General features: G+C 39.6%; 4 long non-coding RNA genes across 4 annotated transcripts; all 4 read left to right on the top strand.

Moving 5' to 3' along the window:
- The first annotated feature begins 16,075 nt into the window (after positions 1 to 16,075).
- On the top strand, positions 16,076 to 18,682 carry LOC124378470. The gene is made up of 8 exons (XR_006924229.1): positions 16,076 to 16,087; positions 16,225 to 16,242; positions 16,691 to 16,708; positions 17,087 to 17,107; positions 17,852 to 17,872; positions 18,066 to 18,086; positions 18,315 to 18,332; positions 18,672 to 18,682. It is a non-coding gene; the product is annotated as an uncharacterized LOC124378470 (long non-coding RNA).
- Positions 18,683 to 19,112: 430 nt separating this feature from the next.
- Positions 19,113 to 20,643, top strand: LOC124378487. Its single transcript, XR_006924247.1, has 4 exons — positions 19,113 to 19,632; positions 19,914 to 19,934; positions 20,052 to 20,072; positions 20,523 to 20,643. It is a non-coding gene; the product is annotated as an uncharacterized LOC124378487 (long non-coding RNA).
- A 377-nt stretch (positions 20,644 to 21,020) lies between these two features.
- Positions 21,021 to 21,850, top strand: LOC124378498. Its single transcript, XR_006924258.1, has 3 exons — positions 21,021 to 21,136; positions 21,254 to 21,274; positions 21,730 to 21,850. It is a non-coding gene; the product is annotated as an uncharacterized LOC124378498 (long non-coding RNA).
- A 180-nt stretch (positions 21,851 to 22,030) lies between these two features.
- Positions 22,031 to 24,861, top strand: LOC124378462. Its single transcript, XR_006924221.1, has 4 exons — positions 22,031 to 22,047; positions 22,181 to 22,201; positions 22,625 to 22,645; positions 23,578 to 24,861. It is a non-coding gene; the product is annotated as an uncharacterized LOC124378462 (long non-coding RNA).
- Positions 24,862 to 64,335: the final 39,474 nt, after the last annotated feature.

The following is a 64,335-nucleotide window of genomic DNA, read 5'->3' as shown; positions in this document are numbered from 1 at the left end:
GCTCTGTCTAACCACATCTGAAGTGAGGAAAACTCTATGCAGAGTCAGATTGAGAGGTAAGTACAATTCAAGGCTCTTCTCTGTTCTGGCACTGAGGTGGTGGAATGAACTTCCCCTAGATGTCCGTACAGCAGAGTCCCTGATTATCTTTAAGCGACGACTGAAGACCTACCTCTTCCTGAAATACCTAAATTATCACTTTCCAAGTTTGTAGAATTCGAGTTATATTTATATTGAGTTTGTATTCTTGCATACCAGTGTAGATTTATTCACTACTAGAGATTTAAAGCACTTTTGTACGTCGCTCTGGATAAGGGCGTCTGATAAATGCCGCAAATGTAAATATAAATGTAAATGTAGTTAACCCACGGAGGTCTGCTGGACAACATTCCTGGCAGAGTGCTCAGGAAATGTGTAGAACAGCTAGCAGATGTATTCACTGACATCTTTAACATCTCCCTGAGCAATAACGTTGTTCCCACGTGCCTCAAGACAACAACCATTGTCCCCATGCCAATCTATCGGATAAATCTACTGTCTCCTGCCTCAATGACTATCGTCCCGTCGCGCTCACACCCATCGTGATGAAGTGCTTCGAAAGGTCATGAGGCACATTAAGACTCAGCTTCCACCCGCACTGGACCCCATGCGTGGTTTTTTTTAAATATTGCTATAACTATAAACAGAGAACAGGAGAGTCAGAGTTCACAAAAGAGACTCTCTAGGAAAAAAGCTGTTCTTTAGTCAGCTGGTCCTGGTCCGGAGGCACCTGTAACGCCTGCCAGAGGGCAGAAGAGAGAACAGTCTATGGGCGGGATTAGACGAGTCCTTACGAATGCTGCGAGCTCGACGCAGACAGCGTTTCTTTTGGATGTCCTCCATGGCTGGGAGTGGAGTCCCTTTGATGTGCTGGCAGTTTTTACCACCTGCTGCAGTGCCTTACGCTCTGCAACAGAGCAGCTCCCATACCAGACTGTGACATAGCTGGTCAGGATGCTTTCTACTGCGCAGCGGTAGAAGTTCACCAGGATATCCGAGGAGAGCTGATTTTTTTTTAAGTGTCTTCAGGAAAAAGAGGTGCTGGTGAGCCTTCTTGACCAGGCTGGAGTTGTTGATGTTCCAGGACAGGTCCGCCGAGATGTGGATCCCCAGGAACTTGAAACTGGAGACGCGCTCAACAGCCATCCCGTTGATGTGGGTGGTGTCATGTGTGCCTCTTGCCTTCTTCCTGAAGTCCACAATAAGCTACTTTGTCTTGGAGGTGTTAAGAAGCAGGTTATTGTTATTGCACCATGTGGCTAGGTGCTGGATCTCCTCCCTGTAGGCAGTCTCATCATTGTTGGTTATGAGACCAATCACGGTAGTGTCATCTGTGTTATGGAGGTGTTAATGCCCAGATCTAAAAGTTTGGCTCTTAACTTGGATGAAATGATGGTATTAAATGCTGAGCTGAAGTCAACAAACAGCATACGTGCATAGGTGTTCTTATTTTCCATATGTGTGAGCACAGAGTGCAGTGCCATGGAAACTGCATCTTCTGTGCTTCTATTGCTGCGGTAGGCAAACTGGTGGGAGTCTAATGTGGTTGGCAGAGAGTCCTTCAGGTGTGCCAGGACCAGCCGCTCAAAGCACTTCATGACAATGGGTGTTAGTGCTACAGGGCGGTAGTCGTTTAGGCACGTTGGGCTTGAGTGTTTTGGCACTGGCACAATGGAGGTGCATTTAAAGCAAGTAGGAACAGCTGCTTGGGCAAGAGACAGGTTGAAGATGTCAGTAAAGACCCCAGCGAGCTGCTCAGCACATGCCCTGAGTACGCGACCAGGGATGTTGTCTGGTCCAGTGGCTTTGTGAGCGCTGGTCTGGCTCAGTGCATTGCAGACATCTGAGGAGGAGAGTGTCAGTGGGGGTGGGGTGGGAGGATTTGTAATCACTGATGGCCTGGAAGCCTTGCCACATGCGTCGAGGGTCAGAGTTGGAAAAATGCTCCTCTATCTTTAGCTTGAAGCAGTGCTTGGCGTCTTTGATGCCCCTCTTCAGGTTAGCTATAGATGTGCTGTAGGCCTGAGCATCACCTGACCTGAAGGCAGTAGTGCGTGCGTTCAGCAGGAGGCGCACCTCCTTGTTCATCCATGGCTTCTGATTTGGGTATAAAATTATCTGTTTCTGGGTAGTAACACTGTCTGTGGTGGAACTGATGTAATCCAGAACAGAGGAGGTATAGCAATGTCTGTGTGAGAGTCACTGGTGGCCTGAAAAGCAAATGTACTCCAGTCTGTGTGTAAAAACCTTTTCCGAAGTGTGAAATCTGCCTCTGTGGGCCACACCTTGATGGTTCTCACTGATGGCTTTACCCGGTTGATGAGGGGTGCATATTTGGGGGTGAGAAACAAAGAAAGGTGATCTGACTGTCCCAGGTGGGGTCACAACGTAAGCTCCCGCCATGTTTGTGTATACATGGTCTAAAGTTTTGTTCTCTCTGGTGTGATATGAAACATGCTGATGAAATTTTGGAAGAACTGCCTTTAAGTTTATGTGATTAAAATCTCCCGCAACAATAAATGCAGCTTCCGGGTGAACAGTCTGTTGTTTACTGATAGCTGCATAAAGTTCTTTCATAGCAAGCTTGGCATCAGCATCGAGGGGAATGTAAGCAGCAGTAATAATGGTGGAAGTGAACTCCTGCAGTAGATAAAACGGTCTACATTTAACCATGAGAAACTCCAGGTTAGCAGAACAATGACTCTCGACAATAACAGAGTTTGTGCACCAAGCTTTGTTGACATAAATGCACAATCCACGGCCTCTGGTCTTACCGGAGCCATCTAATGTCCTATCCGCCCGGAGTTTGTGTCGTCCCGCTAGCTCAATAGCGTTGTCCGGAATGCCGCTGTGTAGCCATGTTTCCGTGAAAATCATGACATTACAGTTCTGAAGTTTCATGCTGTATGTGATGCTGAGTTGAATCTCCTCCATTTTGTTTACCAGTGACCGAACATTGGCGAGGAAGATGCTGGGTAAAGAGAGCTGGTGTGGTGTTAGCTTTAGCTTAGCTTTCACTCCACCACGCTTCCCCCGCCTTTGTTTACGATCTTGACAGTAGAGTGAGCTGCCTCGTGTGCTCTGGTGATCTCAGGAAGGAGATGAAGGTTGTCAATAAAACTGTCGGGAAGTCGTAAACCAATATCCAAAAGCTCACATCGGGTGTACGATGTATATGCACAGCTATTCTGCACGAACAGACTCGATATGAGCAACAGAAATACCGCAAAATTGCAGATTCTGGAGAGACCCTGAGCCTCGCGATGTGCTCGCGCCGCCATCTTGGGTGTTATAACAAGGACTCATATGTAAGAATGCTGTTCATTGACTTCAGCTCAGCATTCAACACAATCTTTCCTCAGCACCTGATCGAGAAGTTGAGCCTACTGGGCCTGAACCGTGGTGGGTCTAATCAGCAAGAACGACGAGTCAGCATGTACAGAGGAGGTGCAACGGTTAACTGCCTGGTGTGGAGCAAACAACCTGAACTCTGAACGTTGACAAAACCAAAGAGATGGTTGTGGACTTCAGGAGAGCACACACAAATTCCTTGGTGTTCACTTGGCGGATAACCTCACCTGGTTACTCAACACCAGCTCCATCACCAAGAAAGCCCAGCAGAGTCTCTACTTCCTGAGAAGGTTGAGGAAAGTGGGCTCTCCCCATCCTGATCATGTTTTACAGAGGGACCATCGAGAGCATCCTTAGCAGCTGCATCCCTGCCTGGTTTGGGAACTGCACCGTCTCGGATCGCAAGACCCTAAGGATGGATAGTGAGGACAGCTGAGAAGATCATCGGCCTCTCTCTCCCCTCTGTTATGCACATTTACACCACACGCTGCATCCGCAAAGCAAACAGCATTGTGGATGACCACGCACACCCGTCACACACACTTTTCACTCTCCTGCCATCAGGTAAACGGTTCCGAAGCATTTGGGCCGCCACAACAAGACTGTGCAACAGCTTTTTCCCGCAAGCCATTAGGCTTCTCAATACACAGAACTGAAAGGAACTCTCACACACACACACTCATTTAATGTGTGTTACTGAACTGTTTAACCTGGACTTAACACTCGACACACATTTATTACTCATCTCAGCCCAATCCACCAACATTTATTTATTATTTTTACTCTACCGTGCTACACTGTTTACATGCTGTTTTTTGCACCTCTGACGGTTTCTTATTACACTATACTGTTATTATACTATACTGTTTACATGCTGTCCTTTGCACCTCTTGACTGCTGCTGCTTTTTGCACACTGTGTCACACTGTGTCCGTTTATATTTACTCCCAGGTATAGTTTTTACAGTTCTCCTCACACAGTACTGTATATTCAGAGTATACAGTAGGTTTACTAGTCGGCGCTATCTCAGGTTTTGTGTCTTGACTTGTGTTGTGTTTTCTGCATTGTCTGTCTGCATTGTTTTTGTCTGCACTGTTTGCACCAGGTTGCACTCGATGCACTTTATGTAGCTTGTTATTGTTTAGTGTACCACTGTGTATAGTACAAATGACAATAAAAGCCTCTTGACTGGACTTGACTTGTGTATAAGGCACTGGTGTGGGTGCAGGTGGTTTTTTGATAGTTTGGGGCAATATGACTGGGGTCTTTTTGACCCGCTGCGACCGAGGAGCCACAGCCGAATTAAATTCTGCATATCCTTATAAAGGACGTTAAATTGTCAGAGTTCCTCCAGAGTGGCTGCCTTATCTCACAAAGTTGCCTAATCTCCTTCTCCGTGTTTCCTCTTCTTGTTCATGTGAATGCTGTGTAGGGTATTGCACCTCATAGTCTTTAAGGTGGGATGGGGGCTGAGTTCTGCATCAGGGGCACGGATACTCGCTGGAGGGTTGTTCTGACATCCTACTTCTGTGGTAAGCACACTTTTCCGGGCTCGAAGGACCAAATGTTAGAACGTTTTCCTCTCTAGCTCGAAAGACCATATAAGGATTTTCATTATGGTGTGCGCTGATCAGGGGATTGTACTTGCCCCAGGGTGTCAGTAAAAACATGGTACAAGATTCAGAACACTCAACTTTACTGGGTATAGATTTGATCGTATATAAGGTGATTCTTGCTGTCTTCTGTTAGCTGCTGTTTGGTAGGTTGTATGATACAGAATGCATGCTGAAAGGCCACTGCTGAGTGACCACTGCTAAATAGTCAGTGCTGAGTGACTACTGCTGCTCGGTGTTCTGGCCTTTTATACTTTTGATTGAGAAAGGTTCATTGTGATGCCGTAGGTAACTTGTCATGTTTGATAGACTGTATGTCTGCCTCGAGTGTTGAAGCGTGGAAATACAATTGAATGGGAATCCTTTCTTACAGTAAGACACAAAACACATACTCACTTTTAAAGACACATTCACACAAGTACACACAAACACACACATAGACACTCACTGACACTTATTCATACACACACAAACTCACTCACACACATACATACACTCACTGATACACACACACACACACACACACACACACACAAACAAACACACGCACACATATAATGAGAGTAGATATGATAATTTGAACTCCTTTTCTAATTTTATACCATTATGTTTTTATTTCAGCAGTAAAGCAGGTAGTCAGAGGTAATACACACAAACACTTACACACTCAATCACACATACACACACGCTCACTCTCAAAGACACATTCACACACTCACACACACAAATACAGATACTTACTGATTCACAGACATGTACAAACGCACACATAATGACAGTAAATATAATAATTTGAACTTCTTTTCAAATTTTATAACATTTATTGGTTTTATTTCAACAGTGAAGCCGGTAGTCAAAGGTAATACACACAAACACTTACACACTTAATCACACACACATGCTCACTCTTAAGGACACTTTCACACACGCACACACACACACACATACAGACACTCACTGATACACTCACTCACACACATACATACACACACACACACATATAATGACAGTAAATATAATAATTTGAACTTCTTTTCAAATTTTATAACATTTATTGGGTTTTATTTCAACAGTGAAGCCGGTAGTCAAGGTAATACACACAAACACTTACACACTTAATCACACATACACATGCTCACTCTTAAGGACACTTTCACACACGCACACACACACACACACACACACACACACACACACACACACACACACACTCAAACACACACACATACAGACACTCACTGATACACACACAAACACACACATCTACTAAACACAGACACACACACACATATAATGACAGTAGATATAATAATTTGAACTTCTTTTCAAATTTCATAACATTTATTGTGTTTTTATTTCAACAGTGAAGCAGGTAGTAAGAGGTAATAAACACTTATGCACTCAATCACAGATACACACAATCAGTCTCAAAGACACACTTTATAATGACAGTAGTTATAAACATTTGAACTTCTTTTTAAACTTTATGACATTTATTGTGTTTCTATTTCAGCGTTGAGGCGATTAATTGACATTTATACATACAAACACTTACACACTTACACACTCAAACATATATTAATGACAATAGTAATTTATTTTAAATGTGTGTAAGTGTGTGCACTTAAACACACATACACACAGTCAGTCTCAAAGACACACTCAATCTCACATACACACGGACACTCAATCACTCACATACACACACTCACACACACAGACACTTAATCACACATACATACACACACACACACACACATACAGACACTCACTGATACACTCACACACACACATGCTCACTCACAAAACACACACACACACACACACACACACACACACACACATACAGACGCTCACCCACTCACACAAACTCACACACACCCATACACTCACTCTCACATACACACACCCACACAGTAACATACATACACACACCCTCACACACTTTCTCACAGACACACTTACTCTCACAGACACACACACGAACCCACAGACACTCACATACACACACCCTTACACAGACACACACTGGTAATACATACAAACACTTACACTGACACAGACACACATTATAATGACAGTAGATATAATAATTGTAACTTATTTTCAAATTTTACAACATTTATTGTGTTTTTATTTCAGGCTGGCGGCAGGCGAAAGGTAATACACAAACACTTCTACACTCAAACACACATACAAGCTCACTTTTAAAGACACACACACACACACACACACACACACACACACACACACACACTTACACGCACACAAACATACAGACACTCACTGATACACTCACTCACACACAAATACACACCTACAGACACACACAGACACACTCACAAGCACACATATAATGACAGTAAATATAATAATTTTAACTTCTTTAAAAATTATAACATTTATTGTGGTTTAATTTCAGAGATGAGGCGGTTACAGAATGGTAATCCACACAAACACTTCCACACTTAAACTCTCAAAGACACATTCACACACAGACACACACACACACACACACACACAGACACTCACTGGTACACTCACTCACACACACACAAATACACATATACTGACACACACAGAAACACACACTCACAAGCACCAACGTATAATGACAGTAAATGTAATAATTTTAACTTCTTTAAAAAATTATAACATTTATTATATTTTAATTTCAGAGAGAAGGCAGTTAAAGAATGGTAATACACACAAACACTCTCACACATTTACACACTCAAACACACATACACACATGCTCACTCTCAAAACACATACACTCACTCACACACCTACTGACACACACACACAGAGGTAATACACCTATTAATAGACCCGCGAATACACGCAAACACTTACACACTCAAACACACATTATACACATTATAATGACAGTTAATATAATAATTTTAACTTATTTTAAAATGTTATATTCATTGTGTTTTTATTTCAGAGATCTGGCGTGTAGACTATGGTAATACACAAAAACACACACTTACACACTCAATCACACATACAGACACGCCACTCTGAAAGACACATTTACACACACATTTACACACTCACACACATACAGACGCTCACTGATACACTCACTCACTCACTCACACACACACACACACACACACACACACACACTGGTAATACATAACACTTACACACTCAAACACAAATACACACACACTCACTCTCAAAGACACATTTACACACACACACACACACACACACACACACACACACACACACACACACACTCACTGATACACTCACTCACAAACACAAATGCACACAACTACTGACACACAGACGCACACACTCACACGCACACAGATCTAATGACAGTAGATAAAATAATTTTAACTTCTTTTTTATAACATTTGTTGTGTTTTTATTTCAGTGTTGAAGAAGGACATCAATGGTAAAACACACAAACACTTTCATAATCAAACACACATACAGACAAACTTACTCTCATTTTCAAAGACACACTCAATCTCACACACACACACACACACACACACACACACACACACACACACACACAATTGCAATAAAAACTTCTCCAAATTCTTTTAAATTGTTTTTATTTAAGCATTGGGACAAGAAATTGACATTAATATATACAAACACTTATACACTTACACACTCAAACACACATACACACACTCGGTCTCAAAGACACACTTAATCTTACATACACACCGACACTCACTTACACACACAGTAGATATAATAATTGTAACTATAAATATAATTATTTTCAACTTTTACATTTATTGTGTTTTAATTTAAGAATTGAAACACAACACACATACACTCACTCACTCACATACACACATATTTACACACACACACACACACACACACACAGACACTGACTCACTCACATACACACACATATACACACACACACACACACACACACACACACACACACAGACACTGACTCACTCATGCATACACACACTCTTACAGACACACACACTCACATGCACACACATATAATGACAGTAGATAAAATAATTTTAACTTATTTTTATAACATTTATTGTGTTTTTATTTCAGTGTTGAAGAAGGACATCAATGGTAAAACACAAACACTTTCATAATCAAACACACATACACACAAACTTACTCTCATTTTCAAAGACACACTCAATCTCACACACACACACACGCACACACACACACACACACACACACACACACACACACACACACACACACACACATATAATTGCAATAAAAACTTATTTTCCAAATTCTATTAAATTGTTTTTATTTAAGCATTGCGACAAGAAATTGACATTAATATATACAAACACTTATACACTTACACACTCAAACACACATACACACACTCAGTCTCAAAGACACACTTTATCTTACATACACACAGACACTCACTTACACACACAGTAGATATAATAATTGTAACTATAAATATAATTATTTTCAACTTTTACATTTATTGTGTTTTAATTTAAGAATTGAAACACAACACACATACACTCACTCACTCACATACACACATATTTACACACACACACACACACACACACACACAGACACTGACTCACTCACATACACACACATATACACACACACACACACACACACACACACACACACACACAGACACTGACTCACTCATGCATACACACACTCTTACAGACACACACACTCACATGCACACACATATAATGACAGTAGATAAAATAATTTTAACTTATTTTTATAATATTTATTGTGTTTTTATTTCAGTGTTGAAGAAGGACATCAATGGTAAAACACACAAACACTTTCATAATCAAACACACATACACACAAACTTACTCTCATTTTCAAAGACACACTCAATCTCACACACACACACACGCACACACACACACACACACACACACACACACACACACACACACACACACACACATATAATTGCAATAAAAACTTATTTTCCAAATTCTATTAAATTGTTTTTATTTAAGCATTGCGACAAGAAATTGACATTAATATATACAAACACTTATACACTTACACACTCAAACACACATACACACACTCAGTCTCAAAGACACACTTTATCTTACATACACACAGACACTCACTTACTTACACACAGAGTAGATATAATAATTGTAACTATAAATATAATTATTTTCAACTTTTACATTTATTGTGTTTTAATTTCAGAATTGAAACACAACACACATACACTCACTCACTCACCACATATACACACATATACACACACAGACACTGACTCACTCATGCACACACACACACTCTTACAGACAAACACTCACATGCACACATATAATGACAGTAGATATAATAATTTGAACTTCTTTTAAAACTTTATAACAATTATTGTGTTTCTATTTCAGAAATGAAAGAGTCAAACGGTGGGAATACACACAAACATTTACACACTTCAACACTCACACATACACAGATGCTCACTCAAAGACACATTTACACATGCACACACACTCACACATACAGAAACTCAATGATACACTCACTCACACACGAACACTCACACACCTACTGACGGACACACACAGTCACACACTGGTAATACACACAAACAGTTACACACACACATTAACAAGCACACACCCACTCACACACACTTACAGACACTCACTGATCCAGACACACACACACACACACACAAACACACCTACTGACACACACAGACACATACTTATTTTTTAACTTTTAACTTATTTTAACTTTTTTTAAAATTTGAATGTGTTTTTATTTCAGAATGGAAGCAGCTTATCAGAGGTAATACACACAAACACTTACACACTCAAACACCCATACACACACTCACTCTCAAAGACACACTCAATCTCACATACACAGACAGACACTTACACACTTACACACACACACACATCTTCTGACACACACAGACACACACATATAATGACAGTAGATATAATAATTTGACTTTCTTTTCAAATTTTTAACATTTATTGCGTTTTATTTCAGACATGAATTCGGAACCAATTGGTAATATACACAAACACTTACACAATCAATCACACATACACACACTCAGTCTCAAATACACACACACTTTATAATGACAGTAGATATAATAATTTGGACTTCTTTTTAAACTTCATAACATTTATTGTGTTTTCATTTCAGTGTTAATGAAAGGAAATGATTGTAATACACACAAACACTTTCATAATCAAAACCACATACACACAAACTCACTCTCACTTTTAAAGACACTCAATCTCAGGTAAACACACACATATAATTATAATAGTAACTTATTTTTAAATTGTATTAAATAAATTGTTTTTAAAAAAGTTTTTTTAGCATTATAATGACATTAGATATAATAATTTTAAATTATCCTTTTTTTACATTTATGGTGGAAACATAACACACAGACACTCATCCACTCACACTCACATACACACACACCAACACACCAACACAGCAACACAGACAGACACACAACCACACACAGACACTCACTCAGATACACCCCCACACACTCTCTCACAGACACACTCACTCTCACAGACACACACAAACACTTACACACATACACACACATGCTCCCTCTAAGACACATTCATGCACACACTCACACACACAGACTCACACACATTCAGACACTGCCACGCCCCCTTCGGTGGCTCTCATGCCTCCGCTCTCTCTGGAGCTCCCAGCTTAATCACGCACACCTGGAGCTCATTATCACTTAGCCCCGCTCCTACAAAAGCTCCTCACTCACACTCACTCCTTTGTCTGTTATTGTATGTGTTTGTTGTCATGTGCTGTTATACTTATCATTATGCGTTCCTTTCCTTCCGTCCTCTACACTCTCTCCGTGGCTGTGCTTTTACCCCGAAGCGATGTCTCGCTCCCGAGCTCCTCCGACGAGGACGTGTATCTCGCTCTCTCTCACTCTCGTTATTAAACCCGAGCAAGCTATACTCCGGCTTCCGCCACTCGTTCTTTCGCTCTCTGACACACACAAATAGAGACACTCATTCACACATGCACACACTCACTCACACACTCATACAGACAATCACTGACAAAGACACATGTGGTAATGGCAAAAGATATAATAATTGTAACTTCTTTTAAAATTTTACAACATTTATTGTGTTTTAATTTCAGAAAGGTGGTCGGCGAATGGTAATACAAACACAAATTTTGGAGTCACACAAATACACACACACACACACACACACACACACACACACACACAATCTCTCAGACACACACGCTCACTCACAAGACACACTCACACACCCACACATATATACACACCCTTACACTCACTCTCAGATACACACACTCACACACAAACACAACCACATACATATACACACCTCACACACTTTCTCACAGACACACTCACTCTAACAAACCCACACACAAACCCACACACACTTACACCCTATTTCAAAGTACACAAATCACATATACAGACATGCTCACTCAATGACACATTCAAACACGCACACTCACTCACACACATACAGACACTTACTGATACACTTACTCATACACACACACACACACACACACACAAACACACCTGCTGACACACTTACACACAGTCACACACTGGTAATACACACAAACACTTACACTCAAACACACATACACACACTCTCAAAGACACATTCAAACACGCACTCACTCACTCACACACATACAGACACTCACTGATAAACAAACACACAAATACACACACCTATTGACACAGATACACAAACATAAAATGTGTAGATATAATACTTTTAACTTCTTTTAAAACTTAATAACATTTGTGTTTTTATTTTAGAGGTGGGGCATTTCAAAGGTGGTAATACACAAACACTTACACACTCAAACACGCATACACACACGCACACACTCACTCACACACATACAGACACTAACTGATACATTCACTCACACACAAACACTCTTACACACACACACACACATACACACACGTGCTGACAAACACAGACACAAACTTACAGACTCTGACACTGGTAATACACACAAACACACTCAAACACACATTCACACATGCTCACTCTAAAAGCCACATTCACACACGCACGCACACGCACACACACACACATAGACATTCACTGACACACTTATTCACAAACACACACTTCGCATCTATGGACACACACATACACAAACATCTACTGACACAGACACACATTATAATGACAGTAGATATAATACTTGGAATTTCTTTTCAAATTTTACAACATTTATTGTGTTTTTATTTCAGTACGGTGGCTGGAGAATGGTAATACACACAAACACTTCCATACTCTCTCACACACACACACACACACACACACACACACATTCAGACACTGCCACGCCCCCTTTGGTGGCTCTCATGCGTCCGCTCTCTCTGGAGCGCCCAGCTTAATCACGCACACCTGGAGCTCATTATCACTTAGCCTACAAAAGCTCCTCACTCACACTCACTCCTTTGTCTGTTATTGTATGTGTTTGTTGTCATGTGCTGTTATACTTATCATTATGATTGACTTACACTTAATAATACACACACACATGTGCACACACACACACACACACACACACACACACACACCTACTGACACACACAGAGGTAATACACCAAATATTACACCCGGGGTAATACCAAATATTACACACGGGGTAATACATGCAAACACTTACACACTCAAACACACGTACACACACTCAGTCTCAAAGACACACACATTATAATGACAGTAGATATAATAATTTTAACTTCTTTTCAAATTTTATAACATTTACTGTGTTTTTATTGCAGAGTTGAGGAGGGTAGACGATGGTAATACACACAAACACTTACACACTCAATCACACATACAGACACGCTCACTCTCCAAGACAGTCACACACACACACACACACACACACAGACACTCACTCACTCACACACGTGCACACACACACACACACAGTCACATACTGGTAATACACACAAACACTTACACACATGCTCACTCTCAAAGACACACTCGTAACCGCACACAATCACACACATAGACACTCACTGATACACTTATTCGCACACACACACACACACACACACACACACACACACACACACACACCTACTGACACACACAGTCACACACTGGTAATATACACAAACAATTAGACACTTACACACTCATACACACATGCTCACTCTCAAAGACACACTCACACACACCCACACACAGAGACACTCACTGATACACTCACACACACAAATACACACACCCACTGACAGACACACACACACACACACACACTGACACGCCCACACATATAATGACAGTATATATAATACTTTTAACTTCTTTTAAAACTTTATAACATTTGTGTTTCTATTTCAGAGATGAGGCAGTTAAAAGGTGGTAATACACACAAACACTTACAGACTTAGACAAACATACACACGCTTACTCTCAGACACATTCACACACGCGCACACACATACAGACACTCACTGATACACTCACTCACACACACACACACAAACTCACAGTCTCAAAAACACACAAATTATACTGACAGTAAATATAATAATTTGTACTTTTCAAATTGAATAACATTAATTGTGTTTTTATTTCAGAGTTGAATCAGTTGAACGGTGGTAATACACACAAACACTTACACACTCAAACACACATTAACACATGCACACACTCACTCTCACACACATACAGACACTTACTGATACACCAACACACTTTTACATACATACACACACCCTCACAGTCAAACTCACAGACACACACACAAACCCACACACACTCACATGCACCCTATTTTAAAGTTGAGGAGGGTAGACGATGGTAATACACACAAATACACTCAATCCCACATATAGACATGCTCACTCTTAATGACACATTTACACACACATACAGACCTCACTGACACACTCACTCACACACACAAACACACACACACACACACATGCTGACACACACAGTCACACACTGGTAATACACATAAATACACTCAATCCCACATATAGACATGCTCACTCTTAATGACACATTTACACACACATACAGACCCTCACTGACACACTCACTCATACACACATACACACACACACTCACTCTCTCACCCACGCATATAAACACAAATACACACACCTACTGACAGACACACAATCGCACACTCATATAATGACAGTAGATATAATACTTTTAACTTCTTTTAAAACTTTATAACAATTGTGTTTTTATTTTAGAGATGACGCAGATAAAAGGTGGTAATACACACGAACACTTACACACTTACACACATACACACATGCTCACTTTTAAAGACACATTCACATGCACACAATCACTCACACACACATACAGACACTCACTGATACACTCACACACACAAACACACACACATCTACTGACCCACACAGAGGTAATACACCCAATAACGCACCTGGGGTTATTACACACTCAAACACATACATTATAATGACAGTGGATATAATAGTTTTAACTTCTTTTTAAACTTTATAACATTTATTGTGTTTTTATTTCAGAGTTTAGGAGGATAGCCGATGGTAATCCAAACACTTACACACTCAAACACACATACACATGCTCACTCAAACATACACTCACACACGCACACTAACTCACAGACACACACACACTTACACACTTACACACTTACTCACACACAAAATACACACACCCATTGACACACACACACACACACACATATATAATAATAATAATAATAATAATAATAACAGTAGATATATTAATTTTGACTTCTTTTAATACTTGATAACATTTTTTGTGTTTTTTTTTTCAGAGATGAGCCAGTTAGAAGGTGGTAATACACACAAACACTTACACACTTACACACACTTACACTCTCAAGACACACACACACACACACACACTCACTAATACACACACAAACCCCACACACTTACTGACACACAGAAACACACACGCACACATATAATGACAGTAGATATAATAATTCGAACTTCTTTTAAAATTTAGTACAATTTTATTGTTTTTATTTCAGAAATGGAGCAGATAGTCAGAAGTAATACACACAAACACACACTCACTCACACATACACACACTCAGTCTCAAAAACACACACAATTTATAATGACAGTAGATACAAAAATTTTAACTTTTTAAAAATCTTTATAACATTTATTGTGCTTTTATTTCAGAGTTGAGGCAGTTAAACGGTAGTAGTACACAAACCCTTACGCACTTACACACTCAAACACACACACATGCACTCACTGATACACACACACACACACACACACACACACACACACACACACACACACACTCACACACTTTCTCACAGACACACTCAATCTCACAGAAACACACAAACCCACACACTTACACAGTACCCCAGACTGGTAATACACACAAACACCTACACACTTAAACACACATACATACACATGCTCCTCTCAAGACACACTAACACACATTCAGACTCTCACTCACACATGCACACACTCACTTACACACACTCATACAGACCATCACTGACACAATTAATCGCACACCTACACACAAACACACACACGCACAAATCGACTGACACAGACACACATTATAATGACAGTAAATATAATAATTGTAACTTTTCTCACATTTGTTGTGTTTTTATTTCAGCCGTTTGGCAGGCAAAAGGTAATACAAACACTTCCACACACACACACACACACACACACACACACACACACACACACACACACACACACACACACACTCATTTTGAAAGACACATTCACACATGCACAAGCACCTACAGACACTCACTGATACAGTCACTCACACAGACAAACACACGCGCGCACACACACACACACACACCTACTGACACACACAGAGGTAATACACCCAATAATACACCTGGGAAATAAACGCACACACACACTTACACACTTAAACACACACACACACGCACACACACACACTCAGTCCTAAAGACACACACATTATAATGACAGTAGATATAATTTAAACTTCTATTAAAATATTATAACATTACTTTTGTTTTTATTTCAGAGCTGAGGCGGTTAAAATATGGTAATACACACAACCACTTACACACTTAAACACTCAAACACACATACACACGCTCACTATCAATGACACATTCACACATGCACACCCTCACACACACACACACACGTACAGACACTCACTGATACACTCACTCACACACACAAATACACACACCTACAGACACACACACACACACACACACACACACACACATATAATGACAGTAGATATAATAATTTAAACTTCTTCTAAAACTTTATAAGATTTAATGTGTGTTTATTTCAGTGTTGAGGGGGGAAAATAATGTTAATACACACAAACACTTTCTTAATCGAACACATATACACAAACTCACTTTCAAGGACACTCTCAATCTCACATACACACACACACACACACACATAATTAATAGTATACATTAATACATAATAATAGTAACTTATTTTAAATTGTATTAAATTTATTGTTTTTATTTCAGCGTTGAGGCAAGAAATTTACATTAAAACATACAAACACTTACACACTCAAACATACATACACACTCAGTCTCAAAGACACTCAATCTTACAGACACTCACACACACACACACACACACACACACACTGGTAATACACACAAACACTTACACATTCTAACACACATACACACAGGATCAGACTCAAAGTTTGACACACAACTATTGACACAAACACACACATTATAATGATGTAATAATTTTTTACTTATTTTTACTTATTTTTACATTTATTGTGTTTTTATTTTAGTGTTGAGGATGGAAAATGATGGTAAGAGACACAAACACTTTCTTAATCAAACACACATACACACAAACTCACTCTCACTTTCAAACACTTACACACTCAAATAAACATACACACACTCAGTCTCAAAGAAACATACACATTATAATGACAGTAGATATAATAATCTAAACATCTTTTTAAATTTTATAACATTTATTGTGCTTTTTTTTTAAAGAGTTGAGGAGGGTAGATGATGGTAATACACACAAACACTTACACATTCAATTACACATACAGACACGCTCACTCTCTAAGACACAGTCACACACGCACCCACTCATACACACATACAGACACTCACTGATACACTCACACACAAACACACACACCTGCTAACACACACTCACACACACACACTGTCACACACTTGTAATACACACAAGCACTTACAAAAACTTTAAAATTTATTTTGTTATTATTTCAGAAAGGAGGCAGTTAAAAGGTGGTAATACACACAAACACTTACACACTCACTCTCAAAGACTCATTCACACACGCACACACTCACTCACACACATATACAGACACTCACTGATACACTCACTCACACACAAACACACACACACACCTGCTGACACACACTCACACACAGGTAATACACACAAACAGACACTCAAACACACATACACTCGCTCACTGTAAAAGACACATTCATACACTCACACACACATACAGACAATCACTGATACACACGTTTCACTGTTTCACACATATAGTGACAGTAGATGTAATAATTTGAACTTCTTTTAAAATTTTATAACATTTATTGTTTTTATTTCAGTAATGCAGCAGTTAAACAGAGGTAATACACAGAAACACGTATGCACTCAATCACACATACACACACTCAGTCTCAAAGACACACACACTTTATAATGACAGTAGATATAATAATTTGAACTTCTCTTAAAATCTTACAACATTTATTGTGTTTTTATTTCAGATTTGAACCAGATAAAAAATGGTAACACACAAACACACATACACACACATTCAGACACTCACTCACACATGCACACACTGACTCACAAACAATCATACAGACAATCACTGACCCATCCAATCACACACACACACACATACACATCTAATGACACAGACACACATTATAATGACGGTAGATATAATAATTGTAACTTCTTTTCAAACTTTACAACATTTATTGTGTTTCAGGGGTTTGGCGGGCGATTGGTAATACACACAAACACTTCCACACTCAAACACACATACAAGCTCACTTTTAAAGACACACTCAATGTCACATATACACACACAAACACATAATTACAATATTATTTTATTTTCAAATTGTGTTAAATAAATTTTTATTTCAGCGTTGAGACGAGAAATTGACATTAATATATACAAACACATACACATACACACACACTCTCACACACACACATTCACATGCACACACATACAGACACTCTCCGATCCACTCACTCACTCACACAAACACACACACACACAGACACACACACAGACACACACACACCTACAGACACACACATAGGTTATACACCCAATAAAACACCCGGGGTAATACACGCAAACACTTACACACTCAAAACACATACACACACTCAGTCTCAAAGTCACACACACACACACACACACACACACACACACACACACACACACACACATTATAATGACAGTAGATAAATAATTTGAACTTCTTTTCAAATTTTATAATATTTATTGTGTTTTTATTGCAGAGTTGAGGAAGGTTGACAGAGGTAATACACAAACACTTACACACTCACAATCACACACAAACAAACACACACACACACACACACACACAGACACACACTCACATACACACAGCCACACACTGGTAGTAGACACAAACACTTACACGCAGACACACTCAAACACACATACACACATATACAGACACTCACTGATACAAACACACACACACACAACTTCTGACACACAAAGACGCACAAATATAATGAGTAGATATAATAACTTATTTTCAAATTTTATTACATTTGTTGTGTTTTTATTTCAGAATCGAAGCTGTTAGTCAGAGGTAATACACACAAACACATACAAACACTCAGTCTCAAAGACACACACACTATAATGAGAGTAGATATGTTTTGAACTTCTAAAACTTTATAACATTTATTTTCTTTTTTCATTTCAGTGTTGAAACGGGAAAACGAAGGTAATACACACAAACACTAATAATCAAACAGACATACACACAAACTCAATCTCACTTTCAAAGACACACTCAATCTCACATACACACAAACACACACATAATTACAATAGTAATTTCTTTTTAAATTGTGTTAAATAAATTTATTTTAACGTTGAGGTGAGAAATTGACATTAATATATACAAACACTTACACACTTACACACTCAAACACACGTACATACACGCACACATTCACATGCACACACATACAGACACTCACTGATACACTCACTCACACACACACCTACTGACACACACAGAGTTAATACACCCAATAATACACCGGGTAATACATGCAAACACGGACGCACTCAAACACAGATACACACAGTCAGTCTCAAAGACACACACACACACATTATAATGAAAGTAGATATAATAATTAAAACTTTTATTGTGTTTTTATTTTAGAGTTGAGGAGGAGGGTAGACGATGGTAATACACACAAACACTTACACACTCAAACACACACACACACACCTGCTGACACACACAGACACACACTGGTAATATACACACACGCACACACTCACACACAGACACTCACTGATACATACAAACACTCACTGATACACATACACACACACATACACACACACACACACACACAGACACACACACAGACACACATATAATGACAGTAGATATAATAATTTGAACTTCTTTTCAAATTTTATAACATTTATTGTGTTTTTATTGCAGAGTTGAGGAAGGTTGACAGAGGTAATACACAAACACTTACACACTCACAATCACACACAAACAAACACACACACACACACACACACACACAGACACACACACACACACACAGACACACACTGGTAGTAGACACAAACACTTACACGCAGACACACTCAAACACACATACACACATATACAGACACTCACTGATACAAACACACACACACACAACTTCTGACACACAAAGACGCACAAATATAATGAGTAGATATAATAACTTATTTTCAAATTTTATTACATTTGTTGTGTTTTTATTTCAGAATCGAAGCTGTTAGTCAGAGGTAATACACACAAACACATACAAACACTCAGTCTCAAAGACACACACACTATAATGAGAGTAGATATGTTTTGAACTTCTAAAACTTTATAACATTTATTTTCTTTTTTCATTTCAGTGTTGAAACGGGAAAACGAAGGTAATACACACAAACACTAATAATCAAACAGACATACACACAAACTCAATCTCACTTTCAAAGACACACTCAATCTCACATACACACAAACACACACATAATTACAATAGTAATTTCTTTTTAAATTGTGTTAAATAAATTTATTTTAACGTTGAGGTGAGAAATTGACATTAATATATACAAACACTTACACACTTACACACTCAAACACACGTACATACACGCACACATTCACATGCACACACATACAGACACTCACTGATACACTCACTCACACACACACCTACTGACACACACAGAGTTAATACACCCAATAATACACCCGGGGTAATACATGCAAACACGGACGCACTCAAACACAGATACACACAGTCAGTCTCAAAGACACACACACACACACATTATAATGAAAGTAGATATAATAATTAAAACTTTTTATTGTGTTTTTATTTTAGAGTTGAGGAGGAGGGTAGACGATGGTAATACACACAAACACTTACACACTCAAACACACACACACACACCTGCTGACACACACAGACACACACTGGTAATATACACACACGCACACACTCACACACAGACACTCACTGATACATACAAACACTCACTGATACACATACACACACACATACACACACACACACACACACACACACACACACACACACAGACACACATATAATGACAGTAGATATAATAATTTGAACTTCTTTTTAAATTTGTTCACATTTATTGTGTTTTAATTTCAGAAGTGACTCAGGTAGTCAAAGGTAATAAACACAAACACTTACACACTCAATCACCTATACACACACTCAGTCTCAAAGACACACACTTTACAATGACATATAATAGTTTTAACTTATTTTAAAACTTTAACATTTTATTGTGTTTTCATTTCAGTGTTGAGGAGGGAAAACGATGGTAATACACACAAACTCTTTCATAATCAAACACACATACATACAAACTTATTCTAACTTTTAAAGACACACTTAATCTCACACACACACACACACACACACACACACACACACACACACATATATATATATATATATATATATATATATATATATATATATATATATATATATATAATTACAATAGTAACTTAATAAAATTTAATACAATTTTAAAATGTTTTTATTTCAGTGTTTAGAGAGAAATTGACTAAATACATACAAACACTTACACTCAAACACACATACACACAAACACTTACACACACACGCTCACACTCAAAGATTGACACATATAGACACAGACACACACACATGCCATATAAGGCATAAATATAATAATTTTAACTTATTTTTTAAATTTATTATTATTTTTTAATTTCAGAATTGAGGCAGGCACTCAGAGGTAATACACACAAACACGTACACACTCAATCACACATACACACACCTACTCTCAAAGACACACTCAATCTCACATACACACACAGACACTCAAACACGCACACGCACACACAGTCACACACTAGTAATACACAGTAACACTTACACACACACACACACACACACACACACACCTACTGACACACACACAAACTCACACACTCATTATAATGTCAAATTTTATAAAATTTGTTTATATATCAACTTTGAAGCAGGATAAAAAAGGTAATACGCACAAACACTTACACACATACACACTCAATCTCAAAGACACACTCAATCTCACATACACAGACACTCAATTACTCACACAGTCACACACTGGTAATACACACAAACACACACTCAATCACACACACTCACTCTCAAAGACACTCACAAACACATACACTCACACATGGACACACTCTCTCACACACACAAACATACAGACTCTCACTGGTACACACACACACACAAACACACACACACTGTATAATGACACACACACTGACACACACATGCACACTTGTACACACTGAGTGTCTGTGAGAGTGAGTGTGTACAAGTGTGCATTCACTCTCACATACACTTACACACACATGCGCACACTCACTCCCACAGACACACACAGGTACTCTCTCACACACACACACACACACACACACACAAAGACACTTATTCGCACACACACACATACACACTGTGACGTCGGCCTCACGTCCCGCACACAACAACAGGCAACCGCTCCGAACACGACAGCAACAAGGCACGGCTGAGACCTAATAAGAAGAGCGGCAAATCTTCACCCTCCTCGAGGCGACTGAAGAGTATAAAAGGAGCCACAAAGGAAAGCAGGTTGGAGAATGTCTGGCTCCCGACTAACTCACGGATTCTCTCTCCCTTTTATTACAGGAAGCAGTGACCATGCCGGTGCCTATCCTGCTTCCTCGACCCTCTAGAGGTCATTACGTGCCAAGGACACTGGGGACCCACCCATACAGACAGGACGGGGTCTCAGCTTTCCTTGGCCCGGCCGTGGTTTCGAGCAACTCGGAAAAGAAGCAACGCTACCCTGACACGCCTCCAAACTCCCAACAATGCCGATCAATGGACTAAGAAATACTCGCATTCACAACTTCTCTTTTCCCACTCCCCCACCACTCCTGTGCACTGTAAATAAACACAAAGTGATTCCTTTTCAGTGTGTTCCTCTGATCACACGAGCAATTCACTACTACACAGAGCACTTTTAATAATGGACATTGTCTAAAAACAGCCTCACACAGAAAATGTGGTTGTTAAGAAATGAATAAGATTTTTCTTTAGATTTATAAGTTTGCCCCTAATAAATGAGCCGATGGTGACTGTGGCAAAAGAAAAACTCCCTGAGATTTCATAAGGAAGAACTTTTACTTGAGTAGATTTGTGAAGAAGAAAATGTACTCTTACTCCGCTACAATGAGCTCGTTACTTCTCTTTTTACCTCTTTGGTATTCTCCGCATCAATTTTAATGTTTTATTTTGACAGAGAGAGAAACTTCCGCTAAGGCGCTACCACGTGACTGTGTTTCACCAATCAAATGTAGTTTTGTCACGTTACCATACTCAATCTCAGCGGCGGGACGGGTTAGTTAGCAACACAAACCTGTCAGAATCAATCGTCGGCAATGCAGACACAAACGAGGAGGAAAACGAGTTGGGAAAATCACAAGTAGGAGAGCTGGAGAGGTACCTTTCATGTCCTTCCCCTGCAGGTATTGATCTACCCCACATCTTTCCTCACATCAAGAATCTGTCACTCAAAGTCAACACAGGTCTTCCTGCATCTGCAGCCTGTGAAAGACTTTTCAGTCATGCAGGACTCCTGTTCACTGCTAAACGATCACAGCTTCACAACAAGAACCTTGAGAGCCAGCTACTGTTGAAGTTTAATAGTGACATCACTGAGTGATTTTTTTGGTGAAATAATTTTTTCTGCATGTTTTCACACACGCGCACACACGTTTTACGTTGACTGCTTCCTTCTGGTGTGCAGTTTTCTGTTCAGCATCCCTGCTATGAAATGTGTGTGTTTCCTTCTGTTGTTCTGTCACTGGAGACACACACACACACACACACAGTTTGAGATGGGCTCATGGGCTGCCTCGTTCTAGTTCTGCCTGGTAAAAAAGAATAAAGGTTTGGAAATTTGTGTTACTTGTGCGTATTTATTTTTTAATTTATTATTTTATTTAAGTACTTGAATTTACCTGAATTATTTTAATTTAAGCTATTTTTTATTTTTTTAATTAATTCATTTTAATTTATTTTATGGATTGGATATGCCATAATTTGCCTTAAAATTATTTTGTATTTTTGTCTGTCTGACTGTTGTCTTGTGTTAAAAAATAAATCAGACGTTACTCAACAGTTACTCAGTACTTGAGTAGTTTTTTCACCAAGTACTTTTTTACTCTTATTCAAGTAATTATTTGGATGTCTACTTTTTACTTTTACTTGAGTCATATTATTTTGAAGTAACAGTACTTTTACTTGAGTACAAATTTTGGCTACTCTACCCACCTCTAATTACAACTATATGATGTGTGCTGTGATGGTAAACAAATCCAACCTGTGGTCCTGAGTCAGTGTAGCAGACTGCTGACATTACGTAGGGTACAAATTCATCCTCAAAGCTCCTGTGTTACTCTGTAATTTCATGGATTCCCAGGCCATTGATGTGTAACCATCCCCAGCCGCACAGTGTGGCCTCCAATCGAAGAGAACGCCATCCAGAGGCAGATCAGAGGAGAGAAGCGGGGCAGGAACAGTGGTTACCCTCAGGAGGAGGGGTGACAGGGAGAGAAAGAGAGAGATAGAGAGCAGAACTGTGACATGGACAGAGAGAAAGCAAGAGAGCAGAAGGGTAACAGTGAGCGAGAGGAGAGAGAGAGAGAGAGAGCGAGAGCAGATGGGAGACAGAAGAGAGTGTGATAGAGAGAGAGAGAGAGAGCAGAAGGGTGACAGGGAGAGAAAGATATGGATTATTAAATCTCTTTATTGTTGTATAAAAGTTGTGGACACTGTGCAGTTGGAGACTCTGGCAAGACTCGCTATGACAGCATAACTAACACTGAGAGCCAGAAGGTAACATAGACATGAGCAATCTCTGGGATAAGAGATGGCCTGGCAGACCACCATCAACAAACCTGAGTGAATGTGCAACTTCAGGTTGTTGGTTTGTTTTTTATGTACATTTATCCTGGGAACCCAGATGTGTGGAGAGCAGGGGTCTTCAACCTTTTGTACACTATGGACTATTCATTTACTTACATATAATAACATATAATAAACATAATTTACATGAAAGTGTCTGTGAAAAGTGTGGAAAAGAGTATTTTATTTTTCAGATGCGTGCATGTTCTATTTGTTTATATTCTACAAACTAGGTAATGTGAAAAAGCACACAAGAATTGGACAGTGATTGAGAGGAAGAAAGTTCTGTGGAGGGGAAGGTTGGAGAATTATTCCATAATCTAACACCATGCAATTGCGTGCGGACTGCAGCTCATTGGAACCGACTTCACCATACAACAAGACGAGGAGCCGTATGAAGTGTATGTCCGAGCTCTGTAAGCGTTACACTTTTGCCCTAGAGCTTGGCATATCTTGCATTCTTCCTGCAAAACCCCATTGCTGCCAACCGGTCACTCTATGAGAAGGCAAACAGTTCCTCAGTTCCTCATCTGTCATTACTGCAAAACACTGGTATAAAAACAAGATAAAAATAAAAAAATACATAAAACAAGACTTGGGTACAGTGTACTGTTAAACACCTAAAATTTTACCATAGTACTTTCAAAATGGTAACCTATAATGCTAAAGATAAACAAATATGCCCACATATGATTTCATACCATTGAAGATACCATTTTATATGATAAAATACAAGGAATTAAGGACACAAACTTCATATTTATCCATAAGTATAAAAGTAAAACTGACTGATTCTCCCACACCTGCTTTATAACCTGCTTGGTTTCAGATGGCATTGCCCATAAGTAGTGTAGTGTAAAACTAGTGCTCACTTATCAGTATCCATCAACTGTTATACTCTCATATTCCTCTTTTTGTTCAGTGTACAAAAGTGTGAATAATCTGCACTGCATTCATGAATGCTGATTACCTTATCATAAATCATTTTATTTATGGTGGACTCAGGAACATTTCTCTCCCTCAGGAAGCTGAAAAGGTCGTCCATCCTGTAATAGTACATTAACAAGAGTCCAGTAAATACACAAGCTGTGTGTATACAGTGATGCAGTATGTAGTTGTACTAATATTGAAAAGTCACAACAATCAGTTCTTGTTCACTCTGATACCATACACATTCATTTCACATTACGTTACACAATCACAATCTGCTGAATAGTTTGATTTCATGTTTTACCTTGCTACATTTTAAATGCAGTAAAACGGGGAGACATTAACGTTAGACAGGCCTGTATCACACCTGATGATGTGATGGTCATGTTTTATTGGCCCTTTTCATTTCAAACCTGGTTTGTGTTTACAAGATTATTATCTTTGCACGTTTTGAAGTTTCACCGAGGCACACAATTGTAAATAATAAAATACAGTAGCTGGACAGAGCAGACGCAGCCTTTGTAGCCTAATCTCCTGTCTGCCATGTACACATGAAGCATCGTAACATTATAGCAGGAGCAGAACTGATTGCTCCAGATACCACTTGTTGTTCAAAAATAACTCAGAATAAGATGAAAGTAAATCTGATTCGCAGGTAAAGTCCGAGTTGCGTGAAAAAAGTCTGAATTACGAGAAATGGCTTTGGAAATATGAGAAAAAAAATCAGGACTGCGAGAAGTGAAGTCAGAATTTCGAGAAATGTAGTCAGATTTGTGAGAAGGGACTCCGGAATTGTGAAAACTAAAGTCAGAATAGCGAGAAATGACTCCATGTCTTCGAGGGATGAAGTCAGAAATTCGAGAAATGCAACCAGACAATCGACAAATGTAATCAGAATATGTTTCAATAAAGTCAAAATTGCCATAAATAAAATTATGATAATATTTCTGGGATCATAAGGAATATAAATGTAATTGGGCAAACATGCTTTCATCCACAGAACCTCGAGATAATAAAAGCAAATAAATAGCGTAAAAGTTAGCAATAGTTGTTCATACTGTTCATAGTTCATGATGTTTATAGTGTGTATGATGATGGTTGTTGTTGTTGTTGTGGTGGTGTTTTATGGTGGTTTGGCAGACCAACGAAAAGGTGCATTACCGCCACCTACTGATCTGGAGTGTGGAGCGAACACTGAAAAGCTGCAATAAGAAAAAAATAATAAGTAAAAAAACAACCCTAAATTCTATCTATCGTTCCTGTATTTTTTAGATGGTTGGAGCTTCACACGCTGTTAAAAGCCTCTTCTGTTTGGATCGTTGCTATGGTAACGGGGAGGTTACTATTAGCCCTGCCATTCAAGCATTGCACGTGAATGGCAGGGCTAATAATACTGCACATTAATAAACTGAATTCTATGAAATTTTAGGGAGTGAATTTTAAGTTTATAAATGATGCAGTACAACTTTAAATAAGAGCAGGGTGAATTACAGAAAGCAAGATGCATTTACAGTCACATTTACCCTGAACTCTCGGCTAATTAACCCCAAACTTGTGTACTGTTGGTATGTCGGTTCTAAAACACCTGTTATGAGTGAGTGTTAATCCACATCATATCAGTAACACAGAATTAGTGTGCACGCAATGGTTGCTTACAAAGAATATAAATCTGTCGAGAAAAATATTTTAATCAACCATATCTAGCGTGTGTTATAATCAAACTAATATTATCAAACTAAATTAACCTAATTAACTTAATAAAGCAATATAGAACTTATTAGATATAATAGAAGTAGTCTGACAAAACCTATTTGATCTATATGTTAATCAAACCTTTAGTTACATCAAGTATTAATAATAATAATTGGGTATTTACATGTGTGAGTAGGATAGAATCTGACTGAATGTTATGAGTGTATAGAATAGGCAAAGAAGGACAGGAAACAAACTTGAGGGAGATTAAGCATCTTTATTGAAATAGCAAGGCGTACGGGCTTCAGCAGCTACAGGAGACATGTAGGAGTAGCTAGGCCCAAGGCCGGGTGAAGACACAGAAGCATGGGCAGGAGACATGAAAGAGCGGCTTGGCCCGAAGCCAGGTGAAGGCACAGGAGCACGGTGACTTGGCAAAGCAACAGGCCAGTGTGAAGGATAGGGAGAAAACTGTGGTGTAGTGTCAGGGAAGTAGGAGCATCCGTGACGGCTGTTGAGCTCAGGAGAAGTCTGTGTGCTCTTGTCACGCGTAGAAGTGCTCTGCACAATGCGAGGAGGCAGGAAGGCATCCTCAGGGACACTTGGGCTGGAAAGATGTTCAAGAAAATGAGTAAGCTCAGCGGCAAGTAAGGAGAGCTGAAACTGGCGAAATTGTCGGCGAAGAATGCCCAACTGAGTCGTTCTGGGAGGCAAACGTGGTGGAGCTGAGCAAAGAGACCAACAGAGATAAGATATTAGACAGGGTCAAATCACGGTGACGACGGGCATAAGCAAAAGATAACACTCATGCAAGAAAAAAGATTCTACACACAGTGTAACATTCAGTTCAGAATGCACAATTAAAATATAACCTAGGCGCATACAACTATTAATTAAAAGTATTATAATCAAGCACAGTATACAAACAATGCTATAACTCAATTAAATGAAAGTAGAATAGCAAAACAGCATTATAAAAGAATAAAGCATAACACTTACCCATTGCAAATGCAGGAGGACAAAATAGGCCAAAAGGTTGTTCACACTTGAGAGACTGAAGAACGTATGGTTGAATCCAGAGAGAAATAAGGGCTTTATACTCACTCATATTTTTTTTATGTATAAAATTATGGGCCGAATATAAGGAAATTGGAAAAACAGGAACTCCAAATATGGTGTTATTTGGAAGAATGAACACCAAGGCCAAAGATAAGGGAATTGACAAGGATAGGCAAGATCCGAGACATAAGGGACTTGGCAGAAGAAGGCAGACATAAGGGGAATTGACAAGGATAGGCAAAAGGGGACAAGGAACGGCAAGAAGGCAGACATAAGGGGAATTTCTCAAGGCCAAAGAATTTGAAAAAATAGAAAAGACACGGTGGCTACAGGGTATAAATACAAGCGCGAAACGAACAGTCAGTGTACTTCCTCACTATGGCGTGCTCTATCATTTGTTGATGTGCTGTTCATTTTGATGTGAAGTACCCACCTTCTACTGAGCTCTTTGGAACGTGCATGGAAATAAAGAAGTTTTGCTTTTACTCATCCAGGACTGAGGATCCTTCATTGGCGGTTTGTGTCTATTATATTTGTGTTTTTTCTAGAATTGGCTGGGCATTATTGGGAATCCTCTGAGCAAAGAAATCCACCCTCGATGTGTCGCCTCAGAGACGGGCTCTGAGTTCCGACATATTTATTGGCGCCCAACGTGGGGCCCTGAAGGTCAGCACAAAGGTCGAAAACCTGAACAGGGGACCGAGCATCCTGTGGGCTACAGCCGCTGGAAACAAAAATTCAGAGAAAAAAGGTAAGCAGACACCTGTTATACTCAAAGTCTGTGATTAGTAACTGTATGCCTATGAGGTTGTCGGCCCCGGGGAGGGTATAGACTGCTGGCCTAGGGCCAAAGAACTATCGGGTGGAAAATTAGTGTTGGATGAGTATAAGCAAAAGTAAAGACATAAGTTGTGAGGTGGAGAGTCACTGCGTATAGAGACGCAGGGTGGGACCCACGTGAATAAAGTTGTGAGGTGGAGAGTCACTGCGTATAGAGACGCAGGGTGGGACCCACGTGAAACTACGGCTAATTGTTTGTACCTTAGTCTGTCGGACTTTCCATATGGTCTAATTAGGTTGCAGACTAAGCAGACCGAAATCGTGTAAACCCAAAAGTGAAGTCTTGGTGATTCGGTGCAAGTCCCGATGTGAGAAGACAACACTTCTCATATGGTCTAAAACAGGAAAGATACCATAGGTCTTTACTAGGGATCCAGATTCGTAACCTGGGGTGGAAAGGGTACATTTAAAAGGTCGTGAGTTGTCAGTATAAGAGTAAAGGGCTCGGAGAGTCACCGTTACGAGTACGGGTGGGACCCGAGGATATTGAGATTATTGAGATGAAGTGATGGCCATGTGTACATGTACGGTAAAAAGAGAAACGTTGTAACTGCAGTTGTGTAAGTGTTGTTGTCATATTGTTCGTGAAAAGCGTGTTTTTGTAAAAAACCGGATTTATAGTGGTGTTTTCTGTATGTTGATGTTTTGTCTGTGAATTTATATGTATGCCTGTGTTTGTATTGTTGCTTGCTGTTTGCTTACGCTGCTTGGGATGATGCTGAGTTTGTGAGTATACTCATATTATTTGCATATCTGTACTATTGATAAAATAGCATGGTATATACGCGCACACATTAGAAGCACAGGAGAGCTGCGCGTGGACGAGGACGGAGCAGAAAGGAGGGGCGCGGGCACGCGCGTATAGACACGGAGCGCACGAAGGGGGGTGCGCATGCGCATAGGCGCACGGAGTATAGCACACACATAGTGTTCGCTCGCTGACACACACACATACATGCATACACTCGGACATACACAGTGCGAATAAACGAATAAATCAAATAGAGAAAATATAGCAAGATAAATGTATGGATTTGATAGACATAGAGATAGAGACGAACGGACTTAGAACTCATTTTGGGACGAAAGAACATATAAAGATAGAAACGGTATAGAGAGGAGGCAGACAGAGAAGTAGATACAAGACAAATTGTGGGCTATTACACGATTACATGGCATAGAGGTGTTACACCAGATATTCCCAGAGGAAAACTGGTATGAAAAATAAAAGCGTCTGGAAACCTCAACTGTTAAGCCCAGTATTGCGCACCCTAGTGAAAGCCCTAAACCTAGTAAAGCCGTGATACACCTGTTTGATTTCATAGCAGACCCACACAACGAAGACGAGGAACCATTGATAGAATTAAATGCAGAAGTACCTGAACAATCTAATTATTGCTCAGGACTGACGGCAACTGTTGTAGTAGAACCTAAAGAGGTTTTGTGGGAAAGAGGTGTAGCCACCTCGATTCTAATCGATAAAATCAACTCGTTAAGTGGACAAAGCCGAAAGAATCCAACACGACCTTGTAAGACAGTGAGACGGATAAACGTCCATCTAAAGTGGTCTGCTCAAAATAGAAACCCAGGCCACCGTGAGAAGCACACAGAGCGAGACAGGGTGCATCATGAGCAAGGAGGAATCCCCAATCACACCTGTGGATGTGATAATTATAAGGCATAAAGGGGCTGAAAAAGAGATCAAAAAATACATGAAAAAATGGAAAAACCTGACAACTGGGGATTTGCAATGGCCAGAAGAGGGAACATTTAACAAAGAAAAGTGTGATGTAATGAAGACCAGAATAAGAAATTGGGAGAAATAAAAAGAGAAGAAGGAAAAGACAAAACGGAAATTAGACATCATTGAATGGTTTGAGCATGAGGGGAGATGTTAAAAGTGCACAAAGAAAAGACAGAGAAGGAACAGGAAGTAAGGAGGAAAAGGGTCAGAAAAGGCCTCAGCCCCACCATTGGAGGAGTTTGAGGAACAGAAGAAACCACCACCATATGCTGAAGTAAAGAAGCCAAAGGTGATTAGCTTCTACCCAGTACTAGGAAAGAGAGTATCACGACATACAACTAGACATAACAGGAGGACGCATTGAAGGGAGGATGGAATTACTAGCTTCAGACAACAAAATGAACAAAGGAAGAGCAAGACAAACAAACAGTGTTATTTCAGAATCTTGAAGGAGAAGAGGGAGATAATGAAGAAAGCGGCAATGAAGGGAGATATGATTATGAACATGATTATGACTTAGATATCCCACCTGAAGAATGGGAAAGAAAGCGAGAGGAACTAGAACCACCTGAGCATGACCAGAATCAAAGACATCGCCAGAAAAAGCAAAAAACAGAGGCAAGAAAGGTGTGAAAGCACCCCTAAAGTACAAGAAAGATTATGATCGCTGGACATTTGGAGTGAAAAGAAATGACGTATGGAATGCACTTGATCTGCATACCCAACTCAATCTGATCTAACCAAGGTGGAAAACCTGAAAATGGACGAAAAAGAAGGAGCTGCGGCCTTCATTCTTAAGTTACAGAAAGCATGGGCTGAAGAGATGGGGTCAGCATGGGATGAGACAACGGCTAACCTCACATTATTCAAAATAATTTTGAAGAGGGCGCTTCCAAGTGAAGTACAAGAACAGCTTGAATCAGTTGTGGGACTTAATGCACTGCCCTGGGCAGCTTTCCAGGCAAATATCACACATGCTGTGGAAATGCACAGGAAAAGAAGGAAGCAAGTAAACAAGCAGCAGAAGATTTAATAACATTGCTGCACAAAGCACAGCTCGGAGAGATAGCACGGAGCAAACAAGAAAATCAAGAGAAAGCAAAGAAGAGAAAAGTTCAGCTAAACAAGCAGCAGTCATGATGATACCAACAAATGCACAGCAGGATCCAGCTAGTCAAACCATATCAGATCAAGGAAATCAGCAACTAATGCCTGTGGGACAACCAATAATGACCTATCCAATGTATCAACAATATCCACCACAAAACAGAGGGTGGGGGCAAGGAAGAGGCAGAGGAAGAGGAGGAATGTTTCAACCAAGAAATTATCAACCACCGAGAGGAGGAAGATGCTGGAACTGTCAAGATCCCAATCACATGATGAGAAACTGCCCCTATCCAATAAGACAACAGCAAGGAAACCAGCAACAAAATCAAAGCTGGCAAGACCCCGGAAATTGGGCAGGACCATGGATGGGCCAGAATCAGCAGAATCAACAAACTCCGGGACCACCTCAAGGTAACATGTGAAGATGCCCAGAGAAGCCAGAGGGGGAGCTGGTACAGTGCCCCACCTCACTGTACCCTGCACAAGAACCAACCATAATGGTGGATGTGAATAACCAGCTCAGACATCGTTTTGATTGACACAGGAGCAACATTTACAAGCATTGGAAAAGAAGGCTCTAAGCTCCCCCTCTCACGCAAAGCAGTAAAGACAGTAGGCTTCTCGGGTAAAACTCAAACTTTGCATTTCACAGAGCCACAAGACATAACAGTAGAAGGAATCACAATACAAGCACCATTGTTGTATTCCCCAATACCCCAACAAATCTATTAGGCAGAGATGTACTGTGTAAGCTAGGAGCAAAAATCTTCTGTGGACCTACAGGAGTGTGGGTCGAACTTCCTGAAATCCTAGCTCAACAGTGTGTGATGGTAGAAAGAAAAATAGAACAACAAACACTGGATAAAGTCTATTGGCTGGAACTCGACGGGACATCCTCAGAAATTCACAAGCTATATGACCACTGGAAAATATGGTTTACAAACATGCGTCCAGACTGTGAAGAAACCAGAAAACCATGGCATTGCACAATAAGGTACGATGAGGGGACAAGATGAAGAATATGAGACTTTGTGGGAGAACATGTAGAAGGAACCAGTACAGTCTCAAAGCAGAGAACATGATCCTTGGTCCCCAAGGGATAGCTGCAACAGTACAACTACCAGACCACATTGCACAGTGGTATTCAGTCGAGAACTCTGTTCCACATGTCTCCCTAATGATCGGGCAAAATTTTAAATCAAAAGACTTAGGGCCAATGGTCAGAGAAGCAAGCCAGATAACTGAATGGATACCAGTGGTAGAAAATATGAGCATGACATTAGACAGGAAATATCTCAGAATAAAACTAACAGCTGAAGACAGTGTGGTAGCTCACACTATTTTGATCAACAGACAGATGCAAGTGAGAACACAAGTAGGACAGGTAGGACAATGGCAACAGAAGGAAGAACAGGCTGAACTAGAAGAAGAACAGGTACTGAAACAAATTCCGGAAAAGCTATGGACTAAACATCAGACAGATGTAGGGTTAGTTAAGTCATCAGGGTTGGAGAAAATTCAATTAAAACCCAATGTGCAGTTACCTTACCAGAAGCAATACCAATTGTCGCAACAAGCGATAGAAGGATAAGACCAACCATTGAAGGACTAGTTGAAGCAGGAGTGTTAATTCCAACAAACAGCCCTTGCAACACCCCATTTTTCCGGTCAGAAAACCAAATTCAGACAAGTGGAGATTGGTCCATGATTTAAGACCAATAAATCGTGTGGTGGTAGCAGAAAATCCTGTAGTACCCGATCCACACACACTGTTAACAAACATCCCTGAAGGGACTAAATGTTACACGGTGATTGATTTATGCTCAGCATTTTTTAGTGTACCTCTGCATCCTGAGTCTCAGTTTCTGTTTGCATTCACATACGGGGGAAAACAATACACCTACACGCGTCTGCCACAAGGGTATTGTGAAAGTCCATCAATTTTAACCAGGTGTTAGCACGAGATCTGGCAGATCTAGACATTCAAAGCAGTTTGCTTCAAAATGTGGATGACCTACTGATTTGTAGTCAAACTAAAGAACAGTGCATGAAGGACTCGTTAAAGGTCCTGGAAACCCTAGCTCATAATGGACACAAGGTCAGTAAGGAAAAATTGCAATTCTGCCAACAAAAGGTAGAATATTTGGGTAGAGTGCTCGAAGGCACTACACGCAAAATCTCGCCTCTCATGTAGAGGCAATTCAGAAAACACCACAACCTCAAACAGTGCAACATATGTTGTCATTCCTGGGTTTAGCAGGTTTTAGCAGACCGTGGATTTGTGACTTTGCGTTGAAAGCACAACCTCTCAGAGACATGATGAAAGCAGCTGATCAGACAAAATCTAGCGCACGTGTGGTCTGGACAGAGGAAGGAAAAAAGGCTTTTGAAACAATCAAAAGTGATCTAAAATCTGCCCCAGCACTAGCTTGTCCAGACTACACAAAACCATTTCACCTCTATGTGTCAGAGAGACGAGGTTTTGCATCAGCCATTTTAGCACAACAGCAACAGAGCATGGGAAAGAAGCCAATTGCATACTATAGTACGGCTCTTGACAATGTGGAAAAAGGCATGCCACCTTGTTACAGAGGATTGGCAGCCGCAGCATTTGCCTATCGAAAAGCATCAACAATCACGATGGGTCATCCAGTGACCCTGTACACTTCTCATGCATTACATGCTCTGCTGACAAGTCAAAAGTTTGTGATCACGAATGCACGAAAGACAGGGTATGATGTCATCCTGTCTGCACCAGAACTAACAATTGAGAGGTGCCTCACAATCAATCCAGCTGATCAGTGGTCTTATCAGATGAGGAATTCCCCATGAGTGCACTACAGAAGCAGAGAAATTTCTAAAAGCTAGAGATGACCTAGAGAACCAACCATTGCAAAATGCCCAAATTGTTTTGTCTGTGGGCGGTTCTTGCTATCGTGCGAATGATGGCAATAAAGCAGGATATGCTGTGGTCATGCACAATGAGGAAGATGACTCGTTTGAGTACTAGCTAGTGTAAGTGTACCACAACCTTGTTCTGCCCAATTGGCAGAAATAAAAGCGTTAACAGCAGCATGTAGGCTGGGAGCAGGAGGAAGGTGTACTATTTACACTGATTCAACATATGCACATGGGGTATGTCACACATTTGGACCCATCTGGGAACAAAGGGGTTTCCAGAGAGCTGATGGATCATCCATTTTACATGGTCCTGCAATTTCGGATTTGCTCAAAGCAATGATGCTTCCAAAGGCATTAGCCATTGTGAAGTGTAAAGCCCACAAATCTGATGGAGATATGGTCAGTAGAGGTAATGCGGCAGCAGATGAGGCAGCTAAAAGTGCAGCAGTAGAAAAAGACTGTGTGAAAGTGATGATGGTACAAGATGAAGAACATGAGGAAGTGCGAGGGCAGGTAACAGAGGAAGATCTTGGGGAATATCAGGATGTAGCAAGTGGAGAGGAGAAAGAGATGGAAAAACGAGGGCAGTACAAGACCCCAACACAGGGTTATGGAGAAGTATTGATGGAGTGTGGGTAGCACCATTAGCTCTTTACCAAGCTCATTACTGAAGCACATGGGGTAGATCACTGTAATCTTTGGGAGACCATAGACACAATCCGAAGGAATTGGTGGTCGCCATATCTGGCCAGTATGGTGGACAAATTCCTGAGGTCCTGTGAGCTATGTGCAGCACGAAATGTCAGGAAACATTTCACAGCACCAATCAGCCACATTCCTGAACCAAGGGGACCATTTCGACATTTGATGATGGACTTTGTGGACATGGCAGATAGGAAGGAAGGGAAAATATACATCTTGGTAGTAATAGATCGTTTTAGCAGATGGGTAGAGGCAACAGCTACTGCCAAGAATGACGCAAAGACTGTAGCTAAGTTTTTGATCAGGGAAGTGATTCCAAGGTTTGGGATACCTGACAAGCTGAGCTCTGACAATGGACCACATTTTGTAAATAATGTGATCAAAGCATTTGCAGAAGCTTTGTGTATCAAGCAAAGAATGGGGTGTGTTTACCATCCACAGTCACAAGGAATGGTTGAGAGAGCAAATGGAGTGTTGAAGGAGAAAATAGCAAAAATTTGTGCTAGCACAGATCTGAATTGGGTACAGGCTCTCCACTGGCATTGATGAAAATGCGCTCTCAAACAAATCGCAACACACACCTGAAACCACATGAGTTGCTGACAGGACGACCCATGCCAGTTGCTTTTACACAAGGACCTTACACAGGCTCCTCACTTGAACAACTTGAAGCAGACATGTCTAGTTATTGCAAACATCTGACGCAAATACACAGAACTTTATATTTACAGGTCCGTGAAGCCACACACGGGCACAGGTTGATGAGCCACTACAGCAGGTGCAACCAGGTGACTACGTGTATATCAAAGTGTTCAAAAGGAAACACTGGAGTGAGCCACGCCGTGAAGGCCCATTCAAGGTGGTACTAGCAACTCCTACCGCAGTCAAGGTTGAAGGTAAGGAATACTGGTATCATCTTAACCATTGTTGCAGAGCTGCGGTGAAAGGACCAGAGTGGAGGAAATCTCGGGCTGAGTTGGCACGCTGCGCCCACTCTGACGACTCAGAAGACGACGACGACGGCGCAGGCCCAGCACAGGACAGAGGACCAGCATACAGGACACGTGCAAAACCACACAACCACGGCCAGTTGAAGGAGAACCGAGGCCAGGTTGTTCGTATCAGGTTGATTCACGACCACCACATGACACACTAGACTCTGACAAACTAGAAGAGACTGTGCAGAGACTACTAGGCAACGAAGAAAACACTGTCACTCCACCTGAACAGTTTGACACTCTTAATCTACAAGATCTAGTAGACTTAGATATCGATCTACCTGTGGAACCATGATGAAAAATTCCTAAAGTCCAAACGGACTCTCACCAACAGACACTGGGCAGTACTCGTTATGGCTTTAGCAGTATGGTTCATTTGCCCTTACATTTTCATTAACCGTAATTTACATCGTCCAGCAGATATATCAGTCCCTTTGTCCAACATTTCCCTAAATAACTATTCCCAACCCGCACAATGTCCACAAATAGATACAAAAGGTCTAAACCACTAGGGTCTCTAGGTCACCTTGCTAAAACTAGTCTCACTTCAGAACAGGCTGCAAAGGTTTGGTACATATGGCCAGAAACGTGCTTGCAGAACAGTTCCGGTGTGCATTGGGCGTTTTTAAATAACACCAAGGTCCTACCATCCTTTCCAGTAACTGCACAACATATGTTTATAACATATACTATATCCCTTTTTCATCCCTGCAACTCTACAGAGATAAAAAACACTCCTGAATACGAGATGAGACTTGAGGCTCGAATGACTGACACGGATAAAGAAACAGACATTATAGTGGTCACAGGAGTACCCCACAGAGTTATACCTCGCATATTAGGCACCCGCAGTTGTGTTGATATTACGCTTTTATGGTATTTGGTTTTCCCCAAGTAGGGATCCCACATGGCAGGTTTGAAAGAACCTCAGTAGAATCTCTAGCGTATGGGGATGTTTTGTATAAAAGTCTAGTATATGTCCCTAACTGGCAGGAAGGGATGAACTTACCTAGAATACAATTTAGTTTTAGATACAAGAACCCCAACTATCCTCTAACCAAAAGCCCGACCTGTTTCAGATGTGCGGAAAGAATCAATGTAACATCAGTAAAGCAATATGCTGAAACTACAAACATTCAGCCAAACCTTAACCTGTACAGACAATGGTTGGTAAATTCAGGGCGTGCAGCAGTGCCCCACTCTACATGCATTGTATGTGACAGAAGATCTCGGCGTCCACCTCGTGTTATGCCGACAGTAGGGTTAGAGGCATGTGACAAAGCACCTATGACACCACTCATCTTTGTCCAGCTATATGTTTTTGGGTTCAGCTGCTGTTGATTATGGTGCCAACTGGATGCACTCACGTAGTGCTGCACACCAAACATATCCTTTTACTAATATCCTTTGTATTATGTATACAGATGTATATCTGTCTAGCCATCTATCTATCTGTGCCTGATTACTGATCTTGATACTAATAACATACCCGTGGAGGTTTACTTCTATATTTCCCACTTTCATGGCAAATGCTTTAAGTCGTTGCTTGTCCAAATTATGTTGTATGAACCATGTTGTTGTTGTGAGTTCTTCATGTTGTGTGCAGGAACATGGCGCTGGTGAACCCAGGTGGCTACAGCCGAATCTGCGACTGTTTCCTGGTGTGTGTGCATTCGCAGAAACATGTTATGAGGGATATCGCTTCGCCTTGACACATTCAGGGGTCCCTGTGAGGCGTGTGCAGCCTAACCTATGACCATCAGACACATTGCTTGTGGTGCCAAGGCGGTGACGACTGTCCTTTGGGTGACCGGTGCCATGATGGACCCCATGAGTGGTTCGGTTTTCCTCCACAGAGGATGAGTTTGCTTGGGAAACAGATGAGGACCAGCGTAGACCAGTGACCGCCATTTTGCGCCATGCTAACATGTTTTCTCCGGAGGGAACGTGGTTAGACTCCATTCAGAACTCTGTCTATAATCTTCCTGGTGGACTCCAGATGGTCACCCGAGTCTTCACAATACGCTATGCAATCTCCTGGCTGAGTCATTTGGGGTTCTTTCCTTCTCAACAAGAGCCCGAAACACCCATAGTTTCCTGCTTCGACCTTCGTCATGCAACGCACTACTGTAACGTACTACACCATTACCTTAGGAGGCTATGTTCTATGGACAACGGAACCAGCAACACATCGGGATTGGCACTGTCGCCCTATCCTGATTCACAGATATCGCACATTATGCGGACTACATTGTTTAATTTCAATTTTCATTTTGTTTATGTGTCTCATATTTAACTGCATGTACACCCACGACTAAGGATGACCTTGGTGGTGATTCCACGGTCGCGCCACTGGCGGGCAGAGTGGGAATTTTCCCTGGCATGTTTGTCTACAGGGTTTTTCGCCCACTCCTAGTTCATCGATGTTGTGGTTTGGCGCACCCATTAGTGTGAGGGTGGGAGTAATGTCGATCTTATAATGTTGCATTGTCGATCTTATAATGTTGCATTGTCGATCTTAATCATTTTGCTTTTATTTCTTTTACTTTTTGTTTTTGCTTTATTATTCTTTTCAACACACGAGTGCCTGGTAAAGTGCTAGTAACCTCTTCCAGGGCTCCAACAAGACCCCTTGCGATACGCAAAGTATCTGGGTCAGAAGAAAACTACATATGCCAAAGAAGTCAAAGACTTTTACTTTGTTCTACTGCTGTATTACATGACATGTATGATTGAGAAATGGTTATAAGTGGTTATAAGCGGAATGTGAGACTATAAAGTCTCAGAGGGGGGAGTAATGTCGAGAAAAATATTTTAATCAACCATATCTAGCGTGTGTTATAATCAAACTAATATTATCAAACTAAATTAACCTAATTAACTTAATAAAGCAATATAGAACTTATTAGATATAATAGAAGTAGTCTGACAAAACCTATTTGATCTATATGTTAATCAAACCTTTAGTTACATCAAGTATTAATAATAATAATAGGGTATTTACATGTGTGAGTAGGATAGAATCTGACTGAATGTTATGAGTGTATAGAATAGGCAAAGAAGGACAGGAAACAAACTTGAGGGAGATTAAGCATCTTTATTGAAATAGCAAGGCGTACGGGCTTCAGCAGCTGCAGGAGACATGTAGGAGTAGCTAGGCCCAAGGCCGGGTGAAGACACAGAAGCATGGGCAGGAGACATGAAAGAGCGGCTTGGCCCGAAGCCAGGTGAAGGCACAGGAGCACGGTGACTTGGCAAAGCAACAGGCCAGTGTGAAGGATAGGGAGAAAACTGTGGTGTAGTGTCAGGAAGTAGGAGCATCCGTGACGGCTGTTGAGCTCAGGAGAAGTCTGTGTGCTCTTGTCACGCGTAGAAGTGCTCTGCACAATGCGAGGAGGCAGGAAGGCATCCTCAGGGACACTTGGGCTGGAAAGATGTTCAAGAAAATGAGTAAGCTCAGCGGCAAGTAAGGAGAGCTGAAACTGGCGAAATTGTCGGCGAAGAATGCCCAACTGAGTCGTTCTGGGAGGCAAACGTGGTGGAGCTGAGCAAAGAGACCAACAGAGATAAGATATTAGACAGGGTCAAATCACGGTGACGACGGGCATAAGCAAAAGATAACACTCATGCAAGAAAAAGATTCTACACACAGTGTAACATTCAGTTCAGAATGCACAATTAAAATATAACCTAGGCGCATACAACTATTAATTAAAAGTATTATAATCAAGCACAGTATACAAACAATGCTATAACTCAATTAAATGAAAGTAGAATAGCAAAACAGCATTATAAAAGAATAAAGCATAACACTTACCCATTGCAAATGCAGGAGGACAAAATAGGCCGCAAAAGGTTGTTCACACTTGAGAGACTGAAGAACGTATGGTTGAATCCAGAGAGAAATAAGGGCTTTATACTCACTCATATTTTTTATGTATAAAATTATGGGCGAATATAAGGAAATTGGAAAAACAGGAACTCCAAATATGGTGTTATTTGGAAGAATGAACACCAAGGCCAAAGATAAGGAATTGACAAGGATAGGCAAGATCCGAGACATAAGGGACTTGGCAGAAGAAGGCAGACATAAGGAATTGACAAGGATAGGCAAAGGGACAAGGAACGGCAAGAAGGCAGACATAAGGGGAATTTCTCAAGGCCAAAGAATTTGAAAAATAGAAAAGACACGGTGGCTACAGGGTATAAATACAAGCGAAACGAACAGTCAGTGTACTTCCTCACTATGGCGTGCTCTATCATTTGTTGATGTGCTGTTCATTTTGATGTGAAGTACCCACCTTCTACTGAGCTCTTTGGAACGTGCATGGAAATAAAGAAGTTTTGCTTTTACTCATCCAGGACTGAGGATCCTTCATTGGCGGTTTGTGTCTATTATATTTGTGTTTTTTCTAGAATTGGCTGGGCATTATTGGGAATCCTCTGAGCAAAGAAATCCACCCTCGATGTGTCGCCTCAGAGACGGGCTCTGAGTTCCGACAAATCCTTTATAACTAAAGATGTAATACTGCTGCATTAGCAAAAGTAAGACAGTTCATTTGGGAAAAATACAGAGTAAATGTGTGACTTTATAAAATTAACAATAGGATATTTCTCCTATTCTATTATTATATATATATATATACATACACAGTGTTGGGCAGTAACGCGTTACTGTAATGCAGTTACTTTTGACAGTAACTAATACTGTCACTTTTTAAATAAGTGCGCCAGAGACGTGCTGCATGGGCACCAAGCAGACAGACACTATAATAATAGCGACAAATAAATAAAAGCGGCTGTGAAGCCTTTGCACCTGACCTGTTGTGGCGTTCCTTTTTTCTCCCGCACCCATACGCTCTCCCACAATAATCAAGAGAACCAATAAGAAGTATTTCTTGTACGGAACGTGTTTTGTCAACCAGTACAGCATTATAAATGGTGTAAATTATTACAACATATTTTAGACAGGAAGTAGACACATCTGAGCACATGCCCAGTACAAATACTGTGAAACAAAATCGAAACAAAATTGTATATATTAACAATAACAACTTCAGTTAAAAAACAAACAAACAAACAAACAAACAAAAAAAAACGCTTGTGCAGCTCAGAGTCTCACATTGGCTTCTCATTCTAAAGAAACTGTTATCATTCACTACACTGATCACCTGACTTGACCTGGATAACCTGACCTCTCAGTCACGGTAAGAAATTATCTTTTGTTTTAAATTAATTACATTTTACTGTTTGCTTTTATTTAATGTATACTTCTGAAAGATTTGTGGTTATTAAAGTTACAGGCACAATATAATGAAGGTAAGTGTGGAGAGTGAACTGGTTTATCTCAGAGATAAACACCTGTAGAAAACTGAACATTTAACTAGGAAATTGTCTACTAAAATGTGGAAATAACGACTCCCCCACAGCTCTCGGCGCCAAGGCTTCACGCAGGAGCAGATATGTTTGACTTGAAGCTGTGCAGTGCAGACTGGCGAATTCGAGAGCAGACAACTCTAAATTCTTCCGAATCGCTTTCACGGTATTTTTATGTCAAGCACGCTTCGGTTTGTGCAGTCAAGTCGAACACTTGCTGTGTTAGCTCCACTAAGCTTTTTAAAGACAAATCATTATAAGTAACTTAAACTAATGCTACAGTAGGCAGTTCAAATTCACGGTCCAAAGTGAACCAGTACGAATTTATTAATCGATCTGTGTTCAAGGCCCCACTAATTATTCTAAACATTAATCACAAGAAAGCCTGAAATTCACCATATTGATGCATTTAACATTTTGCATGGTATTGTGTAATTTTAACATCATTTACTCAGATCAGTTAACAGTTTGGGCAAATGGTGGATTAGAAGGTGCTTATGATTGTGATTTTCAGTCTTTTTTTTTTTTTTTTTTTTTTTGACTGGTAGTCTTATGCTCATGTAACTTGCATGTACACAAACAATGGGTTGTGCCCTGGTTGATACAGTAGCATGCTCTACTTTATATTAATTATTTTTCTTTACAGGTTGCCTGAAGCAGAATCCTTTCATGAAAACTGTCAGTAAGAAAGAGCTGGAGACTGCGCTTGTAAATGGTTCACAAATGCAAGAGACAGAGAAGGCAACCGTGCTTTGAGAGAGTACAGCCGGAAGTGTAAGTCATATAACCTATAGCTAGTGCTGCACAATTAATAATATTTTATCCCGATTACTGTTATTGCCTCTGTTTAATTAAAGGAATACTCCACCCTGAGATGAAAAAATATCTTATAAATTACTTATCCTCAAGGCATCCTATACAGTGGCTGAGAGCTCAACACGCTGCAACTAAAGAAAACACATGCAAATAGAAAAAAACACCAGCAAATTAAAAAAAAACAACGTTATCAGTTTGACAACACGTGCTGCAAACCCACACAATGCAACCAAACACAGAAACACGCTGCAAACCCTCACAACACAACCAAACACAGAAACATGCTGCAAATATTCACAACACAACCAAACTCAGAAACACGCTGCAAATGCTTACAACACAAATAAATAGCACAAATCACAAAATAAATATTTCAAGGCGAGCACAACAAGTGATAAACCCATCTGGGGATGCTTATTGTTCAATATCTATTTGTCAGTGGTGTTGATGTGTCGATGACCTGAAAGGTGAGTTGTTTGTTTATTTTATCATTGTTGGCCTTTGGATATTATAATCCTAAATAATCTGATGAAATACACAATTAACTGTAAAACGTTATCATGTTAACTGGCATAGCCAAGGAATCATGATCAGGCTGTTAAAATAAACAATTTTTTACCATATGTCATGGTCCCCATGAAACATTTATTTCTTGGTCTGTGCTATTTGCAGTGCAAATGAATTGGTTGTGTTGTGAGGATTTGCAGGACGTTTCTGTATTTAGTTGCATTGTGAGGATTTGCAGGACGTGTTGTTTAACTGATGATGTTGTTTTCTTGATTTACTGGTGTTTTTTCTATTTGGATATGTTTTCTTCAGTTGCAGTGCGTTGAACTTTCTGGGCCACTGTGTTCCTAGGTGTGACTTCTTTCAGCTGATCAGAATCATTGTTCTAATTACTGGCTTTTGGCAATGGCCAAATATTTGTTTAAGAGTCAAGTTCAGATGCAAGGTTGATATTTCAATTGTTACATTTATAAGTTTTGAATTCCATGACTGGTCCCCCGGCATAAGTTATTACTGTGCGAGGCAGAGGTGGGAACAATTCACTGATGAGATTCTAGGATATGTCTTAATTATATTGATGCATGTTTTTTCAGATGCTGCTGTGAATGGTTGTATTTTAAAATGTACTAAATTGCCTTTTCTGTCTTCTCTTTCTCTACTGTTTTGTAGGTGTGCAGCCCAAAATCTCAGCCACTGTGGTCCCACAACAACCCCATAAAGGGGCAATTTATGGGTTGACCCATGATTGAGTCATGTGGGCCCCATAAGGGTCCTTTTTCTAGCCCACTTTGGCCCCATTTTTAACACCTATTTGGGACCCAAATGGGCCCATATAATGAACACCTATACGGGTCCCACTTAGAGCCCACCATGGACCCATCAGTGGCCCCTCTGGGCTAACACACATGGGGCCCATGTGGAGCCGATCTACAAATTTATCTGGGCCCCATTTGGGTTGCACATGACAATGTTGGCTGGGAGAATGGCCAGACTGGTTCGAGCTGATAGAAAGGCAACAGTAACTCAAATAACCACTCGTTACAACCGAGGTATGCAGAAGAGGATCTCTGAACGCACAACACGTCGAACCTTGAGGCGGATGGGCTACAGCAGCAGAAGACCACACCGGGTACCACTCCTGACAGCTAAGAACAGGAAACTGAGGCTACAATTCGCACAGGCTCACCAAAATTGGATAATAGAAGATTGGAAAAATTATTCCTGGTCTGATGTGTCTCGATTTCTGCTGCAACATTCGGAAGGTGAGGTCAGAATTTGGCATCAACAACATAAAAGCATGGATCCATCCTGCCTTGAATTAATGGTTCAGGCTGGTGGTGGAGGGGAAATTTTCTTGTCACACTTTGGGCCTATTAGTACCAATTGAGCATCGTGTCAATGCCACAGCCTACCTGAGTAGTGTTGCTGACCATGTCCATCCCTTTATGACCACAGTGTACCCCTCTTCTGATGTCTACTTCCAGCAGGATAACGCGCCATGTCATAAATGCGAATCATTTTAGACTGGTTTTTTAACATGACAATGAGTTTACTGTACTCAAATGGCCTCCACAGTCACCAGATCTCAATCCAATAGAGCACCTTTGGGATGTGGTGGAACGTGAGATTCGCATCATAGATGTGCAGCCGACAAATCTGCAGCAACTGTGTAATGCTATCATGTCAATATGGACCAAAATCTTTGAGGAATGTTTCCAGTACTTTGTTGAATCTATGCCACAAAGGATTAAGGCAGTTCTGAAGGCAAAAGGGGGTCCAACCCGGTACTAGTAAGGTGTACCTAATAAAGTGGCCCGTGAGTGTGAGTATATGTGTGTGTGTGTGTGTGTGTGTGTGTGTGTGTGTATACAGTGAGGAAAATAAGTATTTGAACACCCTGCTATTTTGCAAGGTCTTAAATTGTCATCGTAGGTGCATGTCCACTGTGAGAGACATAATCTAAAAAAAAAATCCAGAAATCACATTAAACTATTTATTTGTATGATACAGATGCAAATAAGTATTTGAACACCTGTCTATCAGCTACAATTCTGACCCTCAAAGACCTGTTAGTCTGCCTTTAAAATGTCCACCTCCACTACATTTATTATTCTAAATTAGATGCACCTGTTTGAGGTCGTTAGCTGCATAAAGACACCTGTCCACCCCATACAATCAGTAAGAATCCAACTACTAACATGGCCAAGACCAAAGAGCTGTCCAAAGACACTAGAGACAAAATTGTACACCTCCACAAGGCTGGAAAGGGCTATGAGGAAATTGCCAAGCAGCTTGGTGAAAAAAGGTCCACTGTTGGAGCAATCATTAGAAAATGGAAGAAGCTAAACATGACTGTCAATCTCCCTCGGACTGGGGCTCCATGCAAGATCTCACCTCGTGGGGTCTCAATGATCCTAAGGAAGGTGAGAAATCAGTACAGAACTACACGGGAGGAGCTGGTCAATGACCTGAAAAGAGCTGGGACCACCGTTTCCAAGGTTACTGTTGATAATACACTAAGACGTCATGGTTTGAAATCATGCATGGCACGGAAGGTTCCCCTGCTTAAACCAGCACATGTCCAGGCACGTCTTAAGTTTGCCAATGACCATTTGGATGATCCAGAGGAGTCATGGGAGAAAGTCATGTGGTCAGATGAGACCAAAATAGAACTTTTGGGTCATAATTCCACTAAACGTGTTTGGAGGAAGAAGAATGATGAGTACCATGCCAAAAACACCATCCCTACTGTGAAGCATGGGGGTGGTAGCATCATGCTTTGGGGGGTGTTTTTCTACACATGGGACAGGGCGACTGCACTGTATTAAGGAGAGGATGACCGGGGCCATGTATTGCGAGATTTTGGAGAACAACCTCCCTCGGTTAGAGCATTGAAGATGGATCGAGGCTGGGTCTTCCAACATAACAATGACCTGAAGCACACAGCCAGGATAACCAAGGAGTGGCTCTGTAAGAAGCAGATCAAGGTTCTGGCATGGCCTAGCCAGTCTCCAGACCTAAACCCAATAGAGAATCTTAGGAGGGAGCTCAAACTCTGTGTTTCTCAGCGACAGGCCAGAAACCTGACTGATCTAGAGAAGATCTGTGTGGAGGAGTGGGCCAAAATCCCTCCTGCAGTGTGTTCAAACCTGGTGAAAAACTACAGGAAACGTTTGACCTCTGTAATTGCAAACAAGGGCTACTGTACCAAATATTAACATTGACTTTCTCAGGTGTTCAAATACTTATTTGCAGCTCTATCATACAAATAAATAGTTAAAACAATCATACATTGTGATTTCTGTTTTTTTTTTTTTTTTAGATTATGTCTCTCACAATTTCAGACCCCTCAATGATTTCTAAGTGGGAGAACTTGCAAAATAGCAGGGTGTTTAAATACTTATTTCCCTCACTGTATGTATGTATGTATATATATATATATATATATATATCTCATCTGACCAAATTTTCATGTGTGTGTTTAAATGTGCAAGTGTTTGTTGTTATTACCTTGCCCAAGACGATAGGGTGAAAAAAAAAAACAAACAAATGTTATACAATTTAAAAAGATGTCATTAATATGTGTGTTTGTCAGTAGATGTGTGTGTGTGTGAGTGAGTGTCTGTGTATGTGAGATTGAGTGTGTCATTGAGATTGAATGTGTGTGTGTGTGTGTGTGTGTGTGTGTGTGTGTGTGTGTGTAAGTGTGTAATTGTTTGTGTGTAGTACCTCTTATACACATCCAGACTGAAATAAAAACACAATAAATGTTATTTATATGGTATACAATTCGAAAAAAGTTCCAATTATTATATCTACTGTCATTAACATGCGTGTGTCAGTAGATGTGTGTGTGTAAGAGAGAGAGAGAGCGAGAGATCAGTGTGAATTGAGACAAGCCCGGAATGAGCCTGGATCAGTGTGAAATGAGACGAGACCAGATTGAGCATGAATCAGTGTGAAATGAGACAAGACTGGAGTCAACCTGGATTAATGTGAAATGAGACAAGGATAGAGTGAACCTGAATCAGTGTGAAATGAGACAAGACCGGAGTCAACCTGGATTAGTGTGAAATCAGACAAGGACAGAGTGAGCCTGGATCAGTGTGAAATGAGACAAGATCCGGGGTGAGCCTGGATGAGTGTGAAATGAGACGAGGACAGAGTGAGCCTGGATCAGTGTGAAATGAGACGAACCCGGAGTGAGCCTGGATCAGTGTGAAATGAGACGAGGACAGAGTGAGCCTGGATCAGTGTGAAATGAGACAAGGCCGGAGTGAGCCTGGATTAGATTAGATTAGATTCAGAGAACTCAGACTTTAGAGTTCAGACTTTAACTGAAAATCAGTCACACACACACACACATACACACTTCAACACAGCAGTATTTACACATTTTCCTTAATTTTTACTTCAAAAATTCCCAAATATTCTCCTGCACAACACTATGTAGTGCACTAAACAAAGTGTTTGAGACACTACACAAAATAAAATCCTTTTACAGAGAAATGTAGATAAATAACACATATTTAGTTCAGACACTAATATAGTACAAAAGCCCTGACTTTCCTGATCACCCTACAAAGTGCACTTTCTAGGATTATCATTTATTGACTTATTAAACTCTTTTGGGGTTAAACAAAACGTCACCAGACCAACTCATCGCTTTAACCACACACTAGACTTAATAATATCCCACGGAGCAGACGTCACTGATATAGATATTTTACCTCAGAGTGATGACATCACAGACCATTACCTCATACTGTACACACTACCGGTAGAGCAGATTAGCCGTGTTGCACCACGTTATCGACCTGGTAGGACTATTGTTCCAACCACTAAGGACAGATTCATAAATAACCTGCCTGATTTATCTCAATTTCTCACTAAACCCATAACTGCTAATAATCTTGATGAGATAACTAAGAACATAGACCTTATCCTCACTAGCACATTAGACACCGTTGCCCCTATCCGGTTAAAAAAGGTTAGAGAACAAGCACCTGCACCTTGGTATAATAGTCATACACATGCCCTCAAGAGAACAGCACGTAATCTGGAGAGAAAATGGAGAAAAACTAAATTGGAGGTATTTAGAATTGCGTATAAAGACAGTATGCTCAGCTGCAGACGGGCGCTAAAAGCTGCTAGAGCTGAACACCTGAGCAAACTCATAGAAAACAACAAAAACAATCCCAGGTTCCTTTTTTCTACAATAGCTAAACTAACTACAAATCAGGGCTCTGAAAATTGTGTTCCATCACAGTTTAGTAGTGAGGACTTTATGATTTTCTTCACTGAAAAAATAGATAACATTAGAAAAACAATTGTGGCAGTTCAACCTCTGACAGCATCTCCTGAGACAGTGTTACCTTCAACTCCACAACTCCACTGTTTTACATGTATAGGGCAGGAAGAGCTGTATAATGTTATTGCCAAAGCTAAATCGACAACATGTCAGTTAGATCCAATTCCTACTAAATTACTGAAGGAAGTGTTATATACAACTGGTGAACCTCTTCTAAATATTATTAACTCCTCACTATCTTTAGGTCACGTCCCTAAATCCCTCAAGTTAGCAGTTATTAAGCCCCTCATTAAAAAACCTAATCTGGATCCAAACACATTATCAAATTACAGACCAATTTCAAATCTCCCATTTATGTCTAAAATTTTAGAAAATATTGTCGCTGCACAGTTATGTTCCCACCTGCAAGAGAACAATATCTTTGAAGAATTTCAGTCAGGTTTTAGGCCCCATCATAGCACAGAAACTGCTCTAGTTAAAATAACTAATGACCTGTTTTTAGCTTCAGACCAAGGCTTCATTTCGCTGTTGGTTTTACTAGATCTTAGTGCTGCATTCGACACTATAGACCATGATCTCCTCCTAGATCGCTTACAAAATTACATCGGCATTCAGGGACAGGCATTAAGCTGGTTTAAATCCTACCTGTCCGATCGTTACCATTTCGTAGATTTAAATGGAGAGCTATCCAGGCTAATGCAAGTAAATTATGGCGTGCCGCAAGGTTCAGTTCTAGGACCCCTGCTCTTCACAATATACATGCTTCCGTTAGGAAATATTATTAGAAGGCATGGAATTAGCTTCCATTGTTATGCTGATGATACTCAGCTATATATTTCATCTAAACCAGGTGATACAGCTCAATTAACCCGGATAACTGAGTGTGTTAAGGAAATAAGAGATTGGATGACCCATAACTTTCTACTTTTAAATTCTGATAAGACTGAGATTTTGCTCATCGCCCAAAACTAGTATACAGACGCTCCAGCATCTCAACCTGCATTTAGGCGGATGTTCTGTAACTACTAGTTCAACGGTAAAAGACCTGGGAGTTATTTTAGACAGCGACTTGTCTTTCAAAAATCACATCAATCAAGTTACAAAAACAGCCTTCTTTCACCTTAGAAATATTTCTAAACTAAGAAACATGTTGTCTATATCCGATGCAGAGAAGCTCGTCCATGTGTTCATGACCTCCAGAATAGACTACTGTAATGCGTTACTAGGTGGATGTCCTGCATCATTAATAAACAAGCTTCAGTTAGTCCAGAATGCAGCAGCCAGAGTTCTTACAAGGTCAAAAAAATATGATCACATAACCCCGATCTTATCGTCCCTACATTGGCTTCCGGTTAAGTTTCGAATAGACTACAAACTATTACTTCTCACTTATAAAGCACTAAATGGTTTGGCTCCCATGTATCTATCCAGTCTTTTAACACGCTACAATCCGCCACGCTCCCTGAGATCTCAAAACTCTGGGCTTCTAGTAGTTCCTAGAATAGCAAAGTCCACTAAAGGTGGTAGAGCATTTTCACATTTAGCTCCTAAACTCTGGAATAGTCTTCCTGACGGTGTTCGGGGCTCAGACACACTCACCCAGTTTAAGTGTAGATTAAAAACATATCTTTTTAGCAAAGCCTACACATAACACACATCACATATCATAACCTTGTGCTCCAGAACATCTGATCACATGCACATTATCAACTTGTGCTGTTAATATCATGAACAGCAGCTACGCTAATTCCTCTCCACTGCTTCTCTTTCTCTCCCCATCCCGAGACACCCTGAGGTTTGGCCAGCTCCAGTCACAGCCCACCTCATGATGATTACGGACCTTGAAGAAGTAGATGCCGAACTCACAAACATCCCGAACCATCTAGAGACGTACCAGTGCCATTTGGATCCCGCTACATGTGTGGAGTTTTGACATTGGACCTCCTGGAGTGTTTAAAGGCTCTGGCATGGAGAAGCTGATGCTGGATCTGTGGTGATCACAAATGCTGAGTTTATAAAACTCGGAGCTACTAACCATATAGACTGTATAAGACTGTAGAAAGAACATCACTTATAATCTTATACTCCAGTAATCATGTTAGTTCTCACTGTCCAGTGTTCTGTACTGTTGAAAGATTTATGATCAAACTCTTGATGTCACCCAGATGAGGATGGGTTCCCCTTTTGAGTCTGGTTCCTCTCAAGGTTTCTTCCTCATAACATATAAGGGAGTTTTTCCTTGCCACAGTCGCCACGGCTTGCTCATCAGGGACAAATTCACACCATTCACCTTCACTGTTGATTTGTGTAAAGCTGCTTTGAGACAATGTCTGTTGTGAAAAGCGCTATACAAATAAACTTGACTTGACTTGACTTGACTTTAACATAGAGTCATTCAGGACTCGGCCTGAGTTTCCTTTAAAGACGCTGGTACAGAGTTAAAAAGGCTCCAAAAACTATAATTTAATCAAGTTCTATTGATAAATTATTGATAAATTAACTGGATGAACTGAAATTATTGATAAACATCAATAATTCATATTACCTCTGGAATCTTAAGAAATGTAAGAGAAATAAAAGGATCACTATCACCAGACTCACCTCACGAGATGATTTACCTCAGAAAATTATTAATAGCGCTGTGATTAACTATATTAACTCATAACAACGTGCTGATTGGTTTGAGTGGCAGGGTTCCGTTTAGAGCAGTGGTCCCCAACCCCCTGGCCGCAGACCGGCACCGGTCCATGGGTTAATTGGTACTGGGCCGCACAGAAAGAATACATAACATTATTTCCGTTTTATTTATGATCAGATTCTAAATAATTTTATTTTGGAAAATGATCGGATTCTCTCCTCCACATCTGTCTATAACTCACTTTTGATGCAGGTCATGATTTCTCGGTCACATGTCTTACCTCCATCCACTACCTTCTTAAAGGGGCTCCGGCCGCTAACACGTAATACATTATCACTAAATTCAAACCCCCAAGCGAGCAAAATGAACAAAAAACAACACAGTGGATTCACCTTTATTATTTTATTTAGAAAATATCGTTTTATTTTGTTGTATTTATCCGCCACACCTTAAAGGCTGGTTCGTGAAAGAATTGTCCGACATTAATCCGGTCCATAGCACAAAAAAGTTTGTGGACCACTGATTTACAGCATATATTGAAATTTAAATGTAAAGTTTCAATATATTTTTTATTATTATTAGCGATTTTTAGTAGTAGTGGTTAGGATTCGGCGCTCTCACCGCTACAGCCCGGGTTCGAGTCCTGGTCAGAGAACCAAACCCAGCCATTAGGGTTGTACAATCCAGTGCACTCTTAGTGCCGGTCCCAAGCCCGAATAAATCATTATTATTATTATTATTATTATTATTATTGTTATTTTCACCGTTTAAAGTGCACTTCAACATCGAGTCATTTGGGACTCCGCCCGAGTTTCCATTAACGACGACGGTACAGAGTAAAGAGGCTCCAAAAACTATAACTAAATCAAATTATACACTAAAATAAGTGTAAATTAACATCAATAATTCATATCAACTCCGGAATCTTAAAGAAATATAAGAGAAATAAAAAGATCAGTATCTCCAGACTCACCTCACGAGATCATGAGCCCACAAGTGCTGTGATTGGCTATATTTACTCATAACAACACGCTGATTTGTTAAAGCAACAGGATTACGTTAGGAGGATATATTTTAATTTTATGAGTTTTTTTTATTATTATATACAATTTATATATTATTAGTAAAATATTATTATTCGAATGTGTGAAAATAAAAAGTTTTGGAATTGCATGGTGATGGATTATGGAATAATTCTCCATCCTTCCCCTCCACAAAACTTTCTTCCTCTCAATCACTGTCCAATTCTTGTGTGCTGTTTCACATTACCTAGTTTGTTGAATATAAACAAATAGAACATGCATGCATCTGAAAAACCATAAAAAAATATTTTTCCACACTTTTTACAGACACTTTCATGTAAATTATATGTTTAATAAGTAAATTAATGGTCCATAGTGTACAAAAGGTTGAAGACCCCTGCTCCCTAGACAAATGGGTTCCCATGATAAATGTAGATTTAAAAAAAACAAACCAACAACAAGAAGTTGCTTGCTTAATCTTTATTAATGCCAACGCTCCAAAGTGAGTTTACTCACAGACAAAAATTGATTTTGCTTTGCATAATTTTTTTTTATTTTTAATCAATACAATGTTTAAAAATGTAAACTTTGTTGCAAAATCAACATGTCGGTCGTAAGAATATATTTCATCGATAATATAAATTACATTCCTAATGTAGTAATTTTTTTATAGTATTACATTTGGGTGTATTATTCGTTTCATTATCTAAAATAATGTTTTTTTAAGCACAAGAAAAAACAAACCTCAAACAAAGCAAACTTCAAATACAAACCAGATACCAGGATAAAAAAAGAGAAAATAAGATGAAGAAGAAAAAAAAGATGTCCTGCTGCATATGAATTAGTGTACTATGTAAGGATGGGCAATATGATATAATCTTAATATTATAATCCTTTTTGCTACAAAGGTTTTTGCAGTAGCACAATATAAGTATTTAATTTATTTTATTAGTAACTTTACAATGTAATTTCAAAACAATATTCAAATTGGAAACACATGATTTGATCTTGATCTTAAACGTTTTTATTTCCCTCATTATTCACACAGCTTTAGGTTCAATCCCGCCATACTGCTCAGCATCATAAAGCTCCATCTCAGTCGTGGCTCATGGGTCCTCTGACACCATAATCACCTCTAACATACTAAAACTTACATAAGACATCCAGGATGCGTTCCAGAAGCGACAGAAACACTGGGAGCTCTGTATTGCTGTGCAAGTGGACTATTTTGAGGGTGATAGTGTGTAAATGCAGATAAATTAAGTACTTTCTCGTAAACAGAGCGAGCCTCAAAACTTTGTTACCACCTCATATCTTCTTTTGGCTGCTCCCATTAGAGGTCGCCACAGCGGATCATCCGTCTCCATACCACCCTGTCCTCTACATCTGCCTCTTTCACACCAACTACCTGCATGTCTTCCCCAACCACATTCATAAACCTCCTCTGGCAGTAGGTTTAGGTCCTACTAAAGGTCAAGTGAGTCTGGGCGTTCTATTACACTATCAAGTTACAAAAGCCGCCTTCTTTCAACTTATATTTCTAAGTTAAGAAACGTTATCTCTATCTGATGCAGAGAAGCTCGTCCATGCGTTCATGACCTCCAGAATGGACTATTGTAATGCATTACTAGGTGGATGTCCTGCATCATTAATAAACAAGCTTCAGTTAGTTCAGAATGCTGCAGCAAGTGTTCTTACAAGGTCAAGAAAATATGACCATATAACCCCAATTTTATCGTCCCTACACTTGCTTCCTGTTAAGTTTCGAAAAGACTTCAAACTACTACTTCTTATTTATAAAGCACTAAATGGTTTGGCTCCCATGAATCTCTCCAGTCTTTTAACATGCTACAATCCGTCACGTTCCCTGAGATCTCAAAACTCTGGGCTTCTAGTAGTTCCTAGAATAGCAAAGTCCACTAAAGGCGGTAGATCATTACCACATTTAGCTCCTAAACTTTGGAATAGTCTTCCTGACAGTGTTCGGGGCTCAGACACACTCACCCAGTTTAAGTGCAGATTAAAAACATATATTTTTAATATCATAAACAGCAGCTACGCTAATTCCTCTCCACTGCTTCTCTTTCTCTGCCCATCCCAAGGCTTCCTGAGGTTTGGCCAGCTCCAGTCACGTCCCACCTCATGAAGATTATGGACCTTTGAAAAAGTAGATGCTGAACTCGCAAACATCCCGAACCATCTAGAGACGTACCAGTGCCAATTGGATCCCACTACATGTGTGGATTTGACATTGGACATCCTGGAGTGTTAAAGGCTCTGGCATGGAGAAGCTGATGCTGGATCTGTGATGATCACAAATGTTGAGCTCATAAAACTAGGAGCTACTAACCATATAGACTGTAGAAAGAACATTACTTATAATCTTATACTCCAGTAATCATGTTAGTTCTCTCTCTCCAGTGTTCTGTATTATTGAAAGATTTATGATCAAACTCTTGATGTCACCCTTTTGAGTCTGGTTCCTTTAAAGGTTTCTTCCTCATTACATCTAAGGGAGTTTTTCCTTGCCACAGTCTCTGTTTGATTTCTGTAAAGCTGCTTTGAGACAATGTCTGTTGTAAAAAGCTCTTTAGAAATAAACTTGACTTGACTTGACAATCTAGGTCTGATTCCCATTCCAGATCTAGATACAGGACAAGATCCACAACCAGATCTAGGTCCAGGTACAAGTCACAGTCCCCATATTACAGGACAAAAAAAGGCATCAAAGCCTTTTGAGGGCAGTGCACAAAAGGTTAAGAATCCTGTATCCGCCACTGCTCAAGCTGTAGAACCCAAAGCGCCTCCATCTAGTGAAAGTGTCCCAGTGCTTCCTTTGCATGGCAGCCCACCACCTTCTCGATAGAAACTAGGACAAAAGCCTTGGAAACCACCTTATATTCCCATCCAGGAGATAAAAGCAAAGAAAGGCTTGCGCTCCGATATGTCGAACTCCAGTCATGCCACTGGAAACAACGTCAAATGTTCAGGGCGAATTTAAGGAATCCACGACTCATAAGGGCCTCAGCAGTATCAGCCAGTACAGTGGAAAAACCAAGCGACCTGAAGACCCCTGAAAAGGTTCATCCAGGAGCCGATTTTCCAGACATTCATGAAGCAGAAGTCGCTCTAGTTATCAGTCCGTGTCACCTGGTCAGTACAGCAGGTCTTCCTCGGCTACTTGCTCTAGCAGGTCGGACTCTTATTATTCATATAGAAGAAAATCTTTAGAAAGAAAAGAGAAACATCGTAGTGCTCACCGAAGGGACCATAAGAGGACCAAGAATGTGAAATGTAGCCCTGTCAAAGAAGATGCATCTGCCTCCCATTCAGATAATGAAACTGATTCCACACACGGAGAACTAACATGAGCACCTGCATAGACAAGATTGCTGCTGCATTGTTTTTCTGAACTGTGCAATGTTTTTAATCAAGCAATAATCCAAAGAATCCTTTCAAAAACGACATTTTTTTTAAAAAGAGTGTAAAGAGGAGATAAATCAACTTTTAATTGCAAAATTGTGTTCTTTTGTGGAAGAATTTTGGCTGTAGGTGAGCTATGAGCTTAATAGGCCTTGATGACTAAGCCATGCCACCTAAAGGAACAAACAACAATACTGAGCAATATGCCACCATGGCGCAAGTATGTAAATTGTTGGAACAGCAAAAAGACCTCTACAGAACCTTGCTTGATCAACAAGAAAAAAGCTTCAAAACCTGTGTTCAAATCATAGTTGATTCTTCAAACAGGAGAATTGATGACTTGTCAAAGCAGGTTTATGATTATAAGGTGTCTAGAAATGAGTCAAAAAGAACTTGATGATCTTGAAATCAATTGTAAAACTTGGTCTACAAATTGTAAGGAAACCAGGAACGATCTGGATACAATTTTTAAAAGTTTGATCATAACTTCAGATAAAACAGAACATTTGGATGGTCAGTCAAGACGCCATAATATTGTTATAGATGGCTTGAAAGAATCTGCAAGAGAAAAGGTGTCTGAATCTGAAAAAAAAAGTGAGAAAATTTTTTACCGAAAATCTACAGTTGGATCAGCGGAAAATAGAGCTGGAATGGGCTCATAGAGTTGGAAATCAAAGGACATTGTCAGAGAAACCCCGACCCATTGTTGTTAGATTCTTGCGGCTGAAGGATAAACCTGCAGTTTTGGATAAAGCTAAGAACTTAAAGGGCACAGGCATCTTCATAAATGAAGAATTTTTTGAAACCATTCGACAAAGAAGGAGAGATCTATTTCCAGCAATGAAGGCAGCCCGTGAGAGTGGTGACATTGCATATTGGAGGTATGACAAACTTATTGTTCACCCACCTATCCAAAATCAACCAACACAAAGAAAAGTGCTTCAACTTTTTGTAATTTTTACACTGAACCTAAGTTTAATGATTTACACTGCAAAAACGGATGTGTCAAAAAACAACACACATGGTTGTGTAGATTTTTAACACATAATCTGTTATATGTTTTTAATGCCTCTGCATCGATCTACACAGTACATGAGTTGTCCCCTTAGGGGAGGGCAGTTTGAATTTTTGAAAGAAAAAATACTCACATTTTATATAAATAGCACATGAAAAATCCCTAAAACAAATAAAAAGTACAAAATAAAACTAGTATATATGCATCTGAATACATTAAAACTGATTAACTGTTTTTTTTTTTTTCGCCCAATCACGTCATGCCTCATCATTTTGAATTGCATCAGCTTCGGTTCTCGCGCTCTTTTTGCTTTGGGCGGCCTGAGAAGAATGAAGATGTCGGCGGACACTGATCTATCTTTAAGTAAAAATTTTATTTTGTGATATTCAGTTATTACCTGTTAGTTTGAAAACAATAACCTTTAAAATATGTAGAGCTTTTAGAGAACATCTAAACGAAGTTCCTTTGTGATTAGTTGGGAAATGGCAGCGGAGCGGAATTTGATCCGTTTTCAATTTTTTATATATATATATATATATATATATATATATATATATATATATATATATATATATATTCGTTATGAACTCAAGGTAACGTTACATATTTCCATTCCTCATGTTTGACTTTTACCAAATACCAGTCTGCGTTAAACTCGGTCGCGCATGTGTAATCATTAGGGGACCAGACAACGAAACCCACGAAATTATTTAATTTTTTCATTTAAGTTAATCACACAGTGTAACATGGTATATTACATATTAATAGTTGCACTGGATCTGGAACAGATCAGGACCTGGACCAGGGGGATAGCAGTGCGGCCAGTGAGTGGATCACTTTGATGAAAAGGCTTAGGCCCTCTTCAGAGAATATTCCTTCAATCAAATCTGCAATGGATCAGACATATTTGAGGCGTAGGTCATGGATAATGAAGGGAACTCCAACAATAGCTGAAATCTTTGATGAAAACCCACGCTTCTTGGATATGCCAAGTCTGGTAGGGCTGCTATTGTTTTAGTAAACAATCCTAAAGTGACACTGTTGTTTTTAGAATTTATTCTGAAAAGGTATCCTCTTTTAGCTGGATGTCGAGTTTGGCAGAATGACGAATGGAAAGACGGATCAGGCGATGGGAGGCCAGCATCATTCCAAAGCTGAAAGCAGTGGCTGCCATGGAAGAAGTGATGTGGCATCTCTTATAAAGTGAATGGAAGACCAAACAGATGGTATGTATTATGTGTGTGCGTGTAAATGTTTTCTATACATATATAATAGTATGTGTGTGTAAATAAAATAACAAATAATGAATATTCTCTTAATAATGAATATTCTCTGTCATATAGGATGTTTAAACTTCCTACACAGTGTGTGGGTAACACATTGTGAACACATCTCTGTCTTCTTGTGCTTAAATTTAAATTGACTTGGCTTAAACTTTCATGTTGACACTGTGCTGGCCTGTCAGCTGACCCAAGCGTCACTCACATTTGTTCACATTATTCACACAACATTGTAATGTAAGCATTCTTCGAGCACTTGGTGAGTGTTAATTTTAGGCCCTGTCCGTATTTCATTACTGTTCGACTTGCCTAAAAACACAGAACAGGACCTACACAGGAACATGGCCCCATTGATTTTTCTTTGTGGGTGACTAGCAAGAGCCAGCCTTAATCCTACACTTGAAAATATTTATTGTACCTCTTATCTGTTCTTATTTAATTTTTAGATGAGAAGTGCTACACGGCACTAGTTGTTCTCACACATCTTCTCCCACCATTACCTGGGAGTCGCTGCAGTGTTAAATGTGCAATTTCATTCCTACTTGATTTTTTACCGGTATGTTTCATAAAGGACATTTTTTTATGTAATGATCCGTTATAGCTTAAATTTCTTGACTTATCTTTATTTTTGCTCTCTGAACTGTCTTTTTTCTCATCTCCAAGGCTGGAACCAGCATTGCATCCCTCTGCAGCAACTCAGAGACACCAAAGACTCAACCACAACTCATCTGCATCGGCAGTCTGAAGAGTGCTACACGACAATACATAATCATCGCGAGAAACGACAGAGTGACCATACCTGCAAGTGAGAGCCTGACATGTGCTGTGGATAAGCTCCTCAAGCTGTACTGGGTGTGCAATGTGGCCTATCCACCACAGCTGAGCTCCGTGTTTACTTTCTTTGAATATATCTACGATGTGACCATTTCGACCAACAGGAAAGCCAAGGTACTAGAACTTATTTCAAAACTTCAAGCCGCACAGTAATTCCTGAAAATGTACATGTGTCCAAAGTGCTTACAACCAGTATCAACAAAAATAAATAAACTAATTTGGCATCTACGTGAAGTACATGCATTATCAGATGGACAGGACCTTACAATTATCTGCAGCCAAGATGGCTGCCCAAGGACATACCATAACTTCAACTCATTTACCAAACATCTACATAAAGACCACCAGTCCACCACAACAATGGACGATGTGTCGTTTCAAGCCAGTGACCACATTTCATTGGATATGTCTGAGACAGGGGAATCAAATATTATGGAAACTCCAGAATCAGACTCAGTTCCATTTAAAACTGCCGTTCCTCCTGACTGTGTTGGCACGTTTTTGGCTAAAATGTATTCTTCATCTAATACAACTTTAATGGATATAACAAGAAGTGTTACTTGTACACAAGAGGTACTAGAAAGGACTATAGAAAATCTACAACATTCAACAACTACATTGCTGAATAATTTACAGGTACCACTTGACAATGGGTCTGTTCAGGCACTGATGAGCGAGTTTAAAAATGCTAAACATGTGTTTAAAGATGTAGACACGCCTTTCAAAATGAAAAAATACTTTTCAGAGAACTTTGATCTTGCACTGCAAGAAAACAAGGACAAGTGTTGGCTGCAGACACGTTTCAGTATATATCAGTAATTGAGACTATTAAATTTTTATTTACTAATGACCAAATGCAAAATGTTTACCTTCAGAATAAGCAGAAAACCGATGGGAAAATGCTAAACTATTGTGATGGTTCTCATTTTTCTTCTCATTCCTTGTTTGGAGCATGTCCTCAAGCCCTCCAAATACAGTTGTATTTTGATGATGTAGAAACTACAAACCCTTTGGGGACCAAAACAAAAATTCACAAGATGGGTGCTGTTTATTTTAGCTTGAAAAATCTACCACCAGAATATAACTCATCTCTTTCAAATATTCACTTATGTCTTCTGTTCAATTCTTTGGACAGAGAGGTATATGGCTTTACTAAGATTTTGGAGCCACTGATACAGGACATCAAATTCCTTGAAAGTACGGGTCTACAGGTTGAGATTCAAGGACAAAATCATCACCTATATGGATCAATCTGTGTTTTGACTGCAGACAATTTAGCAATACATTCCTTATGTGAATATTTAGAGAGCTTTTCAGCTAACAACTTTTGTCACTTTTGCATGGTTGACAAAACAGTTGCTCAGACTGTTTTTGATGAAGACAAAGTTGAGAAGCGCACCAGAGAAAATTATCAGCAGCATGTCAGACTTAATGATCCAAGCTTGACCGGGATTAAAGAGAACTCCTCTTTAAATAAGCTCCAGTATTTTCACGTTACAGAGAACACATGCGTTGACATTATGCATGACATCCTTGAGAGTGTAGCTCCCTTGGAGGTTAGACTAATATTACGCCATTTCATTTACGAAGAACAGCTTTTTAGCCTTGAAAAGTTGAATCACAGAATTTCTGGTTTCAACTATGGATATGAAAATGAGAAAAACAAACCGAGTGTTATTCTGAATTTGAGAAACTCTGACAATACGGTAAAACAGACTGCATCACAAATGTGGTGCCTTTTGCAAGTGTTGCCCTTTTTAGTTGGTGATCTTGTTGATGAGAAAAGTCCACACTGGCATCTATTCATTCTACTGAGGGAAATATGCAGCATTGTTTTTGCTCCTGTTGTTACTGATGGGCTTGCTGTATTTCTCAAAGAACTCATTGTAGAGCACCACACTTTATTTAAGAAGCTCTATGATCGAAATCTGATTCCCAAACACCATTTTATGACCCATTATCCGAGGATGATGGTTATGTTCGGACCTCTTTCTCATCTATGGTGTATGAGATTTGAGGCAAATCATAATCCATTAAAAAGACATGCTCGTGTGGTTGGAAACTACAAAAATATCTCTAAAACGCTGAGTTACAAACATCAAGTTCAGGAAATGTATAATTTCAAGTTCGGTGACCCTTTTTCTATGAAAATGAGCGTTACAAATGCATACCTTGTTACCATCAGCTCTTTGAAGCAAGCTGATGCTGTACTGGACAATCTCATAACAACCTCTGATGACTTGACTTTGAACAGCACCATATATGTCACTCACACTGTTAATGCGCATGGCCATACTTACAGAACTGGCTTTGTGCTGCCTCTTAAGATCAACTGTACAGGAGAGCCTGTGTTTGGTGAAATTATTCACATTATCCCACAGGCTGATAATGTATCAATTCTTATGTTTGTACGAATTCTAAAAGTCAAATACTTTGATGACCATTTTTATGCATTTGTGGTAGAGCAAACTAAAGAATATGAAATGATCAACCTGACCAGTGCAGCCGATGCAAGACCTTTAGATATAATGTTGAGTTTTGGTACAGATGAATTGTATATCAACCCAAGATACAAGATTATTTAATTTCTCTAGAATGTCATCTGTCACTGTTGTCAGACATGTCTGATTTTAAATGTTTTCTTATTATATGCTGAAGTGTATAATTTTTAGATGCATTCAGTCCTGTTACACATTACATTAAAAAATGTTATTCTAAAAATGTTTGATTGCCTGACGACAGCTAGCCTATGATCTGTTATGATGTTGTTGTCATGTTGCTGGTTAAACTGTCAATTTTAACGTGCTCAAGTGTTTAACTTGACTAGCTGGTTTCTTAATGTACATTTAGGCTGAAATGTAAAGTTGATGAAATGTATTATTTGTTATTTACATTTGATTAAATGCCTAATATTCTTGCGACTTGTCTGTTTTGCTGGAATGTTTTAGAATTACAAAATCTTGGCGGTGTGTTTAATGTTTTAATGTTAACACATTAATCAGTAGTTTCTGGATATTTTATCAACACTTATTTCTGGCATTTTATCAACACTTAATGTGTTAAAATGACACATTTCTGTGTTTAATTACCTGACACAATTTGTGTGTTAAAATGGCTTACACATCTATTGTGTTAAATTCAACACAACATGTGTTGTCCCTGAGCACACTCAATACATGTGTTAAATTTCTACACAACATGTGTCATTTTTAACACATCTCTTTTTGCAGTGTATGTAGATCTTTGCCTGCTAATATTTTTTCTAATTTTATTTGAATATAAGAAGTTAATCTAGGAATTATGATAAGTTTATTCACTATTTATTTTAGTTTAAACTACAAGTTTTCTGTTATTGCTTTATCTGAAACATGGCTTACAAAGAATTCTAAAGATATTTTTAAATGGTCTAATTATAATTCTGTTCATTATGTTCGAGAGAATAGATCAGAAGGTGGTGTTTCTTTGTTTATTTACGAAGAATATGAATTTAAAATTAGGGATGATTTCACCTTAAAATCAGATAGAAATGAAGTGGAATCTTTATTTGTCGAGCGTTCTACTGGTCCTGGAGGAAAGAACATTATTGTTGTGGTTATTTACCGACCACCTGATTCCAGTGTTCAGGATTTTAATGAAAGTTTGGCTAATATTGAGCATAAATACTGTTATATTTTGGGAGATTTTAACATAAATCTCTTAAACAAATTTGACACCCCTACTGATTTTCTTAATATTCTTTATTCTAGTTATCATTTTCCTCTTATTCATAAACCTACAAGATTTACAGAAAAATCAGTAACATTGATTGATAATATCTTAACAAATTCTCTAAGTGAAGGAATTAAATCTGGTGTTTTATATTCAGACTTGTCTGATAATTTTCCTATATTTAAAATTAGAATTAATAGAGTTAAACGTTCAAAAGATATACAGCAAAAGAAAATCTTGAACAATGTAAATATTTCTAAATTTAAGGATTTGATTGCTAGTATCTCCTTGGATTATCTGAATGAGGAATACGATGCTGAAAGAGCATATCAACAATTTATGACTATCATTAGCTCTAGTTTTAATAAATGTTTTCCAGTTAGTAGCTCTGTAAAGAAAATCAATCAGGACTTTAATAAGCCTTGGTATACAGTTAGCTTACAAAAGATGTTGAGGAAAAAAGGATATATATATATATATATATATATATATATATATATATATATAAACACACATAAAAACACACTCAATCTCACATACACACAGACACTCAATCACCCACATACACACAA

This window comes from Silurus meridionalis, chromosome 24, assembly GCF_014805685.1.
Source record: "Silurus meridionalis isolate SWU-2019-XX chromosome 24, ASM1480568v1, whole genome shotgun sequence".
Taxonomy (NCBI): Eukaryota; Metazoa; Chordata; class Actinopteri; order Siluriformes; family Siluridae; genus Silurus; species Silurus meridionalis.
Note: the sequence above shows the minus strand (reverse complement) of the source record. Positions and strands in the feature narration are given on the sequence as shown.